Raw genomic sequence first — 70,006 nt, 5'->3', positions numbered from 1 at the left:
ATACCCCTTTGACAACAAACATAGTATAACAAGAGTCAACAGAATTACTATGGGATGTAGCATCTGGTTCAGAATTCCCATTGCTGTCAGAGACCATCCAGATAGAGTGTCCCACCAGTGTTGTTCCCCTTCTTTCTTCACTCTTTCCAAGACAGTGTTTTTCCGTTGCATCATGGTGAGCAGTGGTCAGAGTGTTATGTCCATTGTTTCGCATGTGTTCTAGTAGTTGACTCAGGTCATCGTGTTGTAACAGTTTTCTCACCAATGTGAGATTCATGACCATAGGGGTAGTCAGTAAATCTTGACAGGATGTACAATTAGACTGTAGCAATTGATAAGATGCGACAGGAGCTGAATAATTAAAGTCACACCCCATAATTTTGGTAAAGTTACAAACACAAATATTTGAGTGGTTGCTTCTCTCTGCAGTCGTGTCGTCTGCAAATATAGAATCCCAAAGAGTTCTTCTACAAACATATCCATTTCCAATATACACCAGCACAGTTTCAGTGGCTTCATTGGGGTGTACTTCAAAACTACAAATATTTTGCTCAGTATCACAGCAAATGTCTTGAGCCTTGATAGTATTACTTTCATAGACGAATCCCTGTTGTTCCCGTACCACACATGCGTCAACATTGACGGTTTGCCATTTGTTTCCATCTTGTTGGGCCCATATTCTCTGTACTACTGGATAGAGTACAGTTCCGTAGTTATTTAATGCCAGCGCAATGATGGGGTATATGATGTACACTGAAGCATTGCGTATTGTCAAAACAAAAGCTGTGGCTTTACTGTCTGTGGAGTCACAAGTAACATTAATTAGATGCCATCAAGACAAACACAAATATTGGTGTGTTTGACTAAGAACTAGCAGACGGTGGCTGACAAACTCAGGATGCAGCAAGTATATTCCCTCTCCATGTCTTAAGGCTTCTCAGTCCTTGAAACGAGACTTGAGTGTCCTCTATGGGTTTTTTCCTCCTCTAGCACCAAAGTAAGCTCTTTATCACTTCATCTTAACGTTGCTAACCCTGATTTGAAGGCTGCAGTGTAACAGTACGCAATTAAAGCAAAAGCAGCCAAGATGCTCCCCAGAACAGCAGTAACGCGCAGTACACAGCGTCTTTATCCCCTGCTGAACAAGGATGGGGTAAGACAGAACTCTCTTTGGGAAGTGCACTCAAATCACCTTGACAAGGCTGAATTCAAGACCCGACTGAATTAGCTACTGGTCTCACTCAGGACTGAACAGCTATCATCTGCCTTTGTGAACAAGGAAAATGAAGTTAATTGGAGGGACTCAGCACACCGTGGAAGACGACAAGCACTTCAGATTGAACCTCAGCAAGAGACGAGACATTTAAAGCAGTTTCTTCAGTGATGCCTGTTCCCAGAGAGAGCTGCACGAGTTTAACCATGTCTGTTGGAGAATGAACGCTCTGTGGGTCCAAGCGTGCTGTTATCAAGAAGGAAAAGCGGGCTGTAGTGGTTTAATGGTCTTTAAGTTAAAAAGGAGAAGCCGAGCAAGGCAGAGCAAAGCTTCAAGGCACCAGTGCCTGGGGAACCACTTCACCAAGGAAGTGACACCCAGCACACTCTGACCTACACCCTGCTGGACATTCCAGCCCTTCTGACACCAGGATGATGCTGCAATAGCGCTTGCGGGGTCAGGCAGCACCGGCAGCTGTAGCCAGGGATGGGGACTACGCAGCAGAGCGACACCGGCTGACAGGGCAGCAGACGGTCGAGCCAGCTGTACGGCACAGCTGCCTGGACGGGAAGCTCTGCTGCATGGGCCTACGCTGACCCAGCCTTCCTCCAGCCAGGACGGATGCCAACTGCACGGTGGCACAGAGCTGGTGGCTCCCTCTGGGCTGCAGGCCCCACACAATAGGGCTTTCACAGCAGGGAAAAAAAAAAGGTCGTTCTGCTAATTTTCTGCACTTCCTGTCCTTTCTCAAACAGATGTGTGAAGGTTGTACAGACCAATATGCATGTGGGAGAACTGATGGAGGATCAGTAGTGGGCAGTTAGCTCTAGCAGCCACAGCGGACGGGGCTCCTTCACATACCAGCTAGTGCTAAGACTGGTGTCTAAGTTCAGCAGCGGCACGGCTTGGGCACACTCGCTCAGGCAGGACCTTACAGCAGGGCTGGCTGGGCTACACCTGTTTCATGGGGACAGCAGGCGAGTCCTCTGAAATTCCAAACAAAAGCCATGTGTCAACATTCAATCCAGATAAAATCCATGAGGAAAAAAATGAACCAGCCTAAAAGGCTTGCTGTTAGGCAGCAGACCCAGGATGTCATTTCCTACAGAAAGCTGAAAAATCCTATATGCACACTCCTAGTTCAAAATGCTTGGGCTAGAATTTGCCAAAGTGTTATGGCTTGTTCAATTGTGCTCCCACTCGAGAAAGACCCCCATAAATTTTAGTGGGACCAGAATGTGGACGCTTTGAAAGCTTTGGGAAAAAAAATGCCTCTCATTTAAGAAAGTTCAAGTTTTCCCTTATTATACACGTGGGCTCTCACGTTAAAGGGTTCTTCAGGTGTTTTTATATGAAGAGGACTGGCTGAAGTGAGGACTGGACATGACAAGCACAGTGGAAGGAGTCAGTGGGCACTGACCCACTGATTTTCCACTTAGGAGTAAGCAAAACAACCTGACAATGCTGGCTCTTTGCATGAGGTAGCAGATCAGGCCTCTTGTAGATGTAGGTCAATGACATTTGACAGAAAATCAATCTGGCACGATTTACAACAAAATAAAATGTACTAAGGCATACAGCCCTAGTTGTGGGTGGGTGGGGAACCCACCCCAAAACCAACACACAAAAACCATTTCTCCTTTATTCACCTAGGCTTCCTGGGGAAGCCTTAGTGTGGAGCACTCCAACCTGTTTCCTAAATTTTGACTGTAGTTTAGCAGGAAGAATTAACCACCTGCTTAAGCCTCTTAAAGGCTGAAAGACTCCATTTCACTCTAGCGAGAGCCCGTCTGTAAATTAGAACACAGCGAGTGACTATTCCGGAAAGGAAGCTGCCGGGACTGAATGGTGTTGCTGGCTCTCACCCTCCTTGGCAGCCCTTTCACAGCCCAAGCAGCACTCGGGGGCTCGCTGCTACTGTAGCCCCCTGACGACGACTACACAAACTGTCACTATTGAGGGAGCCGAGCTTCAAAACGGAATATGAGCCGTGACTGCTCCCACAAGGAAGATGCGAGGAAGGAATGCTTTAGCTGGCTTCACCTTCCCTTGGATGCCCTTTCACAGCCCTGAACACGGGGGCTATGTGGTTCCTAGCCACTAAGGGGTACCAAGAGTCTCTCTCACTCTTGCCATAGCCCAACTACGCTTAAATATTTACAACGACTCTTGTCACAAGGAACGTGCCAGCATGGAATGCTGTTGCTGGCCTTCACCTTCCCTTAGCAGCCCTTTCACAGCCTGTCCTGGTTTCAGCCAGGATAGAGTTAATGTTTTTAAACAGAAGCTAGTGTGAGGCTATGTTTTTGACTTGGGATGAGAAAATGTTGGCAACGTACTGATGTTTTGAGCTGTTGCTAAGCAGTCAAGGACAGTCCACCTTCTCGTGCTGGCCTGCTAGCAAGAAGGCTGAGGGTGCACGGGAAGCTGGGAGGGGACACAGCTGAGACAGCTGACCCAGGCTGACCAAAGAGATATTCCATACCGTATGACATCATGCTCAGTATATAAAGCTGGGATGAAGAAGAAGGAAGGGGTGGAGGGACGTTCGGAGTTACAGCATCTGACTTCCCAAGAAAGCACCACGCGTGATGGAGCCCTGCTTCCCTGGAGATGGCTCAACACCCGCCTGCCGACGGAAGTGGTGAATGAATTCCTTGTTTTGCTCTGCTTGCGTGTGCGACACTTGCTTTACCTATTAAACTGTCTTTATCTCAACCCATGAGTTTCCTCACTTTTCATCTTCTGATTCTCTCCCCCGTCCCATCGTGGGGGAGTGAGTGAGCGGCTGCGTGGTGCTTAGCTGGCGGCTGGCGTTAAACCACGACACAGCCAAACCAGCACTCGTGCTCTCTGCTTCCTGACACCGATATGACCAGTACAGAGACTGCTGCTATTGAGACAGCCAAGTGACAAAATTGAATACGTCCAATGACAGCTCCCCAGAAAAAGGTGCCAGGAATGAAAAAATGCTCTTGCTGGCCACCTCCTTCCCTTGGCACCGCTTTCGGGGCCCATGTGTAGTGGAGCTCTGACACTGCTAGCCACTAAGCGGTACCAACATTCTCTCTCACTCTCGGCATAGCCCAGCTCCATAAATGAATACGGACAGCCACAGCTCCCACAAGGAAAGTGCTACTCTAGTGAGAGCTCATCTACAAATTTCAACATAGACAGTGACTATTAAAAGATGGAAGATGCTGGGACAGAATGGTGTTGCTGGCTCTAACCCTCTCTTGGCAGCCCTTTCACAGCCCAAGCAGAACTCTGGGATCTCTGCTTTGTAGCATCCTGAGAATCTCTACACAATTTGAGACTATTCAGAGCCAAGCTGCAAAATTGAATATGTCCAGTGACTACTCACACAATCAAGGTGCCAGGAAAGAATGGCCTAGCTGGCCATCACCTTCCCTTAGCAGGCCTTTCACAGACCAGGAATAGCAGGGCTCTGCCCTTTCTAGCTCTAAAGTGGTACAAACACTCACTTTTCACTCTCAGCAGAGACAAACTGATGAATAGAATATGTACAGACACTGCTCACACAAGAAAAGTGCCAGGATGGAAATCTCTTGCTGGCCTTCACCTTCCCTTCACATCCCTTTCACAGGCAAACCAGCTACCACACTCTCTGCTTCGGTAGCTCCCAAACTACCACTACACAAATGGTCTCTATCAAGCAAGCCAAGCTGCAAAATTGAGTATGTCCAGGGACTAGGCCCACATGGAATGTGCCAGCATGGACTTCTCTGGCTTGTCTTCACCTTCCCTTTGCAGCTTTTTCACAGTGAAAGCAGCTCTTGCGCTCTCTGTTTCCGTAGCCTCCAAATTACCACTGCACTATTGACGCAGACAAACTGCAAAATTGAAAATGTCCAGTGACTGCACCCACACTGAAGGCGCAAGGATGGAATTGCTTTTCTTCAACTCACCTTCCCTTTGCAGCTTTTTCACAGCCCAACCAGATCTCATGCTCTCTGCTTCCGTAGCCTCCAAATTACCACTGCACAAAGTTGCACTATTGACGCAGACAAACTGCAAAATTGAAAACGTGCAGTGACTTCTCCCACAGTGAAGGTGCATGGACGGAATTGGTTGGCTTGAATTCACCTTCCCATTGCAGCTCTATCACAACCAAACCAGCATCTTGCGCTCTGTGCTTCCGTAACCTTCAAACAACCACTACACAAACTGGCACTAGTGACGCTGCTGCAGAATTGAAAATGTCCAGTGACTGCTCCCACACTGAAGGTGCCAGCATGGAATTCTCTTGCTTGTCTTCACCTTCCCTTTGCAGGTCTTTCACAGCCAAACCAGATCTCGTGCTCTCTGTGTCCGTTACCTCCAAACTACCACTACAAATCTCTTAGAACGGACGCAGACAATCTGTAAACCTGAATATCTCTAGAGACGGCTCCCACACTGAAGGAACCTGCATGGAATTGGTACGCTTGAATTCACCTTCCCTTTGCAGCTTTTTCAGAGCCAAACCAGATCTGCTGCTCTCTGCTTCCACAGCATTCATACTAGCCCTACACAAAGGGGTACAATTGACTACAGTACTTCTGACTACAGAGTCGACAGAGGCTGAAAAGGGGTGGGAGGCAGCAAAGGTGTTGGAGGCTGGAGGGGAGGCAGAGACCAGAAAACAGTGGAGGCTGAAAAGGGGTGGGAGCCTGAATACGGGTGGGACGTAGTGGGGGTGGAGGCCCAGGAGAGTGGGGGAGGCCAAAAAGGGTGGGGGAAGCTCTACTCTAAGTAGAGGCCAAAAGTAAGTAAAGGCCGAGAGGGGGTAGGACACTGAGGGGTGGGAGGCCGCAAAGGCGTGTGAGGCTGGAGGGGAGGTAGAGGCCAGAAAGAAGTGGAGGCTGAACACGTGTTGTAGGCCAGAAAGATGTGCGAAGCCAGAGGGAAAGGAGAGGCTAGAAAAATGTGGAGGCTGGACGTTAGCGAGAGGCTGGAGGTCAATTTAGGACGGAAAAAAGTGGAGGCTGAAAAGGGGTGGAAGGCTGGAGTGTCTCCCGCCTCACAGAGAAGTTACATCCGGGATGGCTAGAGTGGCATTCCGCTCATGGAAATGGTGTTCTGGCATCTACAGAGTCCCCTCCGCTCCCGCAGGTCCTCCGCAATTATAGGGACATACCGCCCGCAGGGCCAGAGTGGCATTCCTGTCACAGAAGTGGTGTTCCAGCGCCTGGAGACTCCCCTCTGATCTCAGGCGGCCTCCCGATCACAGAGATATACCTCTGGCATGGCTAGACTGGCATTCTGATCAGAGAGATGCTGTTCCGCCAGATAGAGTCTCCACTGCGATCCCGGAAATCCTCCCAGATCAGAGAAACATACATCTGGGATGGCCAGACAGGCCTTCCGAGTGTTGTAACCATGTTCCCACCGCTAGAGAGTCCCCTCCCATCCCCGAAGTCCAAGCAGATCATACGCACATACCTCCCAGACAGCCAGAGTGGCACTCCCGTGGTAGAGATGGTGTCAAAGCACCTAGAGACTCTGTTCCAAACACAGAAGTCCACCCGGAACACGGAGACATACGTCCAGGAGGGCTACAGCGGCATTCCGGTCACAGGGATGGTATTCCCATGGCTAGAGAGTTGCCTCTGCTCCCAGAAATCCTCTCGCCTCATGGAGACATCCCCGCTGAATGGCTTGAGTGGCATTCTGGTCATAGAGCGGGTTGTCCGGCAACGAGACGGTCACCTCCAATCCCAGAAATCCACCTCAGTCATGGAGACATACCTCCAGGACGGCTAGAGTGGCATTCTGGACCATAGAGGCAGCTTTCACACCACTAGAGAGTCACATTTGATCCCAGATGTCCTCCCGGATCCTGGAGGCATACCTCTGGGACGGCTAGAGTGGCATTCCCGTCACAGAGGCGGTTTTCCCATAATCAGATAGTTGCCTCCGATCCCAGAAGTCCTCCCGCATCATGGAGACATACATCCAGGAGAGGCAGAGTGGCATTCCGGCCATCGAGATGGTGTTCCAGCAGCTATAGAGTCCCCTCCAATTCTGGAAGGCCTCCCATGTCCTGGAGACACACCTCCAGGACAGCTAGACGGGCGTTCCGGTCATACAGGCCATGTTCGGCGAGATAGAGACTCTCCTCCGAAGACAGCTTTCCTCCCGCATCAGAGAGGCATAACCTCCCATGCAGCTAGAGTGGCATTCCTGCCATAGAGACAGTGTTCAAGTGGTTAGAGGGGCCCTGGCAATCCAGGAAGTCCTCCTGGCTGATAGAGAAATACCTCCAGCACGGCTAGAATGGCATTCCTGTAACAGAGACTTTGTTCTGGGAGCTAGAGAGTCACCTATGATCCCAGGATTCCTGCCACATCATGGAGACACGCCTGCAAAATCTTGGCAGTGGCGTTCAGGTCACAGAGATGCTCTTCTGTCGGCTAGAGAACCCCCTCCGATCACAGAAGGCATCAGGGACAGCTAGAGTGGCATTCCGGTCAGAGAGACTGTTTTCCCCTGGGAAAAACACATCTGCATAAACCACTTCATCCCATTTTCCCTCTCTCCGAAGGAACAACATTAGTTGTAACAATGTATTATATTTTAATGTCCCATTAAAGGGCCATTTTTCTCCATCATCTAACTTACAGAGAGGCCACCACTGATTATAATACTCAATTTTTCTATTCACGCTTCCTCCTGGCGGCTCTCCTGTCTCCTTCCAGTGAGCTAAAATACAGCCCAGAGGGCTCCTTTTCAATATTCCGCCACTTTGTTTACCTCCCATAATGAACACCCTGCCCGCAGGGGTTTATTCCTCAGCCTAAGAATACAGCCTGATGGAACTGACAACAACAATACCTTCTCCAAGGCAAAAGATGCAAGGGCGTACTCGCCCCACAGCAAATGCACCTAAATGCAAGACAATTGTCGAGACGAAACTCCTGTCTCCCGTTAAAAGAAATAATGTACTTACGACACTCCAAACACTTAGCGTGAACAGACAAGCAACACTGATGGCAAAGCGGACAGGCACTCGTCCGTGCTCCACGCCAAATAAAGCTTTCGTCACTACTCTGTTCTACGTCTCCCCCCATATACCAGCGGCATTCTTACTGATTCCTTACAGTAAGGAAGTCTTAGACTCCACGCTCAATCCTATCCCAGCCAGACCAGTTTCCTCGACATTCACCACACCAAAAATCGTCCCCAAACTGCACCCAAATGTTCTGTTTATGAACAGAGCATTAAGGGTTAACAATCGGTTCAACTAACACAGTTCCAAAGTCTGTCATACGCTTCGTCCATCTCCGGCCGCTCTCCTCGCAGGACTGCGGATCAGGACTCCGCACTCGCCCCGCAACCCAACTGCGTCTCACTTGCTCAAACACTCACCCAACTTGCAACAACCTTACTTGTACAATGAAGCACTTTCACAGAACACACGGTACCGGGCACAAAACTTCTTAAGTATTCAGATTGTAATGACTATCCTCAAAATCCCAGTTCAAGCCACAATAATATAAATTTCAATTCTCACGGGTTACAATAGTTGGCCCAAACGATAGCTATCCCATCCCATACTCCCGCAATTCCAGTGAAGAGCACCCATCGTGGACTACCCTTTATCAGGGAGTCCCGTGTTCGCGTACTTCCCTAGTCAGGGATTCCTGCGCCATGACTGGATTCGAATCCTAACCTCCCAGGGGGAGCGCCAGTGCTCTTTACCTCGTGTAGGACGTCTCCTCACGACTTACAGGTTCCCCTCCCAAATTAACATACCTGGTCTGCTGATGGTCCTTGTCTGTCCCTGCAGTGATCGGGCGAGCAAGGGAGGTCCTCCGAGAAATCTCGGGGCACACCAAGGACGTCCCACTCTCAGCCGGTCCCGCAGCTGGGCAGAGAGGGTCCCACCTGGGTCGCCAAATTGACGTGTGGAAACAAACTTCACAACTCAAAAGAGTTATAAAGCAGGTATGTTTTTTACAGCGCTGGACGCATGGGGGATATCTCCTCCTAACATGCGTGCGCCAAAACAAAAGTTCATCCTTTTCCTACCTTAGAGACATGGATATTCACACATTTTCCAAGAAATCACCGCCTCCTTGCTTATCTACTACATTTACATAATGCTGGCGTTGCAAAACTACACTACGCATGCGCGGGGGGGTCTCGGGTGGTCGTTGGTGGCCGTTTGGGGAGTTAGTCCCCTACTCCTTTTTCCCTTTTATGGTCACGGTTCTCTTGAGGATAATTTCTTCTCCTTGGATGTTTGCCCCTTCTGTTGTCCAGCCAAGCAGTTCCTTCTTATCATCCTTGTTAGAGCACTCCTGCCAGTCTGTCTCTATGCTCAAGGTTAAGATACCTTCTCTGTTCTCTTTAATCTCTCAGCCCTTGCTCTTAACTCTTCTTTGTTTTAATTTTCATGAGGCCTGCTTTCCTCGTGATTAACCATTTACACATAGGTACAATGTTAGCATTGAGGCAAATACAGCCCAAGGACCATGAGAGTAGGCCGTTAAACATAATCACATAGTTTAGCCTACGAAAGAATTCTATACTAAAGTCAAACTAATCATGTCATCGATAACCTTCCGTATATTAAGGAATTTGCAAAACTTTGAGTTGATTAGTGACACATGCTAAAAACCTTGTAATTGTAATTGTTTTAGATCCTTGTTTCACCAGGAGCTAGTCTGAGGACAGCAGTGCATGCCAGCGCTGGTGAAAATCTGCAACGTTCCAACAGCCAGCTGGACAAGTAAATCCATGCCCTGTAAGGTGGAAACGTGAGGAGGAAGGCAATCATTTGTGGCACAGCCACAGCTTTCCTAGCTGAAGGCATAACCGGCCACCGAAGTAGATGGCACACATAGTGATGGTGCCAGCTGGCAGCATTATGTGCAGCCAGAGGGACCCCCGTCCTGATTAACGCCCGTGTGAAGCAGCGGAAGCTTTCAGACCAGAAGGCATGGCACAGCTGTAAGAAGCTCGGCATGCCTCATGTTTCTGTGGTGGCCACGGAAATCCTGTGCTAAGGAGCGTACCAGAGGCAAAGCTGCACACGCAGAGCTCCTGCAGGTGACTGGAAGCTCCTTGAATGAAGCCCCTGCCATTCTCCAGTTCCCTAACCACGCTGCAGTTCGCCAGCCAGCTCCTGCCCACCACAAGTTGGAAGTCTGCCACGAGCTTACAGGTGCCTCAGCGCGAAGCGCAGAAGATGACGTCCAGATGCAATCCCCTCTTGTGCCAAAGCCATTGGTAGGCAGCCGGAGGGGACGAGCCTGAGGAATTCTGCCACTAGAAGGAGTGCTGCCAGCTGGAAGGGAAGGAGGAACGGACGTATGACCTACCTGCATGCAGAAGGGTGTGTTGTTTCAAGTCCCGCGATGGGTTCAGACAAGGCAAAACCTTTGGAGATACCTGTCCAAAGTCCCCTCGGCACCTGGGGCTTTTCCTGTCACCCTTGCCGTTTTAAGCAGGTTTCTCCTACCCTTGAGCTGGGGAAAGATGGGGAGCAGCAGTAGCCGTCTGACCGTATGTGGGTGGTGAGGAAGAAGAGCAACAGAGAGGGCTAGGCTTTTAGAGGCTCTCTGGTTTTAATGTGACCTAAAATCAGAAGCGTCTTCAATCACGAGTCTGCGCCAGGGCCTGCGAGAGAGCAGCAGCCATCACTGCCGGAGCAAGAGTAGCCCCCAACAGCAACGATAAGACAGTGTATCTTTCCGTGCCTCAGAAAGAAAGGCCCCACCCCAAAGGTCATCGTAAAGGAGATGTTTAATTAGGGAACTTCATTTCCACCCTTCTGTTTTAAGTCTGTCGGTGGCAGGAGTCTGCTGCCCAATAGGGTTTCGCTGCCTTGTCCGTGTTGGCCTTCATGCACGCTGCCAGGCGGGAGAACGTCTGTCCGCTGGAAGTGCCCTCCAGGCTGAAGACGTGCTCCAATAAGGAAAGGCAGCAGCTCTGCCGCAGCAGCCAGGCTAGCCTCTTCCTCCTGCCACACAAGAGAAACTGCTGGGCCCAGGGGCACTAGCTGTGCAGGGCTAAATCAGACAGGGCAGGGAGAAAGCAGGGCGGTGGGCAAGCCAGCTACACCTCCTCGGAGGAAAGACAGCTGACGGCGGGAGGGCTGCCAGAGCAGAAGGGGCAAACAAAGAAGTGCTGCCAGGGGAAGCTGGCTGCTCAAGAGCTCCTGGTGGCACTACAGTGCCCGGGGGGGCCAAGCAAAGCCGGGAACCAGCAGGAAAAGGGGTATCGCCCTCTGAGCTTCCGCATTCTCACACCCCACCTCCACCTACTGCTCCTTCCCCGTGTCCTGCTCCTGCCTCCAGGACCCCCCGCCCCTCTTCAGCCTCTACGCACTGTTTACAGCACCCTGTTCCCAGCCACCACCAGCCCCCTGCCGCAGCCAAGACGTGCCGGCAGGCACCTCCCCGGATGCAAGCTGCTTTTGACCCAAAGACATGCTTTGTTCCCGTGACTGCACGGGGCAGGAGGGAGTGTGGGGCTCTGCTGCTCCCCATTCTACCCACACATCACTCCTTCACGCCTCGGTCCTGCTAAGGCCTATGTGTCAGGTTAGGTGTGGCCTCAAGTCTAGGCAGGTCTGGGCCCAGATGCCTAGGACCGGGTAGGAGATGGCACTTCCTCCCCTGGGTTCTCCGTTCTGCTTCTTACCGGGCCTCCTGCGGAAGGGAAGATGCTCCTCTGGCAACATGAGCGGCACACTGCAACTTTTCCACCTGAGCTTTGACAAAGGCGCCAGTGGAGGTCTGGGGGAACTGCCTTTTGAGCAGGCTCAAAGCCTTCCTGGTCATTTTCTTTGCCAGCTTCACGCATCCCCTATGATAGCAGACCTGCACAGGAAAAGGGACACATCCCAATACAGACTAGTTGCCCAAGAGACTGCAGGAGTCTGCCAGGGGCTGGCAGTGCCAGGGATATCCCCTGCAAGTCGGGAAGGCATCCAGCTCTGTCCCCCAGGAGGTCCCTCCAGACCTCCCCATCTCATTACCTCCCCTTTGAGGCTGGCAAAGACGGCCTCTTCAAAGCGGGTTATCACATTCGCTTTCTTCTCTACTGAGTTCTTCAGGACCTCCGCTTCGTTCAGCTTCATGAGGGCCTTTGCGCAAGCACACAGAGAGCAGGTGAGCATGGGTGCAGAGCCCATGTCCAGCTTTGTCCTCCCCTGTTGCCTCTGGCATCTGTCTTAAGAGAGCCTGTTTCTCCCCGTGGTGTTGCCCGCTCAGACACAGTCACACTGGCTCAGAGCACAGGCACCAGTGACCCTTCAGACCGCCTCCTCCTCCTTGCTAGTCCCCCTCGTGCTCAGGGCACAGTGCCCTGTGTCTCTTGCCACAGATGAGGCAAACCAGAGGAAAAAGTCAGGGTCTGACCCCAGCATTTCCCTTCCAAGGCCCCGCAAAGGCATGCCCTGTTGCCAGTTGTCCTGCCCAGAGCCCAGCGACTGAGAGGACTCCATGCACAGCGGGTGCTGGCAAGCGGGGCAACTCACCATGTAGCTGTTGGAGACGTGCAGGTAGGCAGCTGCACTCTCCAGAAGGTAGTAAAAGGCTCTGGCAGCATCACCCGTTGCCATGCAGTGGTGAGCCAAAGGCACAAGCACCGATTCCACGATGGCCTCGCATTCACATGCACGCGCGTCGTCGTGCTTCCCGTCGGTCTTGCTGGGCAGCTCAGTTGTCTCTTCGCTCTTTGCCGGAAACTGCCCTGCCACACTAAGTCAGAGGACGGTTCCCAGGGGAAGAAGAGAGCAAACAACACATGGGCATCACCTGTACTGGTCTTTCTCCCCACAGAGACGGCATCCCTTTGCTCAAAGTAGAGCATGAGGCCACGGGCAGGCATGACTCATACAGCTGCTTTGCAGGTAGGGAGAAAAAGACAAGCTGGACTTTCTGTCACCTCCCGCAGGCAAACCACCCGAGTCCCTGTGGCAGCTTTTCCCCTGCAGATTTGCAGCACTACTCTGTAGGAACTGGAAAGCACGGGCTGCTCCAGTGTAGTGTGACGATCACTCTGAGCCCACCGGCTTCCTCAAGCACTCTCTTCATCTCCATGGCCATCTCCTCCCAGCTCCCACCCCACAGACAGCCTCTTCCCTAAGCTAGAGTCACAACCGGCAGCCAAATGCTGGTGCTTCCTTTTGGCTCCTCTGGAGACCCGGAGCTCACTGGCTCAAAAATAATCAAACCCTTGTCTGCTCACCTCAAATCCTCCTCCACGAAAGCATCTGCAGCACCTGGAAATAAAACACGGGGTTAGACACCTCCTCACGTAACCCGGGGTAAGAGCTGCTCTCCTTTTTCCAGTGGGCCTGCAAGGATCCTCGCAAGGGTCCCGACACACTGAGGGAAGTCTGCAGTGGTTGTCCTCACTTCCTGGGCTCACTCTCAGCAGATCTACTCCCACCCAGTCCCCACCACACAGCCCTGGCCTCCGGGAGGGCCCGGGCTGCGGAGCATGGTGCACAGCATACCCTCTGTGGCGTGCGTCCTATCCCTCTTCATTTGTTCTCCTGCGAGCACCAAGGCTTCCCAGCTGCCTGAGTCGCTCTGGTCAGCAGGGCCCTGACAGCTCCCTCCGCCCTGGGTGCTGCTGACGGCGAAGCGGTGGAAGGCAACAAAGTCCCCCTGGCTGCAGCTCGTGCATTTGTGTGCGTGCCGCTCCAGGAAGGCGGCACACTCGCGGTGCAAGGCGAGCCGCTGTCTCTCGGGCCACAGCTCGTAGGCAGCCTCCCGCAGCAGCGGGACACAGAAGGCCAGGACACCAGACTGCTGCTCCGCGCTCTTCTTGCTTGGAGAGAGCCTCTCCACACCTGCAAGGCAACGGGCCTTTGCATCAGCCCGAGCTGGGGCCAGGGCTCAGGGCCGTCCCAGCTGGGGCACCGGAGTCATGCCTCGGTGCACAGCCCTTGCAGCGAACCAGCGCTGCCGCACTCCGAGCCTTGCCGCAGGGGGCGAAAGGGCCCGGCTCGGCTTGCTGACACTGGCTCAGCCCTGGCGACACAGTGCTCAGCTGCGCTCCGGGCAGGAGCTCAGGGTGTTGCCACCAGCTGAAGCAAGGCCTGGCCAGCGCTTTCTCCCCGCTCTTGGCAGGGCAGCCTTCTGAGCTTCCCTCCCTGCACCACAGGGGAGTCAAAGCTGAATAAAAGCCCGCTGAAGGCCCTGGGGCACCCTGGAGGGCACCTCTGATCTGGACGCTGCGGGCGGCTGCGAGAGGATGTCAGGGATTCCACACGCCCTCCCGTGCCTGCGCTACGAGCAACGCTGGGAGGCAGGGGAGCAGAGGCACTTGGGACAGCTGGTGGGAACTTCCCTCCAGCGCAAAGCCAGCGTGCTTTGAGAACAACTCATAAGATCTTTGAACAACCCATCCCAAACCCATCCCCGTGCCTGCCCAAGCTGCACCCACCCACCGCCGGCAGGGAAGCGCACCATGCCCTGCGGAGCCCCGCCGGGACACAGCTAGGAGCTCCCTTGTCCACCTTATTGCTACCGCTTACCGCTCTCTGCCTGCAGAGAGGTGGCTAACCCCTTGGTAGGACCTTGGGCATCTTCTGGCACCTTTGTGTTTTTCAGCCACTTAAGGATGTGGTCGCCCACCAGCCCGTTCAACAAGCGATTCATCTTCTCTTTGATGCAAGCGGGAAGGATGTGTGACAGCAGCTGGGTGGTAAACACTGGCCCAATGACAGCTGCAAACTTCAAAAGCGCCTGCTGCAGCGGCTCTATCTGGTCCAGCTGAGCCAGCGCTGCCTCTGTCAAAAAGAAGCAACACGTCTCTCTCTTGCCTGTTCCACATGTTGAGGCTGGAGAGGCTGGAAAGTTTCAACATGTGAAACGGGATAGACTTTGGCCTCCTCTCCTTGGGTCTGCACCTGCTGAGCAACTGCAACCCAGGGTAGGCATCTCCAAAACGGCTCCACTCCTGTTGGAATCGCAGGCCACAAAGCCGGGGGAAAAGCGAGACGCTCAAACAAACGCTCCCCCACCAACGCTGAGGAGGGCAGGATCCAGCAGGTACACGCATCTCATGATGCACCCCACCAGATCCGGAGTAGGTTTTTGCCCAGCAGTGCACACAGAGAACAGAGAACCTTCCCCACCTCAGAAAGGGACTCCGAGCTCCCCACCACGGCTGTCTTAACTTGGCCAGACAATACTATTCCTTTCTTTTTGTTTTCTAATTTTATTTTGGACACGACAACTTAATAGCAGGAATGCTTTAGCATGACGTTTCTTCAAGGTTCATACACATGGCTACGGCTAGAGAGGAGAGACACTCATTGACAGTTCCCCCAGCCAGCTCCCCTGGCTACGGGGGGATTTCTGTGCCAATCCACAGAAAAAAACAAATGGATTTGGTCTGGATTAAGAGCTTTGAGACCAGTGTCAGCTGGGGAGCTTAAAGAGAGAACAGCGAGGTAGAAGCCGTGTTCAAAGTCGAGTCAGAGGCAACTCAAAACATTTTTCCCAGCAAAGGGTTTGCTTCCGTGAGAAAAGGGAGTCGTTTTAGCATTGCACCAATAACCTTTCCTCTCCGACCTCCTGCTGGAAAGCAGCCAGCAGGCTCGCTGCTGGTCCACAGCCAGGAGGGGAAAACGGCTGCCGGCAACCCCAGGCCTGCTTCTGCTTGGACCGGAGCCACCTTCCCAGCAGAGTCCCCAAGCTGGGAGCAGCACACAGGTGCCCAGCCTCCCTCTAGCTGATGCCCTGGGAACGGGCCCCAGCACAGCCACGAGCCAGCAGAATGGCGCTCGGCCCCTCACCTTTCAAGGTGGCAGGCAGCACGGTGTTCTCCGGCTTCACATCTGGTCTGATGATGCAGACTGTGCCATCACTCCCCGCGCTGGAGCTCGAGGTTGCTGTGAGGGGTGAAGCCTCAACTGCAGAAGCTGGGTGGAGCAAGACAGCATGAATAAGACAACTTGCAAAGTGACCCGCAGCTTGCAAATGTTTCAAAATTCACCTGAGACGGGACAAGCCCCACCTTACATGAGCCAGTGCGGGCACACTGACCTGCCTGCACTGAATGCGGTCATTAAGCGGAGCAAAATGGTTTCCATTGCAAGTGTTTCTTTGCATAGTCTTCCCAAGGATGTTCTGCCTTCAGACCAGCTTTCCCAAAGAGTGCCTCAGTGAAAGCTTCCAGACTTCCCAGGGGACAACTGAATGCCCCAGGACAGAAAGCAGCAGCGTTGCTGCCTTCGACAGTGCTACCTCCACAGCCAGGGAAGTTGCCCGTGATAATGCAAAACGTAACATTGGTTGGCTCTGTTCCCAAGGCCATGGCACTCTGGCTGGCACTGCTCTCTCGGTGGCATTACCACCGTTGCCTCCGTTAGCAGCACCCTTGTGGGGATTTACGGGTTTGGATTCAAGTTTCCCAGGCCTGTCCCTCGCCTCAAGCTGGCGTTTGTTCTCAAGTGAGCTGGCCTTTGGCCAAGGCAAATTAGAATGCCTAAGAAACACCAGAAACGCGTAGCGCTCCAGAACAATTTCCCCTGTGTTTTAGCCCCGCCACCCCTGCCCCGAGAGCTTAGGCCCCTGCCAGCCACCAGAACTCGCTAGCTCCTGCTTTGGCTGTCCCAACAGCAAGGCACACAGGAGCCCACGCCTCCGCCAGACCAAGTTCTGCACTGCTGCAAGATCCAGCTCTGCCCAGACCCAGGGGGGAACAACGGGGCAAGACTGTGCTGCAGAGAATGCGCCACAACAACTCATTCGTCAGCAGCAAATGTGCTTACTGATCAGGCTCTCCCAGTTGTCCTCTGCTTTTTCAGCCTGCCTCCGGGTGCGGAACAAGAGCATGTGATTCGAAACAAGGCAGTGCAGCAGCTCCTTGCAGTAATATGGGATCCCCGAGCTTCTTTGGATCAGGAACCTGGACAGGAGGAGAGCCAGCAGTGACCAGCACAAGTAAGGTGAAACACAGTTCAGGTGGGCTCGGGCAGAACAGGGTAGCCAGCATCTTCGTCACAGCTACACCTCACTTTTGAAAGGGACGGTCCTCCCACTGGCTTGGCCTTTCGGGCCCCCCTGAACCTCCAGCCTCTGCTTGAAACCCACGGGAAAAGAACTGCGGACAATGCGCAAAGCACAGAGCAGCGAGCCCTGCCTTTCCTCTCCTCAGGAGCCTCCATGCTCTCTGGCAGCAGGGCCGACCTCTGCCCCAGGGAATCTCCCCCACAGCCTGGCCATCCAGACCAATGCCTTTTCACACCCCAGCCACGCTTGGGCTCGGGGACTCTTCCTCCCTTCCTCCCTATGCAACGGCAAAGGGCTGACACCTCCCATGCTCTGTGTCTCGGGAGTTGCTGACTCTCAGCTCACACCTGACAGGGCGAGGCATAACGAGAAACCCATGTCAGGTACTCGCTAGAGTCACTGATGCTTCTAGCAGCCCTGTGCTCCCTTTGCTGCGGGGCTGATTCCCCTCCATGGTCTGCACAGGTTCAATTCCTCAGGAGGAACTCCCCTGCCTTGAACTGACCTCGCTAGATCCCTGGAGATGCTGACCACTCCGAGGTCCTGGCAGACTTTCTGCACCACAGCTGAAGGTTTCAGCTTATCCAGATGAAGATAGGTGATATCCTGGGAGGTTGCGCTGTCTTTTGCGGCTTTGCAAAAGCCCTCCGTTCTCGTGTAGCCCGGGGCTAAGCTCATGACCATGAAGAGGGAGACATTTTGGAGCACAGGTGACATGACATTCCAGGAGGCAGGGTCGATGAAATGGGCATTGTCGATGACAAATATGCCAAGTTCTCCTCCGATGGCCTGAAAAAAGCAGGTTGTTCTGAGGGAAATCTGGTGGATTGTCAAGTGTCTTCCAGGGGAGGAGATTTAGCCTCTGTCTCTTGAGAGGATGCTCTGAAGTCTCTCCCCAGCCACGTCCCTGCTCAGAACCTTACTGACTCTTAACTTCCTTGAGACTTTAAGGTCACACCTAAAGTGTCACTTGCCCTGCAGAAGGAGGGAGCTTGGGCAAGGGAATGCAGAAGACATTGCTCCTCCTCCAGGGCACACTTTATGGGAGGAAAGTTATTGGGGGTGTGTGTGGGGCTGCAGGGAGGAGGTGGGGGGTTTCTCAGGCCCTGAATGGCAACGACCCAGACGCGTGGTCCGCCTGCCCGCTCACGCTGCTGTGGTGCAGAGCCCGCCGCTGGCAGGCTTGTTTTCCTTCTCTGACCGAGGAGGAAGGAAGGAGAAATGCTCACCTTCTCTAGCATCTTCGCCCAAGTCGCATGCAATTCCCTTCTCCTTTGAGTGTGGTGCATCTTGCGAACCTTGTCCGAAACAGGAAACTGGCCAGAAAAGTGGAGTCAGGGAGAAACATTGCTTCAGGGCCAGGCACACCTACCCACCAAGCAAGACCGCAGAGCAAACCGTCCCTGCTGGCCTCAGCACCTTAGCTCTCCCCAGCACAGGTGCAAGGAGCACCAGTGCGGACCTCACCGGGAGCCTAAAGCAGAGGCCCTCTGCTGAGGGTCTCTGGCAGAGCTGGGGCTTGGGGGAGGGCTGAGAAGCTGCTTCTCTGGCTGTGGGAATCTTGGGCTGGCGGGAGCAGACCACTCACACAGTGGTGACCTCAGCACGAGGTCAGCACCAGCCTCTCTCCGGTGTCACTTCCAGGGTACTGAACAAGGCACTGGGCACCGCCGGCTGCGGCGCAGCACATGAACTCACCACAGCCAGAGAGCCCCCCAGGCCCAGGAATGGGAAACGTGCGCTATGACCCCTGCGATTCCCACCCCTGAGCTAAGGCACTCCCAGCAGCATAGCCACACAAGATCAGACCCAGAAATGCTCAGGAGAAGGCCTTCTTCAGGGCCAGAGAGGCCTCTCGCTCTCACCTCGACAAGGAAAATGTCATTGAGGAGGCAATAGCTGCTCTCTTCGATTGTCCCTTGGAGCTTTGTCTGCAGCATGCTCTGCCTGGCACTGCACGGTTCACAGTCCTCGAGGCCCAGGGCCCTGGCCACCAGCGTACGGATGGCAGAGAAGGACTGCCTCACATTGACCTCTAGTAGTTCCACAGCAACTACCCTGCCATGCAAAAGCAAAAGGGACTGAGATCCCCAACAGCCCAAGCCTTGTTAGGCAAAAGGAGTGGAGATGCCTTTGGCGGGGAGGCTCTTCAAGCCACCCATCTCAAAGTGTTTCCCAGAGAAGGCCAAGCTTTTCACTCCTCGTATGAGGAAGGGCACAGCGGGGCAGCTGCTGCCACGCCACTGGAGAGCTGGGTCCAGACCCTGTGTCTCCACAACGCCGGCCTAGGTCCCTCTATGTGGCCCCTGCAGGGGGCCTAAGAGGCAAGGATGGAGCAAGCAGCGAGTTTGCCTTTGGGCTCCAGACCTTAGCGGTCTGCCTTGCAGACCACAGGAAGGCTTTTCTGCCCCAGTGCTCCTTCTGGGAAACAGGCAGAAGGCAAGCAGGGCTGCTGAGACAGGCCACCCTGCCGTCTCTTTGGTCTGGAGTCAGAGGAAAAGCACGGAGCTTGGGCTCTTTCCTTCTGTCTGTGCCTGCCTCAAGAAGCCACCTCAAGCTCCCCAAAGAGGCAGAGGCGGGAGCAGAGCACGCAGGAGCTCCTAGGGAGTGTCTCCAGGACGCTGCTTTGGGAGGCTGCAGTCCGAGGGCCAGGAGCACTGGCAGAGGGGCTGGAGTGTTCCATGGCTGTCAGAGGATGGGCAGGAGCAGTGTTCCAAAGCTACGGGTCAAAAACCTCTACCTGTGGCCAGCAGCCTGGCCTAAATAGGCCAGTTCGGTAAGTAAGTGGCTCTTTCCGGAGCCCATCGTGCCTTCAAATGCCAGGATGTGCCTTTGTCCTGAATCCTCATAGGCTCTCATGCAGCTGACAAAGAGGTCAATCTCCTTCTCCCGACCTGTGCCAACAAACAAGAAAACGAGCTGCTGGGGTGTGCTGAAAAGCAAAGAACCATCCCCCCTTTTTCTGGCAGCCTCCACCACAGCTTCCCTCTCCGCCACCACGTCTGCCGGCCTGCCTACACCCAGGCCTCCTTCCCACCCGCTCACCCCAGAATTTGCACCTCGGCCTTCCTCAGACCGGTAGTGGACCTGCCTGCCCCACAGCGCATCTCCCATGCCCTCTTCCCTCTCCCGCCCCACTCCCCTCCCACAGGCACTGAGATTCAGTGGGGCCCACAGTGATCCAGCACAAGACTGGAAGGGATGGTTTGAGTCGCTGCAGGCAGCTATGTCCCAAAGAGGCTCAAAGCGTCTCCTCGCTGTACCATCAGCCACAGAGCACTTCCGGTAGCTAAGGCAGCGTCTTCAGGCCTGTACTGGTTTTGGGTGGGCTAGAGGTCATTTTCTTCGGTCATAGCTCGTAGAAGGCTATGTCCTGGATTTGTGACCAAACGTCAGTGTTGATATCACAACGATGCTTTATTTATTAATGCAGAGTCCTTGCACAGCATCTAAGGCCTTTTCCATTTCTCACGCCTCCCCGCCAGTGAGCAGGCTGGGGTGCACAAGAAGCTGGGAGGGGCACAGCCGGGACAGCTGAGCCCAGCTGCCCAAAGGCCTATTCCATACCATAGGACACTGTGCTCAGCAAGAAAAGCTGGGGGAAAGAGGGAGGAAGGGAGGTCGTTCGGAGTTACGGCGTTTGTCTTCCCAAGTCAACATAAAGCACGATGAAGCCCTGATTTCCTGGAAATGGCTAGACACCTGCTTGCCGATGGGAAGCAGTGAGCGAAAGACTGATTTTGCCTTGCGCGTGTGCGCAGCTTTTGCTTTACCCGTTCAGTTGTCTGAATCTCAGCCCACCAGTGTTCTCACTCTTACCCTTCCAGTTCTCTTCCCTATCCCACTGTGGGGACCAAGCGGCTCTGTGGGGCTGAGCTGCCTACCGGGGGGTTTACCCCTAACAGGGCCCAAAACATCTGGCAAGACACCGAGTGATTAAAGGCATCCCGTGTGTCCTGACATTTCCATGTCTACACCCAGGTGCTGCCAAGAAAGGAACTCTGAGGAGGGCAAGGGGGAGAACACACCACCAAAACTCTCTGTCAGTCTGGCAGAAGGCACTCTCTTTCTTGATCCCAAGGACAGAGATCACTTAAGCCCCCAGGGCGTGCGCAGCTGCATAGCTGAAAGGAACCCTCATACCAGGTCTGGAGCATGGCAGGGAGCACCAGGAGCCTCACCCTGCTCTCCACCCCAAAGATATCAACCAAGTAGGGACCAAGACAGGTGGCACTTCCTTAGGGCTGCTGCAGGCCACACCATCCCTGGTAAAAGCTTCTGCCTTCCCAGCGTGGCACTAGAAGTTACCAAGGGGAAGAAACTGGGCTTCAGAAGAGCAAGGCGTTCTCCACCTACCCAGCAAGGGGACGTACTCCGACCTCGTCTTGGTAAGACCCATGCCAAATACGCTAGAAGCAGGGGAAACAAAAACATGAGTCAATTAGCTGGCAAGACACCAGGGAACATAAGAGAAGCAGCCTGGCGTGGAGGGGAAGGCTGTGCTCCTTGGGCACCTGCTTTTCTTTCAAGCAGCGTGTTCTCCCTGCACGCTCTCCCAGCCAAAGTTCAAGCTGACACGCTAGGACAGCTTCAAGTGCAAGGAAGGCCAACGGCCATGGCAGGAAAGGAGAACACGTCAGGAGTCCATCACCAGAGGCCAAACCCAGAGAAATCACGTGAAAGAAGCCAGGGTGCGCTGTTGGCTAGCATACAGCTTTACCATGTTGGCCAAGAAAAACAAGTGTCTTGGAAAGGAGGATTTGTGTCACTGAACGCGCTGGGATGCCAAGAACCTGGCACCTTTGGCTCAAGTCTTCCTGTAGTTTCAAAGAGACAGCAGTGTTAACATTCAAAGCGTCATGCAAAGAGAAGGTCAAATCCTGGCCCAGAGCAAGCACTGAGATTTCAGCAGGGAGACATGAGGAAGAGTGTCCCAATGGACCACGTGAACTGCCCTGGCCCAAAGCTTCCCACTTGGAAGCAGCTGGAACAACCACCTCCTTGCGTCAGCATTACAAAGGCACGTTGTGGAGCAACCCCAGCACAGAAAACACAGTCGAAAGCCATTTGGACAGAGCTTGCAAGGCCAGCTTGTGTCTACCAGGGCAGACAGACCTGCCCCATTCCTGTGGCTTCACTCCCGCTCTCAAGCAGCAGGAGAGAGCAGGGGAGAGGCAAAAAGGCTCCCACAAGAGGGCTTCCAGCCATCTCAGCCACACGGAAGGGAGACCAGCTTGGTCTCTCTCTGCAGAACTCTTTGCTGCCCAAGGCTGCACCCTTGGGTGCCACTGTCCCCTCATCCAGTCCTCTCAGAGGACACTCACCTCTCCTTGGTGATCCCCACATATTGATAGACAGCGTTGGAATGGCTCAGGCCTTTCATCTTTCTCTTCGGAAGCTCCTTGAAGCAGTAAGGGGGCAGCCGAGAGGCAGCATAGGTCACTGAATCACACGACACTAGCCCAGGGTAGTGCACCATCATCCGGGCTGCCATATTCACCTTCTGGCCAATGACTACCAGAGAGAGAGAGAGAGAGTGAGCGCACGCGTTGGTGTACCTGTGCCACCAGCCCCACGGCGCCCTTCCAGGCCAATGGCTGCCTCAGCTCCGGCACAGGCCAACCCCACAGCAGGGTCAGTGGAACCCAGGGGAATGACTGGCCACGGAGCCCATTCTCCTGCCCCGGGCCAGGACCGGCACCGCCTGGGCCGTTCCTGCCTGGCTGGAGGGCAAGCCCTCTCCCAGCCCACCTTCCTCTTCCAGGCTGCTATGCTCAAGCGGGCCCGCGCCAGCCTCCCGCACCTCAGACACATGCCTCGTACCTGTGTATTCATGCCTCGCAGGGTGGCCGATGACTCCGCAGAACGCTGTCCCGCTGGTAACTGCAACAGACACTGCCCTGGCACACGGGGAAACAGTGCGGCTTCAGCAGCGCCCCAGGCGCAGTCCTGCCCGCCCGGCTTCATCCCTTCCCACAAGTCCCCTCAGCGCTAGCCTGGGCCACCTGCCAGCTGGCCCTTGCCAGCCTGGGTCTCGGGGACATGGAGAGCTCAGGGACGCAACGTACCTGGGTTGCAAGGGACAAGGGACAGGGGTAGAGTGCATGCAGGGTGTTTTGGACACCTCCCCTGAGGCCACATTCCCTGAGCTGCCACCTGCCGAGGGCCACAGCCTTCTCGTGAGCCAAGAGGGAGGGAAGAAGGTGCCCACAACGTCACCACCTGCGATGACAGCAACTTGAGATCAGGTGGCTGGGCCCCATCCCCGTTCACGGGCCAGTCACCCGGAGTGGCCTGCCTCTGGTGCCAAGGAGCCTCTCGCCCTTGCGAGGGCTCGTTCCAGCCCGGTGGCTAGCAGGGTGTGCTTGGAGGGCCTCCACCTGGCTGCCGTGGGCTAAGCCCAGGGGATGCCTGCCGCATCTCAGGGCACTGCTTCCTTCCTTCCAGGGACGAGGGTGGGCAAGCTAGAAGGCACGTCTCTTTCTGGTGAGCCCCCTTGCGCTGTCTCTGCCAGCATGCACCCTCCCCACCCCCACCACACACTCACTCTTTGTTCCCGAGCATCGTGGAGCACGAGTTGAAGATCTGAATAGCACTCTGCAAGGCGTGCGCACTCTCGTAGTGCAGCTTTTCTCCACTGAGTCCAAATACACAGAGGAACGTGCAGCCCTGCCAAGGACAGATGCAGCACGTCTCACTGCAATGCCTAAGACAGAGTCTCTCCCCCTTGCTCACTGCTCACCCTCTCGGCGTGAGGGGAGGCGATTCCTCCCCCATACTCACTTTATCAAACAGGAAGACTTTGTTGATTTCGCCCTTGTGAGGACAGAGGATTTCTAGCGTCATCCCAATGGCATCGTGGAGGACCTTGTAGAGATGCTCCGCTATGTGGATATCTGCACCCAGCTGCAGCTGGATGAAGAGGCAAGTGACTGGCCGTAGCTCGGAGAGGAGGTCCAGCGGCACTCTCTCAAGCTGGAAGACAAGAGCAGGATGGCTTCACCAGCCTGCTCTCCCAGGGTCTTACTGCCCACACCAGATACCGAGGGAGAGGAGGCGTACTGGCAATAGCAGGTGCTACCGGAGGAAGGGATAAACCCTCCTCTCAGTGCAAATGGCAGGCAGGCTGCCCAGCCTGCGACAGGCAGATACTGAACCGTAACACAAATGACAGAGGAGAGATCTTGGGACAGGTACGGACATGAGAGGCGACCCTCAGGGATGCTCTGTGGACTTTGGTGGAATCTCTCCAGTATCCCACTGTCATGGCCACAGCACGTCCAGAAAAGACAGACAGAGGTCCGCCTCCCACCACCCATGTCTCTCTGAGGACAACGCACACAATGATGCAGCGCTGGTGCCCCTTGGCTCGGTTTCCCCACGTTTTTGCCTCGGGGCGCATTTTCTTTTGTTTGTCTGTTTCCATGAGAACTCCACCTCTGCAATGCACCACTTCATCTGCCCTCCAGAAATGCAGCCCCCAGCAGTGGTGGCCTGGCCGTACCTTCCTGAGAGCAGCTTCTGGTGTGTACTTCCTAAGCACCTCCTGCATATCATCGGTCAAGAGAAGAGCAGGCCTCATGGCACCTGAGGAGAGAAAATGCAGGTGGTTGCTAGGAGGATGGCACTACATGGGGTTGGAAGGCAGGGGCTGGCACTGGAAACGGGGAGGAAGTCTTCTGCATTTGCTCATGTTACCACCTCCAGATGCTCAGGGCAGAGCTGTCCCTCTGGAAGGAGGAGGCAGCAGCAGCAGTGACTGCCCCAGCTGAGGCACACGAGGGCCAAAAGCAGGAGTGCTAACTGAGAGGGGGAAGAGAGCTGAGGTGGTTCCTCTGTCCCCTGAAGCAGCCAGGCCCCACCTTTCCGGGCAATCACAGAACAGGGTGAAGCTGGCGCTCACCTTCCCCTTCCAAGCCGTGGCTCACTGGGTGCTGTACCATCTTTTTTAAAATGTCTTGGCATTCTGACCAAGGCATCCGATCCATGCCCATAACCTGAAATGAAGACACACAGAATGAAAGCTCTGCCACTGGCGTCCACAGGAGTCCCAGGTAACAGAGCCTGCCCTCCACCTGCACTGCCCAGAAAAGTGGAGAACAAGCCCAGCTTGTTCACAGCTTCCCCTGAGATGGAAGGACAAGAGCTTCAGCTGCCTGCCCACTTTCCCAGCTACAAGTCGCTCCGCGTTCAGCTCCTCAGCCTTCTGACCCCTCCCTCCTTCACGTCCAGGTCCAGGTCCTGAGAATGGCTCTAGAGGCCATCCCATCCACCTACCTTCACAGCTCTTTTGCCTGCAAGACGCTTGACCCTGAGCCGGTGCTGCTCACAGAGCTCCCAGGAGGTGGCCGAGAGGATAATTTCCCCTGCATTTGCAAGCTCTTCAGCCTCACGAACGTCATCCAGGGTCTGGCCGTAGACACAGAAGTAGTGCTGCCTCCCGCCTTTGACAACCAGGGTGCTTATGGGCCCTGCGGAGATCCCTGGTGAGAGAGAGAAGGAGAAGCAGAACTGACACAGGGAACATTTTGAGCTCTACAGCCCCCAGCATCTCAGCTGTTCAGAAGCTAATCTGAAGCCCAGTGGGGAGATGGGCGTTATGGAGGGGGAGGGCACCCTCTGTCCTACTCGAGGGTAGGAGGGTATAGTCTGTATACAGACCCAGGTCCCCGAAACAGCTGTCTAAAAATAGACAGACAAAGTTGACACTGACAATGCGTTGAGAGTGCTGGGCATCTTCCCCAGCTGCCTGCCCCAGAAGCCCAGCAAACCAGCAGGCTTGATCACCTCCTGCTCTGTTTACGTGCAGGCAGGTTGTAGCTGTCTGCTTGAGAAAACACAGCAGCCCGCAAAAGCCCTTCTCACAGCCATAAGCAAAGCAGTTCCCCTTTGCTCTTTGTGAAAGGCAGGGGAGAGTCCGGCAGCTGAAAGGATGCAAAGCTGCCCCCACCTGAAAAAATGAAAGGATACCTCCCTCCCTCAGGCATCAGTGCTAAAGCAGACATTCACAGACCCTCACACCCAACCTGACACCCGCTCTGCCTTTAAGCATCCTCTGCATCTGCAACCGCACCCAAACCCAGCAGTCCTGGTCTCCCATCCCCGCTCTGACTACAGCTGGCCCCTTGAATGCTCGCAGGAGATGCTCTCCTTCAGCACTAGCCCCAGTAGGGATCCCCACATGCCCTGACGGTGAGAAGAACCCTGTGGCATAGCAGAGTGCCACGGATCTGTGCCTGGCACAGCACCCATACCTATCTTCAGCTGGAGCTTCTGACCCACATGTGTGTCACGACACCCATGCTTCTTCTGGATCTGCAGGCTACATTGCAGCACCAGGCTGATGGTCTCAGCCAGCCCCGGGCGTGCTGTTCTCCACAGCACCAGCACAGCATCCCCTGCGGAAAGCGAGGGGAAGGTAAAGGCTCTGCTGAGCCCTGACTCTCCCCGACCTACGCTCAGCGGCAGGGACAGCAGAAACCGGCCGGCGTGCTGAGGAAGATGGGCTTGCAGGAGGGCATTGCCCTGGAGGACCACACCCTGGGCACTGGGACACCTCTGCTCTCCCGGGCCAGCCACAGCAGCAGCAGCTGGCAGCGGTGCCAGCCCCTGCCCCGAGCGCTCCTCTGCAGCTGCAGCACACCAGGGACGACTCCTCCCCTCGCAGCCTGGCAGCCCGAGCTCTGCCATCACCAGGGCCTCCCTGCCCCTCAGCACCACCCCGACGCACACCTTTAAAGGGCTGCGCTTTCTGGGGGCTCTCCTCCTCGCGGCGCTTCCTTTCGCCCACCCTCACCCCAGGGCCCTACAAGCTGGGGCGGAGTGAGGGGAGCCGCAGCCCTTGCCAAAGCCAAACCACAGGCAGGCCCAGGGGAAGAGAGAAGCCTCGAGAAAGGGCATGGCAGGGGCAGGTGCCTGTGTGGCCAGAAAGCTGGCTCAAGGTGCTACACAGAGCCTCTTGAGAAGGCGAGCAGAGCAAATGGCTGCCACAGCAGTTAGATGCTGCAGATCAGTACACGTGGGCATCATCATCCTTAAGTACATACCGGCAAACTTCAAGATGTCTCCTCCAAAATTCAGCAACTCTGCGGACAGAGGGAAGGAAAGGAAGAGTGGAGCAAGGAGGAAGAGGGAGCGAGCCCTCCTGCCCAGACAGGCGCACCCGGGCAAGGGTGCACCGTGGGGCATACCTCAGGAAAGCACCACTCAGGCCTTGTCTCCCAGGCTCACAGCGGCCACAGCCTTGGTACCTGCACAGCAGGTAGGGAGGCAGGGCCTCGAGATGCCAGCACATCTCAGAAAGGTGGAGGCTGGAAGGGACCTCTGGGGTCCATCCGGTCCAACCCGCTGCTCAAATAGGGCTGCACAGAGCCAGCTGCCCAGGACGGTGGCTAGATCGCTTGTGAGTGGCTCTAAGGAGGGAGACTCCACAGCCTCCCCGGGCAATCTGTGCCACTGCTCAGTCACCCTCACAGTCAGAAAGTGTCTCCTGACGGACAAAGGGAACCTCCTGTGTTTCAGTGCATGCCCGTGGCGTGGCCTCTGGTCCCAACATTGGGCACCACTAGAAAGAGCCTGCCTCTGTCCTTTTTGCACCCTCCCTTCAGGTTTTGGACACAGTACTGAGATCCCCCCCTGAGCCTTCTCTTCTCTAGGCTAAACCGTCCCAGCTCTCTCAGCCTTTCCTCAGAGGAGAGATACTCCAGACCCTTCACCATCTTTGAGGACTCTCTTGCTTTGCTCTACAAGTGCTGCTGAAGGGGTGGCCACAATGTGCTTACGGTCAGCTCAGAAAGGTCAAGACGTGCCCTGTGAAAAAGGGCTCGTCAGGGTCTCTCACAGACACACACGTGCGCGCACGCAAACACACACACACACGTACGTCAATGCCAGCATCCTCGGGTCACCGGCACGCTGGCTATTGCTGGGTGCCCTCAGCCTGCTCTGGGCCCTAACGCATCACTGAGCCGGGTGTTCACACCAGAGGCACAGAGGTGGCTGCTGAGAAAGCGGGTGCCTCCTCGGCTGCAGCAGGGAGCAGAAAGGACCCGTGCTGCTCCTGACTTGCCAGGAGACCCTGGTTGCTCTTGCTGTTCCTCCAGGCCACAGAAAGCCCCAGCCCTTCCAAGCAGGCAGAGCCAGGCTGCCCAGCATGTCTGCCTCAACCCTCCATGAGCAGCCTCACGGCCTGATGCCAGACAGTCCTGCAGCATGGCCCTTACCTGCCAAAATGTCATGCAGGTAGCAACTGAGGGTTTGCGCCAGCTGATCGGTGCCTCTGTCTGTGCCGCTCCTCTGGACGAAGGTCTCTGTCAAAGCAGTGAAACCTGCAACAGGAACACCCAGAAATCAGGAAATGTCCATGTGGGCCAAAGGACCTGCCAGCCAGTTCCACGCTGCCCAGCCCGAGAGCCTGTAGGTCACACCTCCTCGTGCCCCGGCTCAGTGCCGGTAGCAGCACTCGTTGACCGCCCAAGACAACCCATCCGCTCTCTTTGGGCAGAAAACCTCAGCAGTGACGAAATGACCACTCTGTCTGAGGGGCAGGGCTCCAAAGGGCCTGGTGTGTCCCAAAACGGCTTGTGTCTGTGGCTGCTCCTCCCTGCTCACCCCACCTGAAATATCCGCAAAGAGCAGCACTCCAGTGATAGTGTGATTGAGATCCCTGTCCTTGAGGGATTTGTCAGCAACGAGACTGGGGAGCAAAGCTGCTGCTTTCTCCACGTCTGAGTGGTGACGTTGCCTCTCCCAGGCAGAAGCCATCGTCAGCACCCTGTGGCACACGGGGCACCTCAGGAGAAGATGGCCATGCCCAGCTGTGAGGAGGAGGAGGAGGAGGACCTCATCACACAGTGCAAGTTGCACAGTGAGCCCGAGGCCTCTGTGCAGGATGAGTGGCCTTCTGCCCTCACGGGGATGGTCACAATCACCTGGCAGTGACCTCCTCTGTAGGTCATTGTTTACCCGTACGCTGTCCTCAAGCGACACAATCGCCGCCTAACAGTGACATCTGGCATATGTCATCGCCTGCTGAGCAGCTGCCACCGTGACCCAGGCTGTCCCCGCTTGATGCTGAGCCACTGGCTCAGAGATGGCCAGCGCCACCCCACTCCTTTGAGGACAGTGCCGAAGGGAGGCTTGTGCAGCGCCCTGTTGCTGAATTCGCAGCTACTTCCCTCATTCCCAAGGACCAGCTGCCTCCGACACACACAGCTCTTTGCTACCACCGGTCCTCCCCCCAGCTACACAGCCTGTCACCATCTTCCCAGCAGGCTCGCTCCTTTCTCTCTCCCTTGCTCCCTCCCCAAGCCCCCAGCTGCCCCAGCCCAGACAGGGGAGCCCTCCAGCTCTCCCATCCCTCCATCCACCCAGGCCCTGTGATGGACGGTAGCCTGCCTCTAGCAGAGACAGCAGCTCCTGAGCTGCCCTGTTCCCTGGGCTGTGTGAGAGCTCCAGCACGTGGAGCCAGGCCTCACCGGGACTGCAGGCTGGTGGCTTTCACTAGTACGGTGTTGACATTGTTACATTTTTCTTAGGAAATGAAAGATCCGACTTGTTTTTAAGGAAATCTTGAATTGGTGAAGGACTTTGAGAGGAGGAACGATGCTAGTGAACACATGTGAAATAATGTGAAATGATTCTTTAAAAAATAATACAAGAAAAACTTGTGAGGAAAAACCTCAGTGTAGCTTATGTTTTCTATCCCCCAAAATCACTTGGGCAGGAGTGCTGAAAAGATCTCTAGTAGGAATGCTGTCAGTATCTTTCCTAGAGTAATGGCATTGAGTCATATTACTAGAGGCTGAGTTTAGAAGCTTGCGGAGATGACTTTACTTGAAACGCGATCACTCTCCTTGGTTAGAGCTAGAGCTACGTGCAAGGTTTTGCCAGGATGTCTGGGTAGAAGTGTTGATTAAAGAGTCCTGTGTGTAGGATTGCAGTACAAGTATTTTGCATGCTGTACAAATTGCCAAATAAGTAGTGAAGTTAAACAGACTAAGCTGGCATTTTAAAATGGAGCTTTACTCTCTTCAGGTTAAATGGTGGTTTCTTGATGTTTGACGCTGCCCTGTAGCCATTAAGACGTGCTCTTTTTGCATCTTGCTGCATCAAAAATGATTTGCACCACGTGTAGTTGTGGAGTAGTGAAAAATGCGCGTGTTCGCATACCAGTAGAGGCCAGTATATATCACCTTAAATCAACCGATAACTATGGTAGTTCACGTGATGACAGAAGGTCGTGGAAATAGACTTACCCTTCCTGTATGTTTTTACACTAACCCAGCAGCAGCTGTTCTGTCTTGTAAGCAGATGCTTTTCCATGTTATTACCTCCTTCAGTTTGCAGTAGCATTATGTCAGCAGCTGAAAGAAGCTTTGACATAAGCATATGGAGAGGAAAAAAAAACCCACAACCCAATCAAATTTGGGAGGAAAAAAACTGGGCAGAGTGACTGCTTTGAATTAACTCCATTCATTTTTTGTGTGTGTCCTGGTTTCAGCCAGGATAGAGCTGGTTTTCTTCACAGAAGCTAGTGTGAGACTGTGTTTTGGATTTGGGATGAGAAACTGTTGATAATGTGCTGATGTTTTGGCTTGTTGCTGAGCAGTCAAGGACAGTCCAGCTTCTTGTGCTGGCCTGCCAGCGAGCAGGCTGGGGGTGCACGGGGAGCTGGGATGATTTAGTCCCAAACAGGATTCCAATTCAAATTTACAATTTATTAAGCGAATAGAGGCAAGCAAACAGCGCTGGGTGCGCCGGGAGTCTCCGCTCCACCAAGACGCACGCGGTTCAGTTCCTGTTCCTGGTTTATATCCTGTCCGTTAATACATATTAATGAACAGGCGTGTCTTCTTCGGCGCATGCCCTCTTCTCCTGCTAGAGTCTTCTCGAATCTTCCTCGGCGTGCCCCCAGGATGACCCCAAACCTTATGCATGCACTTTCTTTACACAACACTATGCGGTCGGTGGTCAAACTGGTTTGAGCTGATATACCAGCAAAGTAGTTTAACGTTCTCCTATAAAATACCCCTTTTTATGGTGCAGGAGAAATCCATGAAAGTACAGAAGATTACACTTCATCACACGAATCAGATAAACATATTTCACAATCCCCCATCTTTTTCTTTATAGTATTGATTCGTGTTTTCATTTCCAATTGAGTATAAGCGAGTAGATTAATCTAGTAACAATCCCCCACATATGCTCAATACAACTATCCCCATTTTAGTAAGCCGATCACCACCCATAAAATCTCCCCAAAATCCTCCTAGATTGATTCCATTCCGAGTTTGTCTCTCAGGAGGCCATTCGTTCTCCCTAATTAATGGGTAACAGGAAAAAACTAGGTTTTATTGTTGATTACAGGTATGTGCTGTACAATTAGAAAAGGTCCTCACTTTTTCTTTCCATTTTTCTGGGGTAAACCCCAGCTGGACTTGTTCCAATAGTGACTACAGTTATTTGCCATAGTCAGAGTCCAAGGAACTCACCCCCAAGTAGAACTAGAAGAGGTCCGGTCAGGGCCATAGTGATCGGCGGTCACAGCCCGAAGGGGTTGCAGCCCTTGGCAGACCCTTTTTAAGCCGCAACACCAGTTCCCCTCCGGTCTTGCCCTCTTCTTTCCTTTAAGGGGGTGCTTTCTTAGTACCCAAATTAATTGAGCACTGCTTGTGAAGGCCAGAGCTTTGCTAGATCAGTGGTTTGTCCAGACCCGAGCAGTTGCCCGAGCCTGGCGATCCTCTTTATTTGCAAGGCTTTATGGCTACAGAAAACTGCCAGTCAGCCTGCAACACTAATCTTACAAATACACACCACCTTCTACACAAAGGACAAATTCTAGTTCCAGCTCCTTTTTCCTCTTCTTCTTTTGCCAACAACTCCTTCCGATTATACTCGTTTGGAGTACCCATTGTTATTTCCTATTACCCTTTCCCATTGTTTTCCAAACTTGGGGATTACTTACATTTCTCTCCATAGCTTCCCATGGCCATCGTTCACCTCGATTTGTTCCACCACAAACGTAACAATTAGTTATATTCAATGACTTTACAAATAGATTTTTAGCAACTGTGGGAATTTCATGTTTCACTCCTGTTTTATTACAGGAGCAGCCGCAATAAAATTCCCACAGCAATTCAGTCAGATGTGACTTTAATTATATATTGTTGGATACTATGATCCTCAATTACATTGTTCCCCAGCGGCATTCCTTGAAAATAAGGCATGCCATATAACATTTCATATGGCGATAATCCAGTCTCACTGTATGGTTTCGTTCTTATGTTTAGAAGTGCCAGTGGTAAACATTTTGTCCAGGGCATTTGCGTCTCAATCATTAATTTAGCCAATTGTTGTTTTATTGTTTGATTCATTCTTTCTACCTTCCCCGAGCTTTGTGGGTGCCACGGAGTGTGGTATTCCCACTGAATACCTAATGATTGACATAATAGTTGTATTATTTTAGAAGTAAAATGTGTGTCCTGGTCAGAATCAATGTACTGGATTATCCCATATCTAGGTATCAAATGTTCCAATAAAATTTTTACCACCATCTGTGCCGTAGCTCGTGCTACAGGGCACGCTTCTACCCACTGTGTTAAATGATCTACTATTACCAATAAATAGTTTATCCTCCCTACCTTAGGCAATTCAGTGAAATCGACTTGTACTTTCTCAAAAGGTCTGTAAGCTGTTTTTCTCCCTCCCGTGGCTGTTTGTCCAAACACTGTCTTATTTACCTTTTGACAGGTTAAGCAACCTTGTGTAATTTGCTTTGCTATTTCAAAAATTCCAATACCACCAAATTGTTTAAGAAAATGATCACTTAACGCTTTTGTACCCCAATGTGTTTGCACATGCAAACGTTCTAATATTCGCCTGGTGTAGCCTTTTGGCAACATTTCTCGCCCATCGGGCAGTGTCCATTTTCCTTGTTCTAATTTAGCTCCTATTTTGTCCAATTTTGTTTGTTCTTCTGGCGTAAACTTCTTCTCTCTTTCCTCTCGTTCTTCTTTGCTGGTGTCCTCCTTTGTTTGTATGACATTAATTTTGGCAACTTTAGTCCTCAAGGCTGCTTCCTGGGCCTCTTTATCTGCTAAGTTATTTCCTCTAGTTCGGTAATCTAATCCCTTTTGGTGTCCCCTCACATGTACCACTGCTATCTCCTTTGGTTCTCTTAACGCCTTCAAAATCTTTACTATTAATTCTTGATGTGTTAAATTCCTCCCTTGAGTATTAATCAAACCTCTTTCTTCCCAAATTTTTCCAAAAGTGTGGACCACCCCATATGCGTATTTAGAATCTGTAAATATAGTCCCACTTCTTCCTTTTAATAATTCCAGGGCCCTACATAGGGCATACAGCTCACAAGCCTGAGCTGACCATGATGGACTCAGAGGTCCTGATTCCACAAGTTCCAAGTCCTTATCAATTACTGCATAACCCGATTTTCTCTTCCCTTCTACCACTCGGGAGGAGCCATCTATAAACAGCGCTTCTCCATTTTCCAACTCAGCATCTCTTAAATCTGGTCTCACCTTTGCCTGGGTCTCAATTACCTCTAAACAGTTATGTTGTAATTCCTCTGATGGTTCTCCAAACAAAAATTGTGCTGGACTCTGAGCAGAAGTCACCCTCAGTTCTAAGTCAGGGGAGTCTATTAGTATTGCTTCATACTTTAGGATTCTGCTGTCCGTTAACCATTTCTCCGCTTTTTGTTGTAAAACATTTCTGACATTGTGTGGGGTATACACTTTTAAAGGAGAACTAAAGGTAATCTTCCTAACTTCTTCTATTAATAATGCTGTAGCAACCAAAGCTTGGAGACAAGCAGGCCATGCTCTGCTTACTGGATCAAGTAACTTAGAACAATACCCCACGGGTTTTTTGATTCCTGCCCAGTCTTGAGTAAGAACTCCGTATGCTGTCTGGCGTGATGTATTCACAAAGAGATAGAAAGGTTTTTCTAGATCTGGGAGGCTCAATACAGGTGCTTGTATTAATGCCTTTTTTACTTCCTCAAATCTCTGATCATCTTCAATAAACCATTTAAGTTGGTTATTAGTTAATTTTTCATATAAGAATTTTACTTTATCACTATAATTTTCAAGCCATGGTCTACAATATCCTAATAATCCAAGTATTTGCCTAATTTCCGTTTTAGTTTGTGGGGGTCTTAAGGATAGAATCCCAGATACCCTATCAGGATCTAACTTCTTCCTTCCCTTACTCAGCCAATGTCCTAAGTATTACAATTTATTAAACGAATAGAGGCAAGCAAACAGCGCTGGGTGCGCCGGGAGTCTCCGCTCCACCAAGACGCACACCATACAGTTCCTGTTTTCGGTTTATATTCCTTACACTAATACATATTCATAAAAATGGGTTAGTCTTTACACATAAATTCCAGGAATGGGCGTGTTTTCTTCGGCACATTTGTTCTTCACCTTTTGGGGTCTTTATGACTCCATCTGGTGGTCGGTAGATAAAGTAGGTAGTCTTAACCCTTTGCGGTTATCTGCAAAACTGGTTTACATTAGCATATCAGGGACTAACAGACACATATCAGGGACATATCAGGAACTAACAGACACATCAGGAAGTTACAAAGTTACAAATACTCTTATATTTTCTTTCCTTTTTTGTGGTTATACAAGGATATGCACACTCATGCTGTTGTAGCATTTTCCCATATCGACACGAATCACATAAACACATTTCACAGTCCTAAACGGCTCCTTTCGGGCCGCGACAGGAGGCTGAAAAATAGTGAAGGCTGGAGGGCAATTTAGGCCAGAAAAAAGTAGAGACCAAAGAGTTGTAGGAGGAAACACTAAAATTAAAGTTTAAAAGTGACAAGGTATATGGAAGAAAGGGAGGCATTAAAATTTAGCAAAAGGGAACTGGATAAAGGGAATTCTTGAAAGACAAATTAAATAGCAATGAGTTACAAGAAATATAGAGAAGAAATAAAAAAAAAAAATCAGTAAAGGGAACCAGATAGAGGTAAATGTAGAAGGAATTTTAAAAAGCAACTGAGTACAAGAAACATAGGCAAGATTTAAAACATAGGGACAGGGGGATGGACAGAGGACAACACAGAACGAAAATTAAAATACTGATGGGGTACAAGAAACACGGGAATAGTAAAAAAACAGGGACAGGGAGATGAATAGAAGGAACCATAATAAGCAAATTTTAAAAGCCATGGGGTACAAGAAACACAGGAAATAGGGACAGGGAGATGGATAGAAGGAAACACAGAAAAACATTTTTTAAGCAACAGGGTACAGGATAGAGCGAAGAATTAAAAAACAGACAGGGTGCCAGAGAGAGGGAACTGTAGAATGAGAAATTAAAGGGCAACAGGGTACAAGAAACACAGGAAAGCATTAAGAAACTGAGAGAGGGAGCCATGGAGAGAGAAACATAGGAAAAAATCAATAGGTGAAATGGTCCAGGGCAGAGTCAGCAGAAGAGCAACAAGTTTCAGGGAGCCGGATGGGTAGGCGTGCCAGTAGAGAGGGAAACGGAAGCAGGGACAGGCAGGGAGGCGGCAGAGGTCTGGGGCAGGGCAGCAGAGATGGACCAGGACACGCACAAGAGAACGCGTGACTCACCGCAGCTCCTGGTGCCGGCTGGAGACCTTCACCGCCCCAATCCTTCTCCCTCTGCCTCTTCCTCCTCCGCAGGGCCACCTGCTCAGCCCTCCCCTGCTCAGCAGCACACAATGAACGCCTCAGTGCTCCTCATCCGCACGGCTTCCTCGATCCGCGGTGGCTCATGCATGTAGCCGCCGGAGACACCAAGCTCCCAGCACCACGTGCTGGTGGTCTGCTCTGCCAGGGACATCTCGGCGACATCCCTCTTTGATGCAGGGACTGTCTGTTCCTCGCTGGAGGCACCTGCCTGCAGCACCCCCCTGCATTCCCTCCTCAGCCAGTTCCCCTTCACCAGCTCCCTCAGGCAGCCGTGCCCCGGCAGCCCCTTTACAGCCAGAGCCCCAGCGGCAGCAGGGCCAGCCCCCCCTCAGCCTCACTGGCCACGCCTGGGGCTGCCCCAGCCCCAGCTGGAGCCCATCGGGAACAGGGACCATGGCCAAAGCCCCACGGCACAGGGCCCCTTTCCCTGAAGTTGTCCTCAGCCACGAGCTCTGCCCCCAGGGCTGTGACCACAGCCGGGGGGCACAGAGGAGGCAGGAAAAGGTTATTCATTAATGCACCTCAGGAATCCCGGCTGCGAGGCTCAGTGCCAAAAGGCAGCAGGGCAGAGGGAGACAAAGGGAAGAAACAGGAGGAAGGACAGAGGGACATGGAGAAGAGGTGTGGGACAGGGAGCCAGAAAACCGGATGCTGCAAACAAGAGAGGGATGGGGAGCAGGACAAGAGCGTAGAGAGAGGAGTGTGGAGAGATTGAGGGGAAAAAATTTAAAAAGGACAGAGAGATAGTGGAATAAATAAGAGAGACAGGGAGCAGGAGAGAAAAGCAGAAGGGACCAGCAAGACAACAAGACAGAGACAGGACAAGGGCTGGGGAAAGTGATAGGGGAAAAGAAACATAGGCAAGAAATGAAAAATACAAACAGGGAGCAGGATAGAGGTAGACATAGAAAGAAAATGTTGAAAAGCAACAGGTACAAGAAAGAAGTACTTTGAAAAGCAAAGTACAAGAAACATAGGCAAGAACTAACTAAATAGGGACAGGGAGATGTCGGAAAAAAGTATAAGAAGTGATGTGGTACAGGACAGAGAGGGAAGAATTAAAGACAGGGAGATGGATAGAGGGAGACGTAGAAAATTTTAAAAGTGACAGGATTCAAGAATCAGAGACAACAGTTAAAAAATAGGTACCTGGAGCTGCATAGAGGGAGACATAGGGAAGAAAAGTGACAGGGTACAAGAAACACAGACAAGAAATTAAAATTAGGTCAGGGAGACAGAAAGAGTGAAAGGCAGGAAGAAAAAGTAGAAAGTGACTGGGTTCAAGAAACATGCAATAACTAAAAAAATAAGAATGAAGAGGTATAAAGAAAGTTTCCAAAGCAGTGGGGTACAAGAAACATAGGCATGAATTAAAAAGTAGGGACAGGGAGCCTGAAAGAAGGCGGGGATGACTTTGTCTGGCTGCTGGGTGCCCACCAAGCTTCTGTATCACTCCCCCTCCTCAACAAGACGGGGAGAAAATACAACAAAACAGCTTGTGGGTCGAGATAAGGATAAAAAGATCACTCACCAATTACTGTCACAGGCAAAGCAGACTCGACTTGGGGGGAAGTAATTTAATTCATTGTCAATCAAAATCAGAGTGGGGAATGAGAAATAAGAACAATGTAAAAAAAAACCAAACAACTTCCCCCCCACCCCTCTCTTTTTCCCTGGGCTCACCTTCACTCCTGACTTCTCTACCTCCTCCACCCGAGCAGCGCAGGGGGACAGGGAGTGGGGGCTGTGGTCAGTTCATCGCATGTTGTTTCTGCCACTCCCTCCTCCTCACATTCTTCTTCTGCTCCAGCACGGGGTCCCTCCACGGGGCCGCAGGTGCTGCCAGGAGCCTGCTCCAGCACAGGTTCTCCACAGGGTCACAGCCTCCTTCAGGCACATCCACCTACTCCAGCATGGGGTCCTCCATGGGCTTCTCACACAACCCACCCCTGCAGCCCCTGCCTCCACCCCCAGCTAACAAAACCCTGCCACATAAACCCAATACAAAAGCGATCAGCTGCAGGGCAAGTGGGGGGATTGAAAAAATAGGGAAAGGAGCCACAGAGAGGAAAAAAAAAATAGTGATGGGCTACAGGACAGAGGAGGAAGGGTGATGGAACCAGACTGAAAAAGATGGAGAAAAACGAAGAATAGTGATGGGCCACAGGGCAGAGATGGAGGAATTTAAAAAAGGGGACAGTGAGGTGGACAGAGAGAGACTGAGAAATACCAAAAAGCCTTGATAAGCTAAAGGGGAGAGGGGGAGGAATTAAAGAATAGGGTCAGGGAGCCAAACAGACGGAGAACAATAAAGAGGGAAACGGGCTATGGGACAGAGAGGGAAGACAATACAACATAGGGACAGGGACCTAGAACGAGAGAATCTAAGAAAGAAAAGGTCTATCTAGAATACAGGGCAGAGAAAGAGGAATTAAAAAATAGGGACATGGATCCAGACAGAGAGAATTGGGGGCAGGGAAGGAGGGCCAGGAACTGTACAGGGCTAAAGGGCAAATGGGGAGGAATTAAAAAAGTTGGGATAGGAAAACAGACAGATGGAGAAAGACAAAAATAGCGGTGGGCTGCAGGACAGAGACACAAGATTGTCCTGGTTTCAGCTGGGATAGAGTTAATTTTCTTCCTGATAGCTGGTATAGTGCCAAGGTTTGCTTTTGCGATGAAAATAATGTTGGTAGTATTACTGATGTTTTCAGTTGCTAAGCAGTTAAGGACAGCCCAGCTTCTCATGCTGGCCGGCCGGTGAGGAGGCCAGGGGTGCACAGGAAGCTGGGAGGGGACACAGCCAGGACAGCTGACACAAACTGGCCAAAGGGCATACCATACAACGTCATACTCCGTATATAAACTGGGGGGAAGGAGGAGGAAGTGGGACACATTCAGAGTTATGGCATCTTGTCTTCCCAAGTGACCATCACGCATGATGGAGCCCCGCTTCCTTGAGATGGCTGAACACCCACCTGCCGATGGGAAGCGGTGAACGAATTCCTCGTTCTGCTTTGCTTACATGTGCGGCTTTTGCTTTACCTAGTAAACTGTCTTTATCTCAACACAAGAGGTTCCTCACTTTCACTCTTCCGATTCTCTCCCCCATCCCACCAGGGAGGAGTGAGCGAGCGGCTGCCTGGGGCTTAGTTGCTGGCTGGGGTTAACCCATGACAAGGATGAACAAAAAAGAGGGACAAGGAACAGGACAGAGGCACAGAGAGAAAACAAAAACCAAGAGGTAGAATGACAGAGAAAGAGGGGGACTTGGAAAACAAGAGAGAGGGAGGTGCAGGGAAGCAAAAAATATGACAGTGATGAAAGAAAGAGGGTGGGGGGAGGCAGGGAGGAACTGGAATGCAGCAGAGGGGCAAGATGGCCCCAAGGGCCCAAGACTCACCGCAGCTCCTACTCTTGGAGCTGCTGGGGGAATTTGACAGTTTGCGCTCATCTTTGTCTGTCTCTCCCCCTCCCTTCCTCTTCTGTACCTCCGGGTGCTTGACTGTCATCCACCTAAAAGGACAGATTGGCATCTGACAGCTCTCACAGCACGAGGCTTCCCAGACACGCAGCCTCTCACGCGCGCATGCTACATGGTTGTACCGTGCTTTTGGTTACACGTACAGACGCTGCCGTGTGCGTTGGCACAGACAAGGGCTATGGACAAGCCGAGGGCTATGCTAAGAGGGATCCTTCCTCAGTCCCAAGAGGCAGACTGTCTCCCGTCTGCAGCTGGAGGCAGCTGCCACCTTGGATCCCCTTTATTTTATTTTTCGGTTGCTTTACCTTTTTCTGGCCTCTCCAGCTTCACCCACAGCAGCTCCAGACCACAGCCAGCAAGTGTCCAGCCGTCCCCTTCCACCCATGCTGCCAGGAGAATGAGGCCGAGGGCAGCCCACACAAACCTGAGCCAGACGCACCCAACAACATCCCCAGAGAGGAGCCAGCAACCGAGTCCTCGCTGCTGCCTCTGGGACAAGGCAAGAGCGAGCAACTGCCGTCCACAGGGACTGATGGCTGCAGCTCCCCTCAGGCAGGAACCTCCTTCCGCAGGAGCTGCTGGAGACGCCGCTCTTTCCCCCGAACCGATGCTAGTGGCACCTGCATTTATGGTGCAATAAAGCATGTTCAAGGGCCAGCTTGCTGCCGTGAGGAGGGGGTTTGGGGGCAGCCAGTGGCTATGGGACAGGCTTCAGGGAAAGTGCTGGAGCTGGGGGCAGCTGCACGGGCTGAGCGGGGCTGGAGGGGTTTTGCTGAGTTGGGGAGGCAGACGGTGCCTTTTCCAGGGGGGTGGGAAGGCCTCAAGGTACCCAGAGGGGTGAGGGCAGCCGCCTCCTGCCCCTCTTCCTGCTCCCTCTCCACCAGCTCTCAGCAAATCCCTGGGAGCAGCCCTGATGGGGCCCGACTCCAACTGACCACCAGCCTGTCGGTGGGAAACGTCCTCGCAGCTCGAGGACACTCTGGGGCAGGCAAGCCCCCGCAGCACCGTCCCTGGGGCTGCAGCCCTTTTACACAGAGGGGCCATCAGCCTCACTGCTCCCCCCGCCCCGGGGGCTCCTCCAGCCCCAGCCCACAGCTGCGGCCACGGCCCCTTACACCTGCTATGTAACCGGCTTCCCCCGACGCCATGACAGCCACTCACCAAGCACACAGGGCTGCAAACACAGCCGCGAGCTGTGGAGGAGGAGACAGCAAGTGCTTATTTGTTAATGTGTCTAAGTCCCAGGACCGAGTCTGCTCTGGGGCTCAGTGCCCGTACGCTCACCCTTCCCCTAGGATGAGTTGGCAGTTGTTACCGGAACAGCAGGTACAGAGAACGAAAATATAGTGATGGGGCACAGGACAAAGGAACAGAAAGAGAAAACTAAGATGAGGGAGAAGCACTGAGGGACAGAGAAAGAAAGCTAGAAGGAAAAGGACAGCGAGATGCAGAAATCAATACAAAAGGGATGAGAAGCCCTGCAGGGACACGGCAGAACAAAAACAGGGCCAGGGAACAAGACAGAGGGAAAGAGACAGCCATTTAGTAAGAGGAATAAGGAATGCAGGTGGGAGGAAGAGCAAAGCACAGGGAACAAGCCAGAGGGACTGAGGTAAAAAAAAGAGACACATGTTGATCAGGTCAAAGAGATGGAGAAAGAAAAACCAGTGATGTACTGCAGGATGAGAAAAAAGGCCAGGGAGCAGGACAGAGGTGTATAATGGGTCAACGAGGCCGGCAGGGCGATATAGTGAGAAATGATGGAGATACAGAGACAAAAAGTTAGGGGGGAGGATGGAGGACAGAGGATACGAGGAGAGGGACAGGGAGCAGGGCAGAGACAGAGAAAGGAAAAAATGCAGTGATGGGTAGCAGGCTAGAGGGACGAGGAAAGACAAGATGAAGAACAGACAGATATAGAACACGGGTGAGGCACGGGCAGCCAGAAAATGTGATACTGCAAAAGAGCAAACAGGGAGCAGGATGCTGAGACAGAGAGCAAACGAAAGCAACAGAGAGCATGACAGAGAAGCAGAGCACGCGAAAAAACAGGGACAGAAAGGTGAAGCAACAAATAATAGGGAAGGGGAGCAGCACAGAGGACCACAGAGAATGAGCTGAACAGGAAGGGGCACAGGGACATGAGATACAGAATGAAAAAAACCCAGCTACAGTGAGCAAGGCAGATGGATAGAGAGAGAAAGAAAAGGAAGGAAGGAAGGGGAGAGAGAGAAGGCGACAGGGACATGGAGCGGCACGTATAGGAGCAGAGAGGAAAAGAATGCCAGGGAACAGGCCAGAGAAATAGGGGAGGGGGGAAGAGACAGATGCAGATCAGGACAAACAGCCAGAAAAGGAAAAAACAGTGATGGGCTGCAGGCAGAGACAGAGGATGAAAAAAAGGAGGGAGAAGGAGCAGCAAAGAGTGCAGAAAGAAAAAGAAATGAGAATGGTAGAAAAAGAGAGAGAAAGGGTGAGAGGAAGAGGGAGCAGGACAGAAGAATAGAGATAAGGGGAACGACATAGGAAGAAAAAAAAGTCACAGCAGCGTGGGAAAGAGAGGGAGCCAGGAGAGAGACAGGGAGGGCCTGGGATGCACAAGAGGGGAGCCAGGGCCCCAAGGGCCTCGGACTCACCACAGACCTCGCTCTCGGTGCTGGCAGGAGAATTTGACAGGTCAGATACTCGTTTCTCCTTCTCTCCTCCCTTCCTCCTCTGTAACTCCTGTCGCTTGGCTGTCCTCCACCTAAGAGGATACATGGGTGTCTTACAGCTGCTACGAAACGAGACTTCCTAAACATGTAGCCGTGGCTGTACCATGCTTTGAGTTATGCATACAGGCCCTGCGGTGCACACTGGCTGGCTGGCCTGCTGCACGCTACGAGGAAGGATCCTTCCTCACCCGGAGAGGCAGGCTGTCTCTTTCCTGCAGCGGGAGACAGCTGCCGGCTGGATGGCCTTCGATTTCTTCATCTTCTTTACTGTTGTCCAGCCTCTCCAGCTTTGGCCACAGTAGCTCCTGCCCACAGCCGGCAAGCACTCCGCCTGTCCCTTTCTGCAGCCATGCCACGAGGAGAGTGAGGCCCGGCAGAGACAACCCACGCGAGCCTGAGGCGGGTGCAGTCAACAGCACCCCCAGAGGGAGGAAGAGACATCCCCATCCTCGCCGTGGCACCTGGCAGAGGGAAAGAAGCAGCAAGCAGTGACCGTTATTACCATAGTTCGCCCCCAGCCGAAGCCTCTACAGGGGCTGCTGGAGACGCCGCTCTGTCCCTATGCTGCTGCTGATGGCACCTGTGTTCAGGGAGAACCCAGCACACGCGAGGCCCAGCTTGCCACCTCTACAACAGGGCTCGGGGGTGGCCTGGGGCTTCAGGACGGGCTTCAGGGGAGGCGGCTGGAGCTGGGGGCAGCTTCCCGCCCGGGCAGCCTGAGGGCAGGAAAGGCCCCTGCGCCCACCAAAGGGGCCCCCGCCCACCGCCGGGAACCGTGCCCAGTAAGTCGCCGTGCTGCTTCGGCCCCGAGGCAGCGGCGCTGCACTGCCACATTTTGCACGCCGAGCACCCGCCGACTCTGCGCACATGGGGCGGCAGCGGCGCTTCCTTACCGGTACGCAGCAAGGAGCGCGCGGGCATCACAAAACAGCATTGCTGTTACCGGCAGTCGGCACCGTGGATCACGTGGATGCCACCGCGCATGCGCGGCTGCCGAACTGCAGAAGGGAATTTCGGTCACACGGTGGCAGCACCCAGGGCAGCGAGGCGCGCCACCGCGCATGCCCAGAAGCACAGGTCGCAAAAACTACATCTCCCGGCATGCACTAGCAAGCATGGCCTCCCAGCAGCCGGCTGCCAGAAGACCCCGCTTCCCGGCATGCGCGGGGAACAAAGATCGCTGACAGCAAGCCCCGTGGCTCGGGGCTACGGCTCCCGCCGTGCCGTGAGAGGCAGCCTGTTCTGCTGGCTGACACTGCGCGGACACCGTTTTCCGCCCCCCGTCCCGGGAAGTTCCACCGAGATGCGGGCGCTCACCCGCGCTCCGCCGCGCGGCTCCGGGCAGCCCCCACCGCCGGCTCCCACACGCCCCTGCTCCGTGCCTCCGACGCGGACCCCGCCGCCCCGCCTCGGGGCTTTCCCCGGCACCCGCTGGGCCATGGGGCGGCCCCGCTCACGTTCTTCCTCGCTGCAGCCGCAGCCCGGTCGCACCGGGCGACCGCTCCGCCCCGCCCCTGGCTCCCCTCGGCCCCTCCACGGCCACCCGGGGCAGGGCAGCGGCGGCGGCAGCCCCTCCCCCGGCAGCCACCCCTGTGCAGGGAGCGGCCGTCCCGCACCTGGGGCTCCTCCTCCTCCTCCGGCCCACAGCTGGAGCCCAGCTGGAGCAGGGGGCCAGCACCTGACCCCCACCCCAGGGCCTCCCCCGCTGCCCCGAGCTCCAGCACAGCCCCTCACCCGGGCCAAAGGGAGGGCGAACGCAGCCGCGAGGGCGAAGGAGGCGGCAGCGAGCGTTGATTCAGGCGGCGCGTACCAAGGCCCGGGAGCGGGGCTGCCCCGGGGCTCGGGGCCTGCCCCGGGGACACCCCGGCAGTCCTTCCCGGAGCCGCGCTCCTCGGTCCGGCAGGGAACGGACTGCTGGGCAGGCCGCCAAAAACGAGGAGCGAGGCACAGGACACTGCAAGAGAGGAGAACAGCGGCAGGGAGTCAGACTGGGAGAGACGGAGAGAGACAACAAAGTGACAAGGAGCCCGGCAGAAAGGAGGAATGAAACAATGGGGAGCCGGGACAGTGAAACATGGAGGTAGGGGGCAGGGAACACCACCAATCAAACTGTGATAAATGATTTAGTCCCAAACAGGATTCCAATTTAAGTTTACAATTTATTAAACGAATAGAGGCAAGCAAACAGCGCTGGGTGCGCTGGGAGTCTCCGCTCCACCAAGACACACACCTTCACTTCTTACAATCCCCTCCTTTATACTTCTCTAGGCTTCGTTTCTCACCTTTCTCCGCCTTTTTCTTGGAAGATGACTCTTTCTCTAAGTACGTCACCACTTCCCCGGTCTGCGCATGCTTCATCTTTTTCTAGGTGGTCGTCCGGTGGTCGTTGGGAGGAAGATGCTCCTCTTCGTCAGTGCACTCTACATGACCTCTCTGTTTGCGCAGGCGCTCCGTTATTCTACTTCTATTATGCTACCTTATTTGGCTATACATTTTCTCGACATTTCTGCGGTTATCTACAACACGGGTTTGCACTAGTATATCAGGAACTAACATACACATCTCAGGAGGCTACATAAGCTACACATATCAAGAGAGTTACCCAAACTATACTTATCAGGAAGTTACGTAAAGACTACCACTCCCCTGTTTATGGTCATGCCCTACATATATTCCTTTATTTCAATATAAATGACATTTGCTTCAAGCTTATATTCACTAGATTTTCTTTACACGAATCACTCATTCCTCACAATCCCCCGTTTTCTTTTTCACCACTGTGATTCGTGTAAAATTTATTTAAAGTTTGTTTGATGGGTATTAACTCGGGTTCCTCTATATGTTTTACCAACATTAAAACATGTTTTCTCTCACTCTGTGTTGATTCTATTGGAGTGGCTGTAAATTTCATTCCATTAATCATAGAAGCTACAGCTTGTGAAAGACAAGGAATTAGACATGGTATTATTAACATACCTCCAAACAATCCTAACAAAACGATAATGATCTTTGTTACCCAGTTTCCTGAGAATAAATTTTCCCATGTTGTCCATAGTCCTTGGACATTTATTCCATTCCACGTTTGGACTGGCACATGGGCTACTTTTTTCATTTCTCTTACTAATTCATTGATGGCTTTTCCTTCATCATTTATCTCTAAACAACAATTTGTGAGATTAAATTTTCCACAGACTCCTCCTTCCTGTGCTAGTAAATAGTCTAGCACGAGTCTATTTTGATATAGGGCTGTACGCATTTTAGTATTTTGTTTAGCCACCAATCCTAGAGCATTACCCGTTTTATTTACAATTATTTCTACTACAGCTTGCAACCTGATTATTCTATTCAACATATAAATGGGGGTCCTATATCCCCAGGACCCATCTTCTGCTCATGTCGCTGGGTCATAATATGCTATTATTCTTTCAGGTGGCCACTCATTATCTTTCCATTTTCCTATTTGTAGCTCTCTTTTTTCCCTTCGGTTGTGAGTTTCTAATGCGTCTGTATATACCGATACCCCTAGGCGTTCTCCTCGGTTTATAGGTAAGAAGAAAAAGCTTGGCCGTATAGTCCCTAACACGCACGCTCCGGTCCAATTTTTTTGGTAATCGGGTATATGCCAATTTTCCACAGATCCAATATTGCCCTTCTGGACTTGACCACCCTTTATCAATAGTGGTTCCGTTGGTCCAATTTGCATGATTTTTACTTATTTCTTGGGCAGTGCCCCATTTATCCTACTTTTGGTAAGTACTATTCCAGTTATATCCCCTTTCACATACTAAATATCTGACTGGTTTACTCCCGCCGTCATTTTGCCAACAGCTTCTTGCTATTATGCTGGTTGTTTCCTGACCTGAGTTGATATATTCTAAACATTAGGGTCTCATATGTTGCTCTCTTGGGCCTCCCAGGGCCAATTCTCTCCTTGATTAGTTCCACCACATACATAACAATTAGTTACATTTAGTGACTTAGCAATGTTCTCAGCAAGATTTACAAATAGATTTTTAGCCACTGTGGGAATTTCATATTTCGTTCCTGTTTCCATTTCATGATAAAATGACTTAAATAACAGTCTATGCTGCACTGATTCTCTTTTCTTTCATTTCAATATTAATAACTACACCTGGGTCTTCTCCAGGTCCATATATCTTAAGTCCAATTTTGGTTATTTTTTTTTTTCTGTTTCCAAATTTCTAAATTTATAAGGGTTAAATTTACTAAATTACAGGTACAGGTTGTACAATTATTGTCTGCTTGTACCCTTGTGATTGAAGCTTGTAAATCCCCACATTGGCTGTCATATCCCCAGCTTACAGTATCCTAACATACACAAGACCATCCCCTTCTTCCACATAGGTGTGCTGACTGATATCTCACCGTTTGACTGGGTACATAATCAGGATTTATCTGACATTGACGTCCACCTCCACCTGGGCAAATATATTTTGGTTGATTACTATAGTACCGTCTCCACTCTAAACTCCCACAATTAATATCCAGATCATCATCTATAATATCGCATGCATCAAAAATTACTGATACTGATGTGCTCAAATTGGCCATATCCTTACTTATTCCAGTTAATCTTCCTACTTCCGAATTTGTTTTCATTTCTACCCACTATTGATAAGGAAGTTCCTTTGGATCATAACAAACAGTATCATTTTCCACCGAGCATTTCTTATATTGCGTTCCATTGTATATACAACTCCCGTTCTGTTTCCCTTTGCACTCGTAATAGGTGTGGTATATTAATGTTTTAGTACTTACTCGTCCGTGCCGGGCGGTTCTTATGCACTCGGTGCAATTTTGATTACCTGTCACCAGGTTGGTGAGTCCGAGTAAAATCAGGAGAGGTCCGGTAAGGGATCTCATGGTCGGAGGCATCAGCTACAAGGGGTGCTCGTCCTTGACTGGCCTTACTTGGTCGCGACTGAGAATCCCTACCCGGTCTTGCCCTCTTCCCCTTCTCAAGCGGACTTCTTTATTTCGATGACAGTAATAAATCTTACCCACCAGAAATCTCCTATAGGAGTAGTCTGTCCACACCGAATGCAGAGGAAACTTCAGCTTTGAATTTGAAAACGTCCCTGTTAGCCTCTGTGGGAAATGATATATTTGTTACACAGGTTACACCTAACCCTCAATAATCATACAACATGGTTTACCTAGTGGACAAACTTAGTCCTGCCCAATAATTGCTTAATGCTATAGTCTTTAATTTGCGATCATTTCTCATACGTTCATTCCCTTTTTAATGTTATTTTTGTGGTTCCAGGTTGTAAAATAACTTTCCAGTCTTTCATGGGTCCTTTTACTCGAGTCGCGTGTGTCCACCCCTTTTACGTGGTCCGGATGGCAGTATCTATAGTTAACAATACAACAAAGCCTCCTTCCCATGAAGGAACTAAAGTTTCTTTCTTCCAAGTTTTGATCAGTACCTTATCCCCTGGTTTGAATTGATGGATTGCAAACCCCAAAGGTAGGGTTTGTGCCATTATTCCTATATCTCTTAGTTCTTTCAACCTTTCTCCTAAAACGATAACATATTTCCGAATATTATAATCTTCCACTACATTGTTTCCAATGGGCATCCCTTGGAGATAGGGCATGCCGTATAAAACCTCATATGGCGATAATCCAGTCTCACTGTGCGGTTTGATCCTTACGTTAAGAAGGGCTAGCGGTAAACATTTAGTCCATGGCATCTGTGTTTCAACCATTAGCTTCGCTAGCTGTTGCTTTATTGTTTGGTTTATTCTTTCTACTACTCCCGAACTTTGAGGATGCCATGGGGTATGATATTCCCATTTAATACCTAATGATTGGCACAAGGATTTTATAATTTTAGAAGTAAAGCGAGTGCCTTGATCAGAATCAATATATTGTATTATCCCATACCTGGGGATTAGGTGTTCTAATAAAATTTTATCACCGTCTGAGCTGTCGCTCTTGCTACAGGATAGGCTTCGGCCCATCGTGTTAAATGGTCTACTATAACCAACAAATATTTCAATCTTCCTATTCTCGGCAATTCGGTAAAGTCGACTTGAATCCTTTCAAACAGTCTATAAGCTAGTTTTCTTCCTCCCATGGCCACTTGTCGAAACACGGCCTTATTTACCCTTTGACAAGTTAAACACCCTTGTGTAATTTGCCTTGCTATTTCAAAAAATTCCAATACAGCCAAACTGTTTAAGGAAATGATCACTTAACGCTTTTGTACCCCAATGTGTTTGCGCGTGTAAGCATTCTAATACTTGCCTAGCGTAAGCTTTTGGCAACATCTCTCGCTCATCAGGTAATGTCCATTTCCCTTGTTCCACTCTAGCTCCTATTTTCTCTAATTTTGCTTGTTCCTCCAGCATAAACTTTTTCTCCTTTTCCTCTTATCCTCTTCCACTAGTGTCCTCCCTTGTTTGTGTATGATTAATTTTAACAGTTTCAATCCTCAAGGCTGCTTCCTGAGCCTCTTTATCTGCTAAATTATTTCCTCTAATTCGATAATCTAATCCCTTTTGGTGTCCCCTCACATGCACCACGGCTATTTCCTTTGGTTCTCTTAACACTTTTAAAATTTTTACTATCAACTCCTGATGTATTAAGTTCTTTCCTTGAGTGTTAATCAAGCCTCTTTCCTCCCAAATTTTTCCAAAAGTATGGACTACTCCATATGCATATTTGGAATCTGTGAATATGGTCCCTCTTCTTTCTTTTAATAATTCCAGGGCCCTACCTAGGGCATAAAGCTCACAAGCCTGAGCTGACCATGATGGACTCAGAGGTCCTGATTCCACAAGTTCTAAGTCCTTGTCAATTTTTGCATATCCTGATTTTCTCTTCCCTTCTATTACTCGGGAGGATCCATCTACAAACAATTTTTCTCCTCCCTCTAATTCAAGATCTCTAAGATCGAGCCTTACTTTTGTCTGGGATTCTATAACTTCTAAACAATTGTGTTATAGCACTACTGCTTCTGAGGGTTCCCCAAACTGGAACTGAGTGGGGCTCTGGGCAGAGGTGACTCCTAATTCCAAATTAGGTGAATCTATCAAGATGGTTTCATATTTCAAAAGTCAACTATCTGTCAACCATTTCTCTGTCCTCTGTTGGAGGACATTCCTAACATTATGTGGCGTATATACCTTTAGAGGTGCACTAAAGGTAATTTTCCTAGCTTCCTCTATCAATAATGCCATAGCAACTAGGGCTTGGAGACATGCTGGCCACTCCCTGCTCACCGGATCTAATAATTTGGATAAATATCCCACCAGTTTTTTGGTTGTTTTTTTGGTTTTTTTGTTTTTTGGTTTTTTTTTTCTCCTTTTTAGTCTGTGGAGGTCTTAGGATTAAAATACCAGAAACCCGGTCAGGATCTAATTTCTTTTTTTTCCTTTGCTTAACCAATGTCCCAAATATTTTACTTCTTGCTCTATAAATTGTAATTTCGAGCAGGACACTTTTAATCCCTTTTTCTCTAAAAAATTTAGCAATCTAATGGTGGCTTTTCGGGTCTCCTCTTCAGTTTCTCCTGCTACCAGTAAATCATTCACATATTGTAATAATTTTCCCTCCTCGTGTACTGTAAAACCTTGTAAGATTTTCTTTAAGGTCTGTCCAAACAGATTTGGTGACTCCGTAAACCCTTGTGGTAGCACAGTCCACCTTAATTGTTGTTTTTCGTCCTGTTTCGGGGTCTTCCCATTCAAGGTAAAATAATCTCTGGACCCCTTATCCAAAGGACAGGCCCAAAAGGCATCTTTCAAATCTATTACACTACACCAAATATGTTTAGGAGACAGGTGACTCAATAAAGTATAAGGATTTGCCACGAGAGGGAATTTGGTGATTGTTCGCCGATTCACAGCTCTCAAATCCTGTACCATCCTATATGTACCATCTGATTTCTTTACAGGGAGTAAAGGGGTATTATGGGGTGACATACATGGTTCCAAAGTCCCATTTTTTTAGTAATTTATCCACAATAGGTTTTAGACCTCTCCGGCCTTCTATAGATATAGGATATTGTTTAATTCTAATTGGCTTATGAGGGTCTGTTATTTGTACCTTGATGGGTTCCATATCTAGTCTCCCAACATCTCCTTCCTTATAGCATACTTGGGGGTCAATTTTTTCCTCATCAAGTTGGGTTAAGGTACATAAGTTAATATATAACCGATCTCCTTGGCTCTGAATAGTTAGGTTTAGTTTTAAAATCAAGTCCCTCCCTAATAGGTTATATTCTGCTTCTGGTAATAAAAGTAAATCATTTAAACAAATTTTTGTCCCTGTCTCAATCTCTACTTCTTCTAAGATGGGGACTTTGAAGGGTTCTCCTTTTGCACCTATTACTGACATCTGGGCTTTTCCTTTTCCTACCCCTTTTTGGAGTTTCTGAATTGTTGACCTTTCAGCTCCAGTATCTACTAAAAATAAAAATTCTTCTTTTTGGGGACCTACTAATAGTTTTATCGAGGGCTCTGTTGATGTTGAGGTCCCCAGAAGATATAGCCCCTGACACCCCTAATCCTCTTTGAACATTTTCTCATCCCGTTCTGGTTTACGGCAGTTTTTCTGAACATGTCCCTTTTTGTTACAATAGTAACAGACGGGAATTGTGGGTTTGTCTTGATGAGATTGTCCCTGGGGTGGCTGTTCTGGTCTCTTATCTTTTTTCTCTCCCAGCTGAGTCTTACTCCTCTGACTTTCCCTTACTGCTGCTACAAAAATTCTTGCCTCTGCTTTTTGTTTTTCTTCGTCCCTCCTGACATAAACCTTTTGAGCTTCTCTTAGTAATTCTTCCAACCCTCTCTCTTGCCAATCCTCTATCTCCACCCAGAGGTACTTCCCGTAAAGGATACAAAGACGCTTCTGGGTGCTCAGTTTGGGATCCTTCCCTTAGAGTTGAATTCGACCCCGGGGCCATAGGGGAAGTCGTCAAATTTGGTGACGGTATTTGATGGGTAGCTGGATTATACGGGGGAGGTAAGTGATCTAGGGGGTCCCACTCCTTCTTTTCCTTTTCCATGTGTTGCTCCCCTACGGTCTTATTTTTCCCTACTCCTGTTTTAAGATTAAAAATGCCCACACGGGCCTTTATCCATAAACTAGCATACTCGCTCTCCTCTTGGCAAAACGGTTCCTTAGAATTTACATACAGGTTTAGCGCCTGACAAACCCAATCCTCAAATGACCAAAATACAGGCCAAAAAACATGGGGTTCTTTGGCCATTTTACCGTACAATATTTAACTAATTTCTCTTCTGTCTTCCCTTTTCTAGGGCCATTATTATTCCAATGTTTTAACATTATTCCTAATGGACTCTCCGGAGGTATTTTTAGTAATTCGCTCCCTTTCTTCTGGTCCTGGGTTCTCGATTTCGTCTGACCCATCTAGGAATTTTTACTGTGGCAATTCCTACAGCCCTTGGTTACCAATAAGAGTGTCTTGCAGGGGGTTTCAAACTTGTCACTCACCTATGGATCCTATAAAAATCACTTCGGTCCTTCACCGGCCAAGTCCCTCGCGGGAGATTGGAACCGCGGTTAGAAGATCTCCACAATCGCTTCGGAACGAGGTTCCGTCTCAGTCACGCTCGTACACACACAGGCAACCGAATCTCACCCAACCGAACGGTACACACCTTAAATACTTACAACTCCGTCGTCTTCGTTCGGATCTTCGCGCGCAGAATTACGGGCAAAATAAACTACTGCAGCCGGCAAGGGAGCTCATAAAAATTAAATTCTTTGCTTGCCCCTATTTGGGTTCAGGATGGTGTTAGTCCCGACCCGACCCGATCAGGAGCCACCAAATGGTGGGGCGCCCCTCCTAGATCAAGTCAGAATTCAGGAACCAAGACCATCCCGGACGAGCCCCCAGTTGTGATAAATGATTTAGTCCCAAACAGGATTCCAATTTAAGTTTACAATTTATTAAACGAATAGAGGCAAGCAAACAGCGCTGGGTGCGCCGGGAGTCTCCGCTCCACCAAGACACACACCTTCACTTCTTACAATTCCTTCCTTTATACTCTCTAGGCTTCGTTTCTCGCCTTTCTCCGCCTTTTTCTTGGAAGATGACTCTTTCTCTAAGTACGTCACCACTTCCCCGGTCTGCGCATGCTTCATCTTTTTCTAGGTGGTCGTCCGGTGGTCGTTGGGAGGAAGATGCTCCTCTTCGTCAGTGCACTCTACATGACCTCTCTGTTTGCGCAGGCGCTCCGTTATTCTACTTCTATTATGCTACCTTATTTGGCTATACATTTTCTCGACATTTCTGCGGTTATCTACAACACGGGTTTGCACTAGTATATCAGGAACTAACATACACATCTCAGGAGGCTACATAAGCTACACATATCAAGAGAGTTACCCAAACTATACTTATCAGGAAGTTACGTAAAGACTACCACTCCCCTGTTTATGGTCATGCCCTACATATATTCCTTTATTTCAATATAAATGACATTTGCTTCAAGCTTATATTCACTAGATTTTCTTTACACGAATCACTCATTCCTCACATGCCCAATCGTGGTTGAAAATAGACCTACAACTACACGCAAGCTTTTCAGCTGGGTGGCAAAATGTAAATGTTCTCTGCTTCAAATAAAATGGCCATTGCTGCAAACTGATATTAGGCTGCTTTTGGATCTTTTGCCAATTGTGTGTCAGAAGCTTCTCTCAAAAACTGTAGATAGCGAAAATTCAAACATTGGGAAAGGGCAACTGTTCCCACTTTGGAGAACATCAGCGCCTGTTGGCCGGTGACTTACTGTTTGCTAAAGCTATTTCACACAGAATGAATCTGCTTGGTGTTTTTTTCACAGCGTCTGATAACTTCTGTGCCTGTAGCCTTCCTCAGGCCGAAGCGCTCTGTGTCGTAGCGTTGTCTTGTAAACGGCTGTTTAAGCTGCCCTCAGGCGCCGCCACTCTATGAAAGCTGAACCGGCTTTTTCTCCTTGGAGGCGCCCGGTCAGATTTCTCTCCGTGCCCGAGCGGCAGGCGGGCGCTGCCGGGCGGGAAGCTCTGCCCGGGGCTGCTCTCGCCTCTGCCCGGGGCTGCCGGCGCCCCCTCCCCTCTCCCCGGCGGCGGGTGCACGCGCGGCTTCGGGAAGCTTCGCGCGGTAACGGCCGGCGCGAGGCGAAGGGGGGCGTCGTTGCCAAGCAACGGCCGCCGGCGCGCGGCGCTTGCGTGTGGCGCTGCCCGCGGGCTGGAGCGTCCGGAGCAGCGCTGCCCTGAGGAGGAGGAGGGCGCTTTCGGGGCGGACGTCCGGGGGAGCGGGCAGCTGGTCGCGAGGTACAGGCGAGGAAGGCACTTTGCTCCGGGGAACGGGCGGCGGGCAGCCTGCCTAGAAGTCCGGGGCCCGGGCCCGGGCCCTGCCCTGCCGTCGGGGCCCGGCGCTGCAACGGGCACCAGGTGTGCTCCAGGCTGTGCGACATGGGCGTCGCAATGGGTGTTTGAAACGTCAGACCCCAGCAGTTCAGAAGCTGAGCACTGGAGTGGGAGGCTGGGGGCCTCAGGTGCTGCCTGCTTCCACCTCAACAGAGATCAATATCCCCCACCTCCCTTGGCATTTGGAAACTACCGGAGTTGTGTTAGTGTTGAAAGAAGGGGCAGGTAAGAAGGTTCATAAATGTATTCAAAACCTGTTCTTCAGGCAGAATTATTTGTGTGGAGTGAATGCAGCCTGGCCCAGGCACTGAGCTGCACGTGAGAAACGAGCCGAGCGCTTTGTGCTTGGGGAGGTCCAGTCTTCCTGTGCTGGAGATGGGGAATGAATGTTTGGAAGTGACAGTTGCACCCTCAAAAGAAAAGAATACTCATGATTTCCACTGTGTTGTACATCCTTTCCAAATTTGGATTAAGCCCTCCTGGCCACACTTCCCTGTGTCTGTAGTAACTGCTGGCCAAACTGCCATAAAGCCACCATGTTAAATTCAACCCTGCGGAAAGGCCATGCACTTTGCGGCAATCCATGCACTTTGCGGCAATCCCTCGGATAGCCGAGGTTTGTTCCCAGCTTTTCCTCAGGACTGTTCTCCATTCAGCACTGCCGAGGTACGTGCCTGTGATGTGAAAGATCAAAATCTGGGATACCAGAACATGGAAACTTTGCAGAGCTGTTGATACTCGGAAGATCCAGATCTGCAAGAATGTGAAGCGACACCTGCTCATCAGTGGGATTTTTGAGTAGTGTTTTCCCTGTGTCAGTGTTAGATGACTCAGATTTGTTGTTAGGAAGGATAAATCCTTAACTTTTGTATTGCACTTGTAATCAGCACATCTCAAAGAGCTCAAAAAAGATGGTAATTTATATACATGGGGTCTTTTAGAGATTAGCAGATGGCTTCTGCATATGTGGGTTTTGTTCCTCTAGCACTGTAACTAGTTAGTAATACGTCTCTTAACGCACCAGTGAGATACGGTCTTTGAGGTTCCCACAACAGGTATTTTGCCTCTACGGAACCAGAGTTGTGTCTGGACAACAAGGGAATCAGAAATTTCTATATGCTCAGCTCCAGAGTTCTGCCAAGTTTATTTTTTTATAGTTTTGCTTAAGGCAGTCAACGTGAACGTTGTTGATTCCGACATGGAAGAGTGTCACAGGGCTTGGCCGAATCCCCTCTCTCTCTGCAGCAGAGTGAAGGTGTCATTGTCCTCTTGTGGCTGCTGGTCGGTGGTGAGGAGGACGTTGTGGACATGATGCCCTCTAAAACATACATGCGGTGTGTTTTGACCAGCTCATGTGCCCATCTTGTTGTGAACAGGCTCCTCTTGGGAGAAAGAGTTGAGGGGGAACCAAACCCAGCATTGACTGGGCCTTACCACTCCTGCAGTGAGCTGTGTGTGGTGTCAGCCATCCCTGCAGCCCTGAGCCCTCCCTCTGTCCCTGTGTTGGGAGGGGTACCGACAGGTGGCTAGGCATATCCTCCAGGTACCCGTACCTGACACCTCTCCTCTGTCTGTCTGATAGGTCTGTTTGCACCCAGACACAAAAGATGGAGAAATTTAGCAGCACCTCATGTTATTCTAGAATACACTTTGCTTTGAAAAGAATTACTTTTTGCTCAAAAATGGTGAATGACCAAGACAAAAATACCTTCCGCTTGATGCATTTCATAAAAATGTATCTATATTCTTAGATCAGCCTGTTGTCTCTGAAGATTATTGCATTCCTGAAGGGTAGTCTTTTTGTTCCTTCCTCTCTGCCTTCGCAAGGTTAATTCACTTGGTAGGGTGGGGGGATTTCCCGTCCTGCTTGGGAAGTACAGTGTCATATCGGGTGCTTGTGGTAGCGTCTTGCATTAGGAGAAAGGCAAGAGAGAAGCATTTTTTCCCCGTGGGGAGGTCAGTAGCAAGGTTTGCAGTTGTTGTGGACGCTCACAGAGCAATATCGCACCTGATTGACCTGAGATGGCTGTCCTGGATAAACATGCTTTCCCTTTACTGTATGTGGCTCTGTCTGCTTGAAGCATTGTCCTGTCCACTGTCCTAGCAGAGACTCTCTTGCCTGCTTCATCAAGGATGCCCTGTCCCTGGACAAGCAGTCCTTGTTCCTCAGAGAAGTGTCCTGTGGTCATAGGAGCTAAAGCGTGACTGTGCCACCAGCCTGATGGGGGTAAGCAGCAGGATGTGTTTGCTCCTATTTGTGCCTTCCTGACAATACTGCCAGGGCCCGGCACTCTTCCCCCTGGATGGTGCTTGATGCTGTTGGTGTCCATATAGGTGCCTGGGAGATGGGTGGAGTCTGGGAGGAAAAGGCGGCAGGAGGTGACTGGGGTAGAAGCTCCCTGCATGCACTTGTAAGCAATGGAGAAGGCCTGCCCTGCTTCTCCCAGCCCATCAGGGTGTATTCCCCAAACCAAGAGAGGAATCTTGCCTTGCCTCGCCTCGTCTAACCCTTCTGCCTCTGCTCTACAAAAAGTGCATTCCCTGTGTACGGACAGGAGCACCCCACCTTCTCCTGCCTCTCAGGGTCTGTTGTACCGATGAGCAGTATATGTTGTAAGTGCATAGTCGTCTCTCTGGTCTATAAACAGCCTATAATTCCACATACAGGCAGAAGAGCCCTGTACTACCTGTGTGCACCAAGTCTTTGCCCTGCAAGTAGCCTCACCTCACTTGTTTGTGCGCTTCTGTAGGCAGAACTTGCCTGATGTACAGAGAGGTCCCACCCTTCACCCCAGTCTCCCTAGATTTCACATGCAGGTGGGTGGAAAAGCCCTGCCTCACCTGGCCCATCTCGGTTCTGTAAGCAGAATACGTTCTGCGTCCCAAGAAGAAAGTGGTGTGTGGTGCTCTCCGCGTGTGTTCTCTGTAGAGCCATTTTATAGTCTGCATGGTGACAGAAAGATACTGCCCCACCTGACCCTTCTCTTGTTTTCTATTTTCTGTACAGCCAGTGTGCACTGTATAAGCAGACCAAAAAGTGCTGGTGGTATCTAGTCTATGACTAGACAGAAAAGACATGTTGTCCTGCATGCAATCTACAGATGGAATATAGTCTCTATCTGGAGAGCAAAGCCTCACCGTCTCTTTTCTGTAGACAGAGTATATCCTGTGATATACTACATACTGAGGAACTGAGTCTGGCTTTGCCTGTCCATGTGTAGTCTTGAGGAAGATAGGGTGTAGTCTGTATAGTGACAGCAAATGACTGTAGTCTATATGCAGATAGTACGTGTGCTCTATACAGAGGGAAGTGCAATACCTGGCCTCTCTCTCATGTAGGTCTGCATGTATCGTATGTGTATTCATGTGCATGTGTTCCAACTAAAGACGGCATACATTCCACATGCAGAAAGAGATGCCCTTCCTCCCTTGGCCTTGAAAATGTCTACGTTCCATGTGGAGATAGTACATATCTAACATAAAGGCAGAAAAACGTAGCTTCCCCTCACCTGTCTGTCTGTTTTCTGTAGTATGCATGCAATTTCCAAACTGTGTGTATATTCTGTATGTTCTATGTATGTGTGCTGTGTATAGAGTGCATCTACAGACAGAAAAACTTGGTTGTGCTTCCTGTGTCTGTATACTTGTTTTATATACATAGCTAATGTATCTTTGGAATACCGAGAGGAAACAAGCCTCAGTGAGATGAGATCAGCTGAGGCTTCTCTTCCTGGCTGTAGAGCACATAGTGTCTGTATAGACTGTGTTGCGGGGTGTGTATATATACACACACACTCAAAAGACCGATACTGATACGCATCCCTGTATGTCTAGCCGTATATCTTCTGTATATGTTTGCTGTATGCTTTATGTGTAGGTTCTGTCTGTAAAATCTACCTAGATGGTGTCCTAGCTGTGTGTATTTTACATCCAGAAAAAAATTGCCCCATTCGGGCAATGCAGGACTTGCTCTGTATGTAGAATAGGTACTACCTACATATAACATAAAGGAAATGAAAAATGCTTGAGCTAAGCAAGGCGTAGAACATAGAGTCTCTTGTTAATGCTCTGTTCACAGATGGGAAAAACCTCAGCAAAACTTTTCCAAGCGTATGTGCTAAATATACTGTCAAGTTCTAGTCAACCTACAGATGGAAAAAAAAAATAGTCCAAACCCTTTTGTCCACATACAGAGTCTCTGCTGTCTGAATGTCTTCTAGGTGCAGCCTGGGGAGCTCAGCTGAGTGTCGTGAGCTGACACAGATGTGGACCCTGGCTTTATGGGGCGTATTACCACCTGGATTTTTGGGGGAGCTTAGCTGTATATCTCTTTAGCAGTGCTTCATCATCAAGCTTTTATTAGACTGCATCCCCACACAAGCTGGTAGAGAGTACCACCTCTGCATACAACCCTGGTGGAGAGTACTACTGCGTGATCCCAGAGGAGCCCTGCCCAGCTTTTTTGGGGTGCTTCCCTGGATGGTGTTTTTTGAGTGTTTCACTGCTTTCCTTTTTTTCTAGAACGCTTCACTGCCAGGAATTCCTTGGAGCCCTTCACAGTGCCACCAGAGAGGAGCCCGTCAGCGTGCCACCCCAGAGCAGCCCTTCATCACACCACCCCAGAGGAGCCCTTCATCACACCACCCATCTCTTCTTGGAGCCCTTCATCGTACCGACCAGTGGAGCCTCTCGCCGCGACGCCCTATTAGAGCACTTCATCACACTGCCCCATTCTTCTTGGAGCCCTTCATCATGCCGTGCCTGAGGAGCCTTTCATCGCATTGTCCCACATGACCCTTTCATGGTACTGCCCGTCTCTTTTTGGAACGCTTCAATGCGCGGGCCCTGAGGAGGCCTTCATGGCGTCACCCCAGATGAGCCTTTCATAGCGCAGCTGAGCTCCTCTCAGAGGGGAGTTCATCGTGCTGCCCCTAAGGAGCTGTTAATCGTGTCGCCTCAAACGAGACATTCATCGTACTGCCGGGACCGTCTTGAAGCCCTTTATGGTGCCACCCTTGAGGAGCCTTCCTTCGCATTGCCTGAGGAAATTTTCATCATGCCGCTGGACTCTTTTTGGAGCTTTTCGTCACGTCGCCCCTGCGGAGCCTTTTGTCACTCCGCGACCTCTTTTTGCTGTCTCTCGCCGAATCGCCCCCCAGGAGCGTCTCACCGCATCGCCCCACGGGAGCGTTTTGTCACTCCACCGGGGTCCTTTTGGAGCCTTTTGTCGCGTTGCACCTGAGGAGCCTCTCGTCACTGTGCTGGGCCCTTTTTGGAGCCTCTTGCCGCGTCGCCCTCCAGGAGCCTCACGCGGTGTCGCCCCCCCGAGGAGCCTCTCTTCGCGTCGCCCCCAAGGAGCCTTTCGTCACGTTGCGCCTGAGGAGTCGTTTGTCACATTGCCCGGCTGTATTCGGATCCTTTCGTCGCTTCATGCCCGAGGAGCCTCTCGCCGCGTCGCCCGCCTCCTTCCGGAGCCTCTCGCCGCGTCGCCCGCCTCCTTCCGGAGCCTCTCGCCGCGTCGCCCGCCTCCTTCCGGAGCCTCTCGCCGCGTCGCCCGCCTCCTTCCGGAGACTCTCGCCGCGTCGCCCGCCTCCTTTCGAAGCTTTTCGCCACTTCGCGCCTGTGGAGTCTCTCGCCTCATCGTGCTCCAGCAGCCTGTTGCCGTGTCGCCGCCGAGGAGCCTCTCGCCGCCCGCCCCCTTTCGGAGCCGTTGGCCCCGTCGACCGCCTCTCCCGGAGCCTTTTGCCGCGTCGCCCGCCTCCTTTTTGGAGCCGTTGGCCGCGCCGCCCGCCTCCTCTCGGAGCCATTTGCCGCGCCGCCCGCCTCCTTTCGAAGCGTTTTGCCACGCCACCCGCCTCCTTTCGGAGCCTTTTCCCGCGTCAACCGCCTCCTTTCGGAGCCTTTTCCCGCGTCAACCGCCTCCATTCGGAGCCTCTCGCCGCGCCGCCCCCGAGGAGCCTCTCGCCGCATCACCCCCCGGGAGCCTCTCGGCACATCGCCCCCCGGGAGCCTCACGCCGCGTCGCCCCCGAGGAGACTTTTGTCACGTCACCTGCCTCCTTTCGGAGTCTTTTACAGCATCGCCCACCTCCTTTCGGAGCCTGTCGCCGCTTCGCGCCCCAGGAGCCTGTCGCCGCCTCGCCACTGAGGAGCCTGTCGCCGTGTGGCCCCCAAGGAGCCTGTCGCCGCGTACCCCCCGAGTAGCCTTTGGCCGCGCCGCCCGCCTCCTTTCGGAGCATCTCGCCGCATCGCGCCCCAGGAGTCACTCGTAGCATCGTGCTCCAGGAGCCCCTCGCCGCGGCGCCCCCGACCGGCCCTCCGTCGCAGCACCGGGCTCCTCTTGGAGCCCCTCGCCGCGGCGCCCCCGACCGGCCCCCCGTCGTGGCGACAGGCACCTTTTGGAGCCCCTCGCCGCAGCGCCCCCGACCGGCCCCCCATCGCGTCGACCGCCTTCTTTTGGAGCCTTTTCCCACGTCGACCGCCTTCTTTCGGAGCCTCTCGCCTCATCGCGCCCTATGAGCATCTTGCCGCGTGGCCCCCAAGGAGCCTTTTGGTGTTTCGCCCGCCTCCTTTCGGAGGCTTTGGCCGCACCGCCCGCCTCCTTTCGGAGGCTTTGGCCGCGCCGCCCGCCTCCTTTCGGAGGCTTTGGCCGCGCCGCCCGCCTCCTTTCGGAGCCTTTGGCCGCGCCGCCCGCCTCCTTTCGGAGCCTTTGGCCGCGCCGCACGCCTCCTTTCGGAGCCTTTCGCCGCGTCGCCCTCCTCCTTTCGGAGCCTCTCGTCGTGTTGCGCCCCAGGAGCCTCTTGCGACATCGTGCCCCAGGAGCCTTTCGCCGCGGCGCCCTCCTCCTTTCGGAGCCTGTCGCCGCGTCGCGCCACAGCAGCCTGTCGCCATGTCGCCCCCGAGGAGCCTGTCGCCGCGTCGCCTCTGAGGAGCCTTTTGTTGCATCGCCCAGATCTTTTTGGAGACTTTTGTTGCGTCGCCCGGCTCCTTTCGGAGCTTTTTCCCGCGCCGCCCACCTCCTTTTGGAGGCTTTTCCCGCGTCGACCGCCTCCTTTCGGAGCATCTTGCCGCGTCATGCCCCAGGAGCCACTCGTAGCATCGCGCCCCGGGAGCCCCTCGCCGAGGCGCCCCCGACCGGCCCCCCGTCGCGTCAACCGCCTCCTTTTGTACCCTCTTCCAGCATCGATCGCCTCCTTTCGGAGCGTCTTGCCGCATCGCGCCCCGGGAGCCTCTTGCTGCGTCGCACCCCGGGAGCCTCTTGCCGCGTCGTGCCCCGGGAGCCTCGCGCCATGTCGCCGCAGAGGAGACTTTTGCCACGTTGTCTGCCTCCTTTCGGAGCCTTTTGCCGCGTCGCCCACCCCTTTTCGGAGCCTTTCGTTGCTTCGCGTCTGGGGAGCCTATCGCCTCGTCGTGCCCCAGGAGCCTCTCGCCGCGTCGCCCCCGAGGAGCCTTTGGCCGCGTCCGCCGCGTCACCGCCGAGGAGCCTTTGGGCGCGTCGACCGCCTCCTTTCAGAGCCTTTGGGCGCGTCGACCGCCTCCTTTCAGAGCGTCTCGCCGCGTCGCGCCCCTGGAGCTTATCGGCTCGTCGCGCACCTGGAGCGTGTCACCGCCTCGCCACTGAGGACACTCGCGCTGCGTGGCCCCCAAGGAGACTTTTGGTGCTTCGCCCGCCTCCTTTCGGAGCCTTTTCCCGCGCCGCCCGCCTCCTTTCGGAGCCTTTTCCCGCGCCGCCCGCCTCCTTTCGGAGCCTCTGGCTGCGTCGACCGCCTCCATACGGAGCCTTTTCCCGCGCCGCCCGCCTCCTTTGGGAGCCTTTTCCCACGCCGCCCGCCTCCTTTCGGAGCCTTTTCCCGCGCCGCCCGCCTCCTTTCGGAGCCTTTTCCCGTGCCGCCCGCCTCCTTTCGGAGCCTTTGACCGCGACGACCGCCTCCTTTCGGAGCCTTTGACCGCGACGACCGCCCCCTTTCGGAGCCTTTTCCCGCGTCGACCGCCCCCTTTCGGAGCCTTTTCCCGCGTCGACCGCCCCCATTCGGACCCTTTTCCCGCGTCGACCGCCTCCTTTCGGAGCCTTTTCCCGCGCCGCCCGCCTCCTTTCGGAGCCTTTTCCCGCGCCGCCCGCCTCCTTTCGGAGCCTTTTCCCGCGCCGCCTGCCTCCTTTCGGAGCCTTTGACTGCGACGACCGCCCCCTTTCGGAGCCTTTTCCCGCGCCGCCCGCCCCCTTTCGGAGCCTTTTCCCGCGCCGCCCGCCCCCTTTCGGAGCCTTTTCCCGCGCCGCCCGCCCCCTTTCGGAGCCTTTTCCCGCGACGCCCGCCCCCTTTCGGAGCCTTTTCCCGCGCCGCCCGCCCCCTTTCGGAGCCTTTTCCCGCGACGCCCGCCCCCTTTCGGAGCCTTTTCCCGCGACGCCCGCCTCCTTTCGGAGCCTTTTCGCGCGCCGCCCGCCTCCTTTCGGAGCCTTTTCGCGCGCCCCCCCCCCCTTTCGGAGCCTTTTCCCGCGCCGCCCGCCCCCTTTCGGAGCCTTTTCCCGCGCCGCCCGCCTCCTTTCGGAGCCTTTTACTGCGACGACCGCCCCCTTTCGGAGCCTTTTCCCGCGTCGACCGCCCCCTTTCGGAGCCTTTTCCCGCGACGACCGCCCCCTTTCGGAGCCTTTTTCCCGCGACGACCGCCCCCTTTCGGAGCCTTTTCCCGCGCCACCCGCCCCCTTTCGGAGCCTTTTCCCGCGCCGCCCGCCTCCTTTCGGAGCCTTTTCCCGCGCCGCCCGCCTCCTTTCGGAGCCTTTTCCCGCGCCGCCCGCCCCCTTTCGGAGCCTTTTCCCGCGACGACCGCCCCCTTTGGGAGCCTTTTCCCGCGACGCCCGCCCCCTTTCGGAGCCTTTTCCCGCGACGCCCGCCCCCTTTCGGAGCCTTTTCCCGCGACGCCCGCCCCCTTTCGGAGCCTTTTCCCGCGCCGCCCGCCCCCTTTCGGAGCCTTTTTCCGCGACGCCCGCCCCCTTTCGGAGCCTTTTCCCGCGCCGCCCGCCTCCTTTCGGAGCCTTTTTTCGCGACGACCGCCTCCTTTCGGAGACTTTTCCCGCGCCGCCCGCCTCCTTTCGGAGTATCTCGCTGCGTCACGCCCCAGGACCCACTCGTAGCGTCGCGCCCCTGGAGCCCTTCACCGCGGCGCCCGTGACGGGCCCACCGTCGCAGTGACGGGCACCTTTTGGAGCCCCTCGCCGCTACACCCCCGATCGGCCCCCCGTCGAGGCGACGGGCTCGTTTTGGAGCCCCTCGCCGCGGCGCCCCTGACCAACCCCCCGTCGCGGCGACGGGCACCTTTTGGCTCCCCTCGCCGCGGCGCCGCCGACGGGGCCCCCGTCGCGTTGACCGCCTCCTTTTGTAGCCCTTTCCAGCATCGACCGCCTCCTTTCGGAGCCTTTTACTGCGTCGCCCGCCTCCTTTCGGAGCCTTTTACTGCGTCGCCCGCCTCCTATCGAAGCCTGTCGCCACGTCGCCTGTCTCCATTCAGAGCCTTTTCCCGCGCCGCCCTCCTCCTTTCGGAGCCTCTCGCCGCGTCGCGCTCCAGGAGCCTGTCGCCGTGTCGCGCCCCAGGAGCCCCTCACTGCGTCGGCCCCGAGGAGCCTTTTACCGTGCCGCCCGCCTCCATTCGGAGCCTCTCGTCGCGTCGACCGCCTCCTTTCAGAGCCTATCGCCTTGTCGCGCCCCAGGAGCCTGTCGCCGTATCACGGCACAATAGCCTCTCACTGCGTCGGCCTCCTTTCGGAGCCTTTTCCCGCGTCGCCCGCCTCCTTTCGGAGCCTTTTCCCGCGTCGCCGGCCTCCTTTCGGAGCCTTTTCCCGCGTCGCCCGCCTCCTTTCGGAGCCTTTTCCCGCGTCGCCGGCCTCCTTTCGGAGCCTTTTCCCGCGTCGACCGCCTCCATTCGGAGCCTTTTCCCGCGTCGACAGCCTTTTCTCGCGTCGACCGCCTCCATTAGGAGCCTTTTTCCGTGTCGACCGCCTCCTTTCGGAGCCTTTTCCCGCGCCGCCCGCCTCCTTTCGGAGTCTTTTCCCGCGCCGCCCGCCTCCATTCGGAGCCTTTTCCCGTGTCGACAGCCTTTTCTCGCGTCGACCGCCTCCATTAGGAGCCTTTTTCCGTGTCGACCGCCTCCTTTCGGAGCCTTTTCCCGCGCCGCCCGCCTCCTTTCGGAGCCTTTTCCCGCGCCGCCCGCCTCCATTCGGAGCCTTTTCCCGCGCCGCCCGCCTCCATTCGGAGCCTTTTCCCGCGCCGCCCACCTCCTTTCGGAGCCTTTTCCTGCGTCGCCCGCCTCCTTTCGGAACCTTTGGCCGCGTCGACGGCCTCCTTTCGGAGCCTTTTCCCCCGTCGCCCGCCTCCTTTCGGAGCCTTTTCCCGCGTCGACGGCCTCCTTTCGGAGCCTTTTCCCCCGCCGCCCGCCCCCTTTCGGAGCCTTTTCCCGCGCCGCCCGCCCCCTTTCGGAGCCTTTTCCCGCGACGCCCGCCCCCTTTCGGAGCCTTTTCCCGCGCCGCCCGCCTCCTTTCGGAGCCTTTTCCCGCGCCGCCCGCCTCCATTCGGAGCCTTTTCCCGCGCCACCCGCCTCCATTCGGAGCCTTTTCCCGCGCCGCCCGCCTCCTTTCGGAGCCTTTTCCTGCGTCGCCCGCCTCCTTTCGGAACCTTTGGCCGCGACGACCGTCCGCTTTCGGAGCCTTTTCCCGCATCGACTGCCCGCTTTCGGAGCCTTTTCCTGCATCGACTGCCCCCTTTCGGAGCCTTTTTCCGCGACGACCGCCCCCTTTCGGAGCCTTTTTCCGCGACGACCGCCCCCTTTCGGAACCTTTGGCCGCGTCGACGGCCTCCTTTCGGAGCCTTTTCCCCCGTCGCCCGCCTCCTTTCGGAGCCTTTTCCCGTGCCGCCCGCCCCCTTTCGGAGCCTTTTCCCGCGCCGCCCGCCCCCTTTCGGAGCCTTTTCCCGCGCCGCCCGCCCCCTTTCGGAGCCTTTTCCCGCGACGCCCGCCCCCTTTCGGAGCCTTTTTCCGCGCCGCCCGCCTCCTTTCGGAGCCTTTTCGCGCGCCGCCCGCCCCCTTTCGGAGCCTTTTCCCGCGACGACCGTCCGCTTTCGGAGCCTTTTCCCGCGACGACCGCCCGCTTTCGGAGCCTTTTCCCGCATCGACTGCCCGCTTTCGGAGCCTTTTCCCGCATCGACTGCCCCCTTTCGGAGCCTTTTTCCGCGACGACCGCCCCCTTTCGGAGCCTTTTTCCGCGACGACCGCCCCCTTTCGGAGCCTTTTTCCGCGACGACCGCCCCCTTTCGGAGCCTTTTCCCGCGACGACCGCCCCCTTTCGGAGCCTTTTCCCGCGACGACCGCCTCCTTTCGGAGCCTTTTCCCGCGTCGACCGCCTCCTTTCGGAGCCTTTTCCCGCGCCGCCCGCCTCCTTTCGGAGCCTTTTCCCGCGCCGCCCGCCCCCTTTCGGAGCCTTTTCCCGCGCCGACCGCCCCCTTTCGGAGCCTTTTCCCGCGACGACCGCCCCCTTTCGGAGCCTTTTCCCGTGACGACCGCCCCCTTTCGGAGCCTTTTCCCGTGACGACCGCCCCCTTTCGGAGCCTTTTCCCGTGACGACCGCCTCCTTTCGGAGCCTTTTCCCGCGTCGACCGCCTCCTTTCGGAGCCTTTTCCCGCGCCGCCCGCCTCCTTTCAGGGCCTTTTCCCGCGTCGACCGCCCCCTTTCGGGGCCTTTTTCCGCGTCGACCGCCTCCTTTCGGAGCCTTTTCCCGCGTCGACCGCCTCCTTTCGGAGCCTTTTCCCGCGCCGCCCGCCTCCTTTCGGGGCCTTTTCCCGCGTCGACCGCCTCCTTTCGGAGCCTTTTCCCGCGCCGCCCGCCTCCTTTCGGAGCCTTTTCCCGCGCCGACCGCCCCCTTTCGGAGCCTTTTCCCGCGATGACCGCCCCCTTTCGGAGCCTTTTCCCGCGACGACCGCCCCCTTTCGGAGCCTTTTCCCGCGACGACCGCCCCCTTTCGGAGCCTTTTCCCGCGACGACCGCCTCCTTTCGGAGCCTTTTCCCGCGTCGACCGCCTCCTTTCGGAGCCTTTTCCCGCGCCGCCCGCCTCCTTTCGGAGCCTTTTCCCGCGCCGCCCGCCTCCTTTCGGGGCCTTTTCCCGCGCCGCCCGCCTCCTTTCGGGGCCTTTTCCCGCGTCGACCGCCCCCTTTCGGGGCCTTTTCCCGCGCCGACCGTCTCCTTTCGGAGCCTTTTCCCGCGTCGACCGCCTCCTTTCGGAGCCTTTTCCCGCGCCGCCCGCCCCCTTTCGGGGCCTTTTTCCGTGTCGACCGCCCCCTTTCGGAGCCTTTTCCCGCGCCGCCTGCCCCCTTTCGGAGCCTTTTCCCGCGCCGTCCGCCCCCTTTCGGAGCCTTTTCCCGCGACGACCGCCCCCTTTCGGAGCCTTTTCCCGCGACGACCGCCCCCTTTCGGAGCCTTTTCCCGCGCCGCCCGCCCCCTTTCGGAGCCTTTTCCCGTGTCGACCGCCCCCTTTCGGAGCCTTTTCCCGCGACGACCGCCCCCTTTCGGAGCCTTTTTCCGCGACGACCGCCCCCTTTCGGAGCCTTTTCCCGCGACGACCGCCCCCTTTCGGAGCCTTTTCCCGCGACGACCGCCTCCTTTCGGAGCCTTTTCCCGCGCCGCCCGCCTCCTTTCGGAGCCTTTTCCCGCGCCGCCCGCCTCCTTTCGGAGCCTTTTCCCGCGCCGCCCGCCTCCTTTCGGAGCCTTTTCCCGCGACGACCGCCCCCTTTCGGAGCCTTTTCCCGGACGACCGCCTCCTTTCGGAGCCTTTTCCCGCGACGACCGCCTCCTTTCGGAGCCTTTTCCCGCGCCGCCCGCCTCCTTTCGGGGTCTTTTTCCGCGTCGACCGCCCCCTTTCGGGGCCTTTTTCCGCGCCGACCGCCTCCTTTCGGAGCCTTTTTCCGCGCCGACCGCCTCCTTTCGGAGCCTTTTTCCGCGCCGACTGCCTCCTTTCGGAGCCTTTAGCCGCGTCGACCGCCTCCTTTCAGAGCGTCTCGCCGCGTCGCGCCCCAGGAGCCTGTCGCTGCATCGCCCCCGAGGAGCCTCTCGCTGCGTGGCCCCCAAGGAGCCTCTCGCTGCGTGGCCCCCGAGTAGCCTTTTGGTGCTTCGCCCGCCTCCTTTCCGGAGCCTTTGGCCACCCAGCCCGCCGCCTTTCCGGAGCCTTTACCCGCGCCGCCGTCCTCCTTTCGGAGCATCTCGCTGCGTTGCGCCCGAGGAGCCACTCGTAGCGTTGCGCCCCGGGAGCCCCTCGCCGCAACGCCCCGAACTGGCCCCCCGTCGCGTAGACCGCCTCCTTTCGGAGCCTTTTCCCGTGTCGACCGCCTCCATTCGGAGCCTTTTCCCGCGCCGCCCGCCTCCTTTGGGAGCCTTTTCCCGCGCCGCCCGCCTCCTTTGGGAGCCTTTTCCCGCGCCGCCCGCCTCCTTTCGGAGCCTTTTCGCGCGCCGCCCGCCCCCTTTCGGAGCCTTTTCCCGCGACGACCGCCCCCTTTCGGAGCCTTTTCCCGCGCCGCCCGCCCCCTTTCGGAGCCTTTTCCCGCGACGCCCGCCCCCTTTCGGAGCCTTTTCCCGCGACGCCCGCCCCCTTTCGGACCCTTTTCCCGCGACGCCCGCCTCCTTTCGGAGCCTTTTTTCGCGACGACCGCCTCATTTCGGAGCCTTTTCCCGCGCCGCCCGCCCCCTTTCGGAGCCTTTTCCCGCGCCGCCCGCCTCCTTTCGGAGCCTTTTCCCGCGCCGCCCGCCCCCTTTCGGAGCCTTTTCCCGCGTCGACCGCCCCCTTTGGGAGCCTTTTCCCGCGTCGACCGCCCCCTTTCGGAGCCTTTTCCCGCGACGCCCGCCCCCTTTCGGAGGCTTTTCCCGCGACGCCCGCCCCCTTTCGGAGGCTTTTCCCGCGACGCCCGCCCCCTTTCGGACCCTTTTCCCGCGACGACCGCCCCCTTTGGGAGCCTTTTCCCGCGTCGACCGCCCCCTTTCAGAGCCTTTTCCCGCGACGCCCGCCCCCTTTCGGAGCCTTTTCCCGCGACGCCCGCCCCCTTTCGGACCCTTTTCCCGCGACGCCCGCCCCCTTTCGGAGCCTTTTCCCGCGACGACCGCCCCCTTTCGGAGCCTTTTCCCGCGACGCCCGCCCCCTTTCGGAGCCTTTTTTCGCGACGACCGCCTCCTTTCGGAGCCTTTTCCCACGCCGCCCGCCTCCTTTCGGAGCCTTTTCCCGCGCCGCCCGCCTCCTTTCGGAGTATCTCGCTGCGTCACGCCCCAGGACCCACTCGTAGCGTCGCGCCCCTGGAGCCCTTCACCGCGGCGCCCGTGACGGGCCCACCGTCGTGGTGACGGGCACCTTTTGGAGCCCCTCGCCGCTACACCCCCGATCGGCCCCCCGTCGAGGCGACGGGCTCGTTTTGGAGCCCCTCGCCGCGGCGCCCCTGACCAACCCCCCGTCGCGGCGACGGGCACCTTTTGGCTCCCCTCGCCGCGGCGCCGCCGACGGGCCCCCCGTCGCGTTGACCGCCTCCTTTTGTAGCCCTTTCCAGCATCGACCGCCTCCTTTCGGAGCCTTTTCCCGCGTCGACCGCCTCCTTTCGGAGCCTTTTCCCGCGCCGCCCGCCTCCTTTCGGAGCCTTTTACTGCGTCGCCCGCCTCCTTTCGGAGCCTTTTACTGCGTCGCCCGCCTCCTATCGAAGCCTGTCGCCACGTCGCCTGTCTCCATTCAGAGCCTTTTCCCGCGCCGCCCTCCTCCTTTCGGAGCCTCTCGCCGCGTCGCGCTCCAGGAGCCTGTCGCCGTGTCGCGCCCCAGGAGCCCCTCACTGCGTCGGCCCCGAGGAGCCTTTTCCCGCGCCGCCCGCCTCCTTTCGGAGCCTTTTACCGTGCCACCCGCCTCCATTCGGAGCCTCTCGTCGCGTCGACCGCCTCCTTTCAGAGCCTATCGCCTTGTCGCGCCCTAGGAGCCTGTCGCCGTATCGCGCCACAATAGCCTCTCACTGCGTCGGCCTCCTTTCGGAGCCTTTTCCCGCGTCGCCCGCCTCCTTTCGGAGCCTTGTCCCGCGTCGCCGGCCTCCTTTCGGAGCCTTTTCCCGCGTCGCCGGCCTCCTTTCGGAGCCTTTTCCCGCGTCGCCGGCCTCCTTTCGGAGCCTTTTCCCGCGCCGCCCGCCTCCTTTCGGAGCCTTTTACTGCGTCGCCCGCCTCCTTTCGGAGCCTTTTACTGCGTCGCCCGCCTCCTATCGAAGCCTGTCGCCACGTCGCCTGTCTCCATTCAGAGCCTTTTCCCGCGCCGCCCTCCTCCTTTCGGAGCCTCTCGCCGCGTCGCGCTCCAGGAGCCTGTCGCCGTGTCGCGCCCCAGGAGCCCCTCACTGCGTCGGCCCCGAGGAGCCTTTTCCCGCGCCGCCCGCCTCCTTTCGGAGCCTTTTACCGTGCCACCCGCCTCCATTCGGAGCCTCTCGTCGCGTCGACCGCCTCCTTTCAGAGCCTATCGCCTTGTCGCGCCCCAGGAGCCTGTCGCCGTATCGCGCCACAATAGCCTCTCACTGCGTCGGCCTCCTTTCGGAGCCTTTTCCCGCGTCGCCCGCCTCCTTTCGGAGCCTTGTCCCGCGTCGCCGGCCTCCTTTCGGAGCCTTTTCCCGCGTCGCCGGCCTCCTTTCGGAGCCTTTTCCCGCGTCGCCGGCCTCCTTTCGGAGCCTTTTCCCGCGTCGACCGCCTCCATTCGGAGCCTTTTCCCGCGTCGACAGCCTTTTCTCGCGTCGACCGCCTCCATTAGGAGCCTTTTTCCGTGTCGACCGCCTCCTTTCGGAGCCTTTTCCCGCGCCGCCCGCCTCCATTCGGAGCCTTTTCCCGCGTCGACAGCCTTTTCTCGCGTCGACCGACTCCATTAGGAGCCTTTTTCCGTGTCGACCGCCTCCTTTCGGAGCCTTTTCCCGCGCCGCCCGCCTCCTTTCGGAGTCTTTTCCCGCGCCGCCCGCCTCCATTCGGAGCCTTTTCCCGCGCCGCCCGCCTCCATTCGGAGCCTTTTCCCGCGCCGCCCACCTCCTTTCGGAGACTTTTCCTGCGTCGCCCGCCTCCTTTCGGAGCCTCTCGCCGCGTCGCCCGCCTCCTTTCGGAGCCTCTCGCCGTGTCGCACTCCAGGAGCCTGTCGCCGTGTCGTGCCCCAGGAGCCCCTCACTGTGTCGGCCCCGAGGAGCCTTTTCCCGCGCCGCGCGCCTCCTTTCAGAGCCTTTGGCCACGTCGCCCGCCTCCTTTCGGAACCTTTGGCCGCGTCGACGGCCTCCTTTCGGAGCCTTTTCCCCCGTCGCCCGCCTCCTTTCGGAGCCTTTTCCCGCGTCGCCCGCCTCCTTTCGGAGCCTTTTCGCGCGTCGCCCGCCTCCTTTCGGAGCCTTTTCGCGCGTCGCCCGCCTCCTTTCGGAGCCTTTTCCCGCGTCGCCCGCCTCCTTTCGGAGCCTTTTCCCGCGTCGACTGCCTCCTTTCGGATCCTTTTCCCGTGTC

At 54.2% G+C, this 70,006-nt stretch overlaps 2 protein-coding genes across 2 annotated transcripts; one reads left to right on the top strand and one right to left on the bottom strand.

Moving 5' to 3' along the window:
* Positions 1 to 10,999: 10,999 nt before the first annotated feature.
* Positions 11,000 to 28,962, bottom strand: ADCY10 (adenylate cyclase 10; the record flags this gene model as incomplete). The annotated part of the gene is made up of 26 exons (XM_082005609.1): positions 11,000 to 11,117; positions 11,867 to 12,045; positions 12,204 to 12,311; positions 12,705 to 12,927; positions 13,418 to 13,451; positions 13,614 to 14,060; positions 14,715 to 14,969; positions 15,981 to 16,106; positions 16,959 to 17,095; positions 17,705 to 17,988; positions 18,429 to 18,515; positions 18,999 to 19,257; positions 19,940 to 20,093; positions 21,556 to 21,608; positions 22,524 to 22,713; positions 23,023 to 23,099; positions 23,747 to 23,868; positions 23,983 to 24,174; positions 24,704 to 24,786; positions 25,103 to 25,196; positions 25,477 to 25,682; positions 25,828 to 25,881; positions 26,454 to 26,597; positions 27,246 to 27,284; positions 28,422 to 28,526; positions 28,815 to 28,962. 26 exons carry the CDS (start codon positions 28,960 to 28,962, stop codon positions 11,000 to 11,002), a joined length of 3,918 nt encoding a protein of 1,305 aa, XP_081861735.1.
* A 39-nt stretch (positions 28,963 to 29,001) lies between these two features.
* On the top strand, positions 29,002 to 61,236 carry LOC309409448 (uncharacterized protein; the record flags this gene model as incomplete). Its single annotated transcript, XM_082005608.1, has 3 exons — positions 29,002 to 29,065; positions 58,886 to 59,771; positions 60,923 to 61,236. The coding sequence occupies 3 exons, from the start codon at positions 29,002 to 29,004 to the stop codon at positions 61,122 to 61,124; spliced, it is 1,152 nt and encodes a 383-aa protein (XP_081861734.1). The 3' UTR covers positions 61,125 to 61,236.
* Positions 61,237 to 70,006: the final 8,770 nt, after the last annotated feature.

This window comes from Phaethon aethereus, assembly GCF_964289735.1.
Source record: "Phaethon aethereus genome assembly, chromosome: 13".
In the NCBI taxonomy this organism is placed as follows: Eukaryota; Metazoa; Chordata; class Aves; order Phaethontiformes; family Phaethontidae; genus Phaethon; species Phaethon aethereus.
Note: the sequence above shows the minus strand (reverse complement) of the source record. Positions and strands in the feature narration are given on the sequence as shown.